Source organism: Hordeum vulgare, chromosome 2H (assembly GCF_904849725.1).
Source record: "Hordeum vulgare subsp. vulgare chromosome 2H, MorexV3_pseudomolecules_assembly, whole genome shotgun sequence".
Taxonomy (NCBI): Eukaryota; Viridiplantae; Streptophyta; class Magnoliopsida; order Poales; family Poaceae; genus Hordeum; species Hordeum vulgare.
The window spans coordinates 657,467,861-657,539,949 of NC_058519.1; the positions used below are offsets into that span (position 1 = coordinate 657,467,861).

The window sequence follows — 72,089 nt, forward strand, 5'->3', positions numbered from 1 at the left end:
TGCCCATCTATGTCTTCGGCTAAGAGATATTTGATAATAGCAACACTAGGTTCAACTCTAATCTCTTCAGGGGGTGCAAGTGGTATAATGTAACCCCTACGTATCACAGTAGGAGCTTTAGAATAATCCTTTATCCTAGCAGGGTATGGTGGTTTCTTAGTGTAAGCACAAGGAACAACAGGATCACTAAAGGCAATGACTTTCTCCTCAACTAGATTGGTTTTGGCTATGTTCCTTTCTATAGGAGGATGATATTTAAACCACTTCTCTTTGGGAAGATCAACATGAGCAGCAAAATATTCACATAGAGAAGCTACTATCTCGGAGTCAAGTCCATACTTAGCGCTAAAATCTCTAGAAGTGTTTGTCTCAACAAAAGATTTAATGCAATCAAACTGGAAATTCATACCTGACTCCTTACCTTCCTCCAGCTCCCAATCTTCAGAGTTGCGTTTGATTCTCTCCAATAAATTCCACTTGTGATCAATATCCTTCTTCATAAAAGAACCGGCACAAGAAGTGTCAAGCATGGTACGATCTTCATGAGAAAGCCGAGCATAAAAGTTTTGAGTGATGATTTCTCTCGAGAGCTCATGATTGGGGCATGAATATAGCATTGATTTAAGCCTCCCCCAAGCTTGAGCTATGCTTTCCCTATCACGAGGCCAAAAGGTATAAATAAAGTTCCGATCACGATGTACTAAATGCATAGGATAGAACTTTTGATGAAATTCCAATTTCAACCGATTGTAGCCCCATGATCCAGTATCATCACATAGCCTATACCATGTCAACGCCTTATCCTTCAAATATAAAGGAAAGACTTTCTTCTTTACCTCATCCTTGGGCAAACCTGCAAGCTTAAATAAACCACAAACTTCATCTACATAGATTAGATGAAAGTCTAGATGTGAAGATCCATCTCCTGTGAAAGGATTAGCAGCAGTTTCTGAAGCATACCCGAAGGAATTTCATAAAAGATATTTTCAGTAGGCGTCTCAGGTTGATGAGAACCTCCTCGTGCTTCCGTTCGTGGTGAAGATACCCCGAACAAACTCCTCAAAGGAACAGTTTCCATAGTGACAAGTGACAATAAATTTCAGCACAGTATAAAGATGTTTCCTTACCAATTTCCACTTACCAAAGGCGCTTCACTCCCCGGCAACGGCGCCAGAAAAGAGTCTTGATGACCCACAAGTATAGGAGATCAATCGTAGTCCTTCCGATAAGTAAGAGTGTCGAACCCAACGAGGAGCAGAAGGCTCTGATAAACGGATTTCAGCAAGGTAATAACTGCACGCACTGAACGTAGCGGTAACAAGTGATTGTGTAGCGAGGTGAAACGTAGCAAGCAAAGGGTAAAAAGTAACAAGTAGTAAAAACGGTGCAGCAAGTGGCCCAATCCCTTTTGTAGCAAGGGACAAGCCTGAACAAAGTCTTATAGGAGGAAAAACGCTCCCGAGGACACACGGGAATTTCTGTCATGCTAGTTTCATCATGTTCATTGATTCGTGTTCGTTACTTTGATAGTTTGATATGTGGGTGGACCGGCGCTTGGGTACTGCCCTTACATGGAAAAGCATCCCACTTATGATTAACCTCTCTCGCAAGCATCCGCAACTACAAAAGAAGAATTAAGACAAACTCTAACCATAGCATTAAACTAGTGGATCCAAATCAGCCCCTTACGAAGCAACACATAGACTGGGGTTTAAGCTTCTGTCACTCCGGCAACCCATCATCTACTTACTACTTCCCAATGCCTTCCTCTAGGCCCAAATATGGTGAAGTGTTATGTAGTCGACGTTCACATAACATCACTAGAGGAAAAGACAACATACAGCATATCAAAATACCGAACGAATCTCAAATTCACATGACTATTATTAACATGACTTATCCCATGTCCTCAAGAACAAAAGTAACTACTCACAAAACATAATCATAATCATGATCAGAGGTGTAATGAATAGCATAAATGATCTGAACATAAACTCTTCCACCAAGTAATCCAACTAGCATCAACTACAAAGAGTAATCAACACTTCTAGCAACCTTACAAGTACCGATCGGAGTCGCGAGACGAAGATTGGTTACAAGAGATGAACTAGGGATTGGAGAGGAGATGGTGCTGATGAAGATGTTGATGAAGCTGCCTCCCCTTCGACGAGAGGAGTGTTGGTGATGACGATGGCGACGATTTCCCCCTCCGGGAGGGAAGTTTCCCCGGCAGGATCGTCCTACCGGAGCTCTAGATTGGATCTGCTCAAGTTCCGCCTCGTGGTGGCGGCGAAACCACGAAAAAGCTCCCGATTGATTTTTTCCAGACCAGGACGCTTCATATAGCAAAAGAGGGGGGCTAGTGGGCCGTTGATGTCCGTTATGCTACTGCACAAAAGACCTTCCGGTGGCACCAGAAATGGGCACGTTGACGGCACCAGTAATCCTTCTGCGTTGTTATTCCCTCGAAGCGGAGAGGATGATGTAGGACAGCGGAGGTAAATATTTCCCTCAGTTTGAGAACCAAGGTATCAATCTGGCGGAGGAGTATTTCAAGATCCTGCACAAACACAAAAACTTGCACCCAATGCTATGAAGGGGTTGTCAATCCCTTATAGATTGTTTGCCAAGTGAGAACTGAAAGCAACAAAGTAACAAAGCAAAGTAAAAGCAGAGTTGTAAATGATGGATGTGAATAGACCCGGGGGTCGTAGTGTTTACTAGTGTCTTCTCTCATGAAAGCAAGTAGACGGTGGGTGAACAAATTACTGTCGAGCAATTGATAGAACTATGCAGAGTCGACATGATATCTAGGCAATGATTATTTCTATAGGCATCACATCCGAAAGAAGTAGACCGATACTTTCTGCATCTACTACTATTACTCCACACATCGACCGCTATCCAGCATGCATCTAGTGTATTAAGTCCATAAGAACAGAGTAACGCCTTAAGCAAGATGACATGATGTAGAGGGATAATCTCAAACCAATGATAAAACCCCCATCTTTTTACCCTTGATGGCAACTGCTTGATGTGTGCCTTGCTGCCCCTACTGTCACTTGGAAAGGTCACCACATGGCAGAACCCAAAACCAAGCACTTCTCCCATTGCAAGAATCATAGATCTAGTCGGCCAAACAAAACCCAAGAGTCGGAGAGACTTACAAGGATATCAAATCATGCATATAAGAAATCAGCAAAGACTCAAATATATATCATAGATAATCTGATCACAAGTCCACAATTCATCGGATCTTGACAAACACACCGCCAAAGAAGATTACATCGGATAGATCTCCATGAAGATCATGGAGAACTTTGTATTGAAGATCCAAGAGAGAGAAGAAGCAATCTAGCTTCTAACTACAGACCCGTAGGTCTGAAGTGAACTACTCATGAGTCATTGGAGGGGCGATGATGATGATGAAGAAGCCCTCCAACTCCAAAGTCCCCTCCGACAGGGCGCCGGGAAGGGTCTCCAGATGAGATCTCGCGGAAACGGAAGCTTGCGGCGGCGGAAAAGTATTTTCGAGGATCCCTTGATTTTTTGCGGAATATATGGGAATTCATAGGCCAAAGATCTAGGTCAGGGGGCGGCCAGGGAGGCCACAAGCCTGCCCACTGCCGCCTCCCCTGGTGGCGGAGTGGGGGCTTGTGGGCTCCCCGGAGCCCACCTGGCTTGGCCCAAAAGCCCCTGGACTTCTTCCGTTCGGGAAAAAATCATTTCGGGGTTTTTCTTCCGTTTGGACTCCGTTCCAAAATCAGATCTGAAAAGAGTCAAAAACACGGAAAAAACAGGAACTGGCACTTGGCACTGAATTAATAAGTTAGTCCCAAAAAGATATAAAAAGGTACATAAAACATACAAAGAAGGCAAGATAACAACGTGAAAACATCAAAAATTATAGATACGTTTGAGACGTATCAGCCGTCAGGCATCCCACAAGCTTGCCCTGCGCCACCAGGGGGGTGGTGGCAGTGGGCAAGCTTGTGGAGCCCTGGTGGCCCCCCTCCGGTAGTTCTTTTGCCCAGTATTTTTTATATAATCCAGAAAAAATCCACGTAACTTTTCAGGGCATTTGGAGATGTGCAGAATACTGGACTAGGATTTGCTCCTTTTCCAGTCGAGAATTCCAGCTGCCTAAATTCTCCCTCTTCAAATAAACCTTGCAAAATAAGAGAGAAAAGGCATAAATATGGTACCACAAGTAATATAACAGCCCAAAAAGCAATAAATATCAACATGAAAGCATGATGCAAAATGGACGTATCAGTCCCCTTGGTGGAGAGCATTCTTACAATTTATCCATGGGCCGGGGACCCCGTTAAGGAGGACGGTTGTCTTGCTCGACACTAATAAGGTTTTGATCCAGCTTACGCCATCTTGCGGGAAAACCCCAGCATGCAAGATGAGAAGAAGAGATTCCTAATATATGGATTCAAAAGCTTTTCGGAAGTCAAGTTTGAAGACCACAGTGGGGCTTTCCTAAGATGGCAGGCACTAAGGAGGTTAGCGGCGTAGATGAAATTTACTGCAATGCATCTTTCGGAAATTAAACCAATTCGGTCACCATGGACAAGGAGAGGGATGAGGGGTTTAATCATGTTTGTAATCGCTTTAGCAAGCGCCTTGGGAGGGCAGTATTGAAGTGAGATAGGTGTGAAGGCATCATGAGTTCAAGCCGAATCGTTCTTAGGAAGAAGGATCATGTGAGCTCGATTGAAACGTTTGACATCGACGCAAAGGTTTGTGAAGTCATCAAAAAAGGGAAAGATTGTGTGGTTAACGTTGTGCATGAATTTCCTGTAGAAACCAGGACCAAGGCTGACGCTAGAGTTCATCCCAAGGGAAGCATCTTGAATCTCCTGCGAGGAAAACGAAGAGTCTAAGTGTAATGCCCCAAGTGTGTAACCTTCCCTTTTTGGAACCTTGTCTATGTGGGTCCAACTTGTCATGGATATGAGAGCTCAATGCATGTGATATTTCATGAGTTGCTCCCCTTGTTTTATTCTCTTTTGCATGCATGCATCCATGCCATCCCATTCATACCATGTCCTGTGTTATTACCTTATGAGCTAATGTGTTGGTGTGATCCTTGTGATGTGGTGATGTGATGTGGTATGTGTTGATAAGTGGAGTGGTGCATTTGCTTGTAGCACTATGTGGTTGCTCTAGGTTTAAAAACTTCCCCTTCTCTAGTTATCCCAAGCCAAACATTCTTTGTTCCTTCTCTGTGTTAAAAAAGCCCATGATTTAGGTTATTTTGTGGTGGTTTGAGATGTGGAATTGCTGTTTTGAAAAGGTGTTTCAAAAGGTGCAAATATTCCCAAAAAAATAAAATAAATGCTGTTTTGAAAATATTTAGTTGCCCCAAATAATTCTTTTCTATTTTATTCAAATGGGTCATAATTCCCTTATGACCAGGGGTATTTGTTTTATTTTTATTCCCCATCAGTTTTGCTTTGGATTTAAATCCTTCTCTGGCTTATATAAAAATAGAAAACCCCTTAGGTTGTCTTTCTCTCTTTCTGTAGCCAGCCTTGGGCCAGGTTTCCCTCCCGTGGCCCAACTTCTCTCTTCCCGCGTGGCAGCCCAGGCGCACGACCTCCTTCCTCCTTGTGACGCCGTGTGCAACCCGTGCCGCTTTCCGTCTGAAGATCAGAGAGAGGGAGGTGCGGCATGACGCCGTCCATCCCATCAGGAGGCCCCTTAAAGGCTCGACGTCCGGGCCTCTCTTTCCCTAGGGTTTCCCCCATCCCCATCTGCGCCACCACCATCTCCTTCCCCTCACCCTTCCCCGCAGGTAGGCTCTGTAGATCGCAAGCAGAGAGAGAGCAGCACGCCGTCGACGACCGCCGCGTTCCCGTCGTCTCCGGCGCCGGCCGTCATGGCCAGGGGCACGGGAGAGGTGCCCGCGCACCATTCCCGTCCTCGGTGAGGCCGGGGAGCGACCTCACCGATGGCCAGCTCCACGTCTACGGCTCGGTCCCGGTGTTCTCCCTCCTCTTCTTTTGTTCTGCGGAAGAGTACCTTCAGGGCTTCTTCAGGTCTTCTTCCTCTCCAGCCGGCCTCCTCCTTCGATCGGCGCCCCCTCCTCCTTCCCTAGGTGAGCTAGTCTCCTTCCCTCCTTCCCCCCTCGAGTAGATCGGCCTAGGGCTCGCCGGCACTTCTCTGTCCTGAGAGGAAGTAGCCATGGGTGTCGTGTGATGTGTGTGGTGTGCTCGGTAGAGGTAGGTGCAGAGCAGAGGCTCTCCTCGTAGTAGCAGCGTAGTAGGTCGCCGTAGTGCATCCCCTCTCTGGCGTAGAGCAGCAGTAACGCGTTCGGGCCTGCGCCGGCGATCACTAACATCGGCATCTCTGTGAGAAACAGAGCATCTTGTGCCTGGGTAGGTTACCTTGTTGTCTTCCTCCTCTCTGTGAGATCCCGATGTGTGTCCTAGTGGTTTGCAGCGCGTGCCTGTTGTGTGTGCTGGTTGCAGGTGCAGGGTTCGAATCCCAGAGAGAGCACACCCCTTTTTAATTTTAGTTTCGACAGTAGCATAGCTGCAGTAGCACCATATCGGAGTTAGCCTCCCTTCTCTGTCAAAGTAGTGGCAGTAGCAGGGTGGCAATAGTTGCAGGGAACGTCCAGAGAGGCTTGGGTTCGAACCCCTCCCAAGCCCTTATATTTTTTCCATGTTTCTCTTTTGATGTGTATTTTGTTGCTTGCAAGAGTGTGCTGCTGATGCTTGTGAGGCAGGTTCTGTAAGTCTAGTTTATTTACATCTTTTGTTGTGTCTTTTATTTTGTTAGCATGTATAGATGTGTAGCATACATGTTGTGGAGTGTGCTTAGTTTATGTTTGGGAGTTAGCTTAGCATGTATAGATGTGTAGCATACATGTTGTGGAATGTGTGGTGATGTTTATGGCATGAGTGTGGTGCAAGCACCAAGGGTGGTATATATGCACCTCTTATGCAATATGTGATGTGAGTGTGTGTGTGGGTTTTCCCCCGCACCTACCTTGTGTATATGTAGTAGCCCTTGTCATGAGATGTGTGTGTAAGTGTGTGGTGACCTACACATGCCCAAGGCTTGGTGAGCCTTGGATGTGCACATGTGCTAACTTGTGTGTGTAGGAGTGGAGTGCATGATGTGTGTGTAGCTAGTGGTGATGATACTAGCAAGTGTAGGTGATTTTATGCATGTGCTTGATGTGTGTGGTGTGTGATGGTGTGCTAAGGCACATGAGCATGAGGTCTACCCCTCATGTGCACCAATGTAGTGTTGTTAGAGTGCATGTGCTTGTGTAGGTATTGTTCTAGTGAATAGCACATGTGATGATGCACTATTCACTAGATAGGATTCCATTTAGATTTTCTTTTCTAGTGTGTGCTCTTTTGTTCCATGCAAGTGCATATGTTTTATATATGTTTTTGGGGTAGAATCATCCCAGGAATCCATTGGTGAAGTCAGTTTTGCCGTTGGAACACTTTCTGGAGATGACTTATTTCAGATTTGTTCTATGTTTAGAGCTTGGTTCCATGAGATGTGGTGACCCAACAGTTTAATTCTTTGTTGTGGCAGTAGAGGGTGACCCCCTCTAAGGCACGTTGGTTTTGTTTCTTGTTTAGGAACTCATATGTGCAAGTGGTGCTCAATGAAAGTAGGCATGTGACTCAAATTCCAGACTAGTGAAAATCTTTCACTAAGTCTGAGAATCTGCTTACATTTTCTTCTCCTGTTGATGGGCTTGTGGAGGTTCATGTGTTGTGATTCAGCCTTATCTTTCAACTGGAAAGTTGTAGCTTATGTGTTTGTCTAGCTCTTTGTAAATTTTCAGTCCATTTGGATTCCTGTATATATTGTTTTAGGTGATGTCAAAATGCTTCAGAGCATAAACATATAGTGAGAATCTGGAACTTTCACTAAGTCCACGAAAACTGAAGTTTTTGTCCAAGTTAGCAGTTGTGTAACTTTCTGTGTGGAACTCCTTTGTGTGATCTTTTTTGCTTGTGCTTGTAGTACTCTTGGATAGCTTCTGCCACGTATCTTATTTGGCATGTTTGGGTGGCTGTAGGTGCTTTGCATGTAGCTCTAAAAGTGCTATGATGCTGTTTATGGCAGATTGTGTAGTTTTGGAGTTTTGATGATTGTGAGTGCATAGATGATGGTGTGGTGTTATTCTTTGTACCACCCCATCCATGTTGGTTTGTTTTATGTCTTGGCAACCTGGAAACACCAGAGTTATGCCATTGGAGTGTGTTGAGATGTGTTTGACACGTGGCACTCCATTTCTTGTTTTGTTGTTTCCCGTTGATCCGTAGCTCCGTCTGTAATGTTCTTTATATGCTTTTGCATCATTTTCACGAGACACATCTGATCATGTCATATTCATCTCATGCATAGAATGAAGTTCTGTCCAGATACCGGCTACCCAGTCTTTTGCATGTCAAGATAGCTTAGAATGCAGTTCTGTCCAGGAACATGTATCTACTTCTCATACTTGTGCAAGTGAGTAGAATAGAGATGCATGTTCATATTCATCTCATGCATCATGTTCTTGTTGCATCTTGAGGTACTGTTGTTCATTGGATGCTATTTTTATGTTGGGTAGTACGGGCAGGATTAACAAGAGCAGTTCCAAGCTGAGGACATCATAGGCAAGATGATATGACCTTGATTCCATCTCTAGACTTGTTATGCTAGATTACGTTTCTTCCGTCATATGCTCGCTGCCTACCACTGAAATATTTGCCTCCTGATATTGCCATGAAACCCAAACACTTACCCTTCCTAGCAAATCTTGAATGGCTAAGTAGGCTTTGCTAAGCTTCTAATGATAGCGTTGCTAGTTGCAGGTGCTTTGTCTCATGTGATAGCATGAGCTTGATATCATTATCTTAATTCTGTTATTTAATTAATGCACCTATATACTTGGTAAATAATGGAAGGCCTAGCCTTTTTGTTCCGTTATTGCCGTCATAGTTACCGGCTACCGGTGTTTGATTCCATAATGATCGCTCCTAACACGTTCGGGGTTGTTATGGGGACCCCCTTGATAAATCGCGTAGTGTTAAGACTTGTCCGGCAGGACCCAACATTGGTGTTAATTTGTTAATCACATAATAATAATCTGCATAGGGAATGATCACCCTGATGATCTTTAATCAACAACCCGGGCCAGTGCTCCTCATGAGTGTTGGTCGAAAATGGACAGACTGCGGGGGCCACCACAGGGAAACTTGAGGTTTGGCTCCTGTAAGCTTTTCCATCCGTCGTGTCCTGAGACTGAGATACGCGGCTCTTATCGGGGTCGTCGACACGACGGGAGGTCCTACTAGTCTTGTCTTACCTTAGCGATATATCTTGCGTATAGGAATCCCGGTGAAGCTTTGGTTCTCTCGAGAGTTGAGGTTTTCCTCTAAGGAGTCCAACGAAATCACGAGATTCGTGATAGAGGATTACTTTGCGGCCCGTGTACGTTTGTGATGGACTAGTTGGAGCACCCCTGCAGGGTTTAATCTTTCAAAAAGCCGTGCCCGCGGTTATGTGGCAACTTGAATTATTTGTTAACATCCGGTAACAGACAACTTAAACATAACTCTTCAAAAATTGCCAACTGTGTGCGTAATCGTGACTGTCCCCTTCGAAGATCTCTCTTCGTTCGGGAACACGGTGGGGTTATAATTGACGTAAGTAGGTGTTCAGGATCACTTAGTGATCAGTTAAACATCGACCGTTAGTATAGACCACCTTCAATACTGTTCTACGTAAGTTAGCCACCATATAAAGCTTAGGATGCTGCAACCTAAATACTCCACCTTCCTTACCTAATAACTTGACTAGTTCTGGCATCGAGGTCATAGATTGCTGAGTCCCCGTGGCTCACAGATTCCTTCACAACACCAACATGTTCAGGTACCCCCGAGACAGATGACCCCGACAGCACGCAGCTGGCGTGGAAGTACAATGAGGAGAACGACCGCGTGTACGTTAACTATCCAGAAGACTGAGGCATGGTCGTGATCATGGGCGAGCATGCAGGGTAGCATAGTCATTTATCATGTTTTGTAGTCCGTAGCGGAACTACCTTGTTTGGATGCGTGATGTAACTCTGATATATTTATGAAAGGGCAGTTGAATCCCTTATTGTCATTCTTCTATTATTATGTAAGTGTTATGTTACCGTGCTTGCGAAACGCTTAGATGCGCTTCTTTCCAATTCGGGGCCTCGTTCCCCAAATCGAAAAGGATCGCATCTTAGTCGTTACACTAAGTGTCGTAACCTTTGTAGGTGTTCCTGCTAGTGCTCTCTGAGGGGGAAATGCCAGGTCAGATTTTTGGAGGTGCCTAAGAGTTCTTGAAAGAAGTTATGAAGGATGGTGGTTTTATGGTCATGGGAGGAGATCTCGATCCCATTGTTTTCGAGGACGGCAATGTTGTTTTGCGGAACCCTTGGGAAGCGGAGACGTGAAAGAATTTGGAGTTTTCATTGCCGTCGACCATGACTTTGACTTTATCCCTTTGCTTCGAAAAGAGCACTTTCTGCGTGATGTTACACTGAAGAGAAGCAATGACAACCAATCTAAGGGAGGCCTCACGACGGGAAATAGGGCGTCTCTCCTCGAGGCGGTCCATTCTATCAATGATAACTTTGCAGTCGATCTCACGCTATTTAGTAGAGTGGATAATAATTTATTTTTTAGAACAATGAGAATAAATTATCTGTAAAGATTTTTTTTCGAGGCAAATTGTTTGCACATATAGTTGCGATCTAGTTTTTCTCTTCTTTTTTGAGACTCGGTTGCTAACGGAGGCCAACTCCAGCCCATTTAATCCTTTACCGAGTTCAGTTCCGACTCTCCTCTTCCTCGCCAAAGACCAGATCGCTCTTTCTAACAAAAAAGAAAAAGAAAACAGATCGCTCGATGCCGTCGTCATCCTCGACGGCGAATCAGTTGCGCCTTCCGGCTGTACCGTCTGCCTCCGCCGAGGCGTCTCCATGGACGTCCCTCCAACCGGCTCTGGTTCGGCTGGTCGGCTGGCGAGTAGTGGCGGGAGATCTACTCGACTACGTCCGCTTCCGCGCAGTCTGCACACACTGGCGGTCCAGCACCGTCTCTCCTCGCGGCCGTGGCATCTTCGACCAGCGTTTTCACCCGCGCCGATGGATGGTGCTGCCCGACGGGCATGGTTTACACCCTATGGACAACAAGGGCAAGAAACGCTTCTTCAGCCTCTCCACCGGAGTTTCCGTTTGCCCTCGACTTCCTGACGACTATCGCATCCTCGACTCGGTCGACGGGATCCTCCTACTGCAGCGGCGGCAGCGACAACACGATGAAGGTAGCATGCGTCTTCTCAACCCCTTCACCGGCGACATTGTGGAGCTCCCGCCGCTTGGGTCCGTCGTGTCAGACTCGAAACTCCATGAGATATCCACTAGTCATGTGGTACCTGGAGGTGTGGTCACCTCCTTGACGGTGAGCTCGGATGGAGCCGCGGCAGTCATGATATGGATTTTGGAATTATCACGCGTAATCTTTGCTACCACCAAAGACAATCACTGGAGTCAGTCGACCCGGAAGTTCATCTTGACCAGGAGGCCAATATCAGTTCAAGGGAAACTATACGTCTTATGTTATGACCTACCTAGCCATGCACAACAGGTTCTCCAGATCGGCCCACCTGTGCGTGAGCATGGAACGACGTCGGGGCTAGGTTCATCTTTCTTACCGCCATCAAAGTTGATTGCCACATGTCCAGCAATAAAATGTCGTGACGGTTTTGGCCTAGCAGAATGTAACTCGGAGATCTTGGTGATAGCCTACAAAGATTCTACACATACGCATATGGTGGTTTACAGAGTAACTGATCTTGTCCTCGGCAAAGTTATCCCGGTGACTAACATCGGAGGCAAATCTGTCTTCTTTGATACCAAAACAAGTATGCAAACTGCAGATAATGGGGTGATTCCTACGATAGCGAGTGACACAATTGTACTTCGCCGGCATCACGAGAGATGTCACCCTTGGCAGTACCGCCTTGATAGCAGCACGTGGTCGCCAACAACGCACCCCATGAGTCATTGTGGCCTCATCTGCCATATATACGACTGTTGTGCTTGTACACTCCGCGCCCATGCCGGCTGGTGAGCTCTAGCTAGTTTTGAATTGATACTATTATAAACCTGTACAGCTATATATCTTACGTATTGGGTGTGCTAACTCGTTTTTTCGGTGTATGCATGTACTCAGGACTGTCAGGGGTAGTATGACCAAAGGATCGAAGCAGCTGTAGCTCGGGAGGAGGCTTAACCTGGATTGGAAGTGAACAGGTGGTCATGACTACTCTTTAGGCCGCGTTTGGAATGGTTGTAATTAAATACAGAGGTGTTTACTTTACACTTGTATCTTATCGGCCGCTTAACAAATTACATCCGGGAACAAAACGACCAATCGAGGTCTGTAATTTTTACAGGTGTATTTGGACGAAACACGACAATCCAATCAGGGCCTTATAGTGGTGATGACTTCTCTTGGTAAGACTTTCCAAAGTGAAATTCTCCGTAACTGCTAAAAAGTGCAGCTGCTGGAACCGAGCGCATGCATGCCGGTCGTCCGATTGTGCTTGTGGTGATGCTAAATGAGGCAACTCTAGCACTAAACAAGAACAACTTTGATGTTAGACGAATTGCATCGTGTGTTTTAGTGAATTCGCCTATTAGCTTCCTAATTAGTCCCACTACTCAATTTTGTAAGGCGTTGTAGACATTCGGACGATAGGCAAACTAGCTCAATTTCAGCCTAAATGCTTAATCGTGCAGCTGCACGATTTGGTTGCGCTGAGCGCACACGCTACCTGACCCAACCGTTCAGCGCGTGCAGCCCCAACCGTTTTTATCTGTTTTAACTGGATTAATTTTATTTGTCACCCCCTCCAAAAATGAACTTGTGTATGTTCTTATCCCTTTTTAGGTGTCATAGTTGCCTACAATCAACCATAATATTGTCTAAAACCATGTATCAAATTGCCCACAATCAACCTTACAGTTGTCTAAAATCATGTATCGAGCAATCAACCACACAGTTGTCTAAAACTATATATCCAATTACCCAATCCTCATGAACAGAAATATTACCTAGACCATAATTTACCTGATATGTAAAGCATGTCAACCTAAATGATCCTCGCGTGAGCACAAGTTAATTACCAATGCATAAAATGTGCCTTCCTCCTCACCACGTAACTGCAGGTCGATCGTCTCGATAAATGTCTGAGTACTTTGCACTTTTCTTTTGGAAGAGAACCTGAAACAACCTTCCAATCAGAATTTTTCATATTTTGAGGGACTTTGGATTGTCGATACAATTCCATACCGAACGACTTCCACTAGCAGCGGAACTATTGCGGAAGGACTTCTGCAACAAGAATGATGTTGCAATAATTTTTCGTCGCATTGATTGGGATTGGGGACAACAAGTTGCATTGCAGTTTTCTTTTCATCTTGGTTTTTTTTGCAACATTTATATGTCATTGCGGAAGAATTTCTCAGCAAGAATAATGTTGCAGAAGTTTTTCCTCGTGAAGATTGAGATTAGGGACGAACGGTTAAGCCTTTTTGTCCTGCTAAATGTTTATATGATCACGTGCAACCTTCAAGCATACTTTTCATCCAACAGCCTCTCACATAATTAATTGTTTCCCAAATAATGTACATACGCGCACACGATGATTTTTTACATGATAATACATGTTTCATCTATATGATAAGGATCAAAGCATACAAGTCACGTAGTACATACCGACATGATAAAAGTAAAAAAAGAGCAGAACACTAATCTTTGCACAAAGGAATATCAGTCAAGCAGTAAAAATACAAATAAGACCGAAAAAAGCTCTGGGCTTGACACCAACGCCCGTCACCTACCCCTGGCACAACCATAACAGCCACCAAATAAAAAAAAGACGAATTACCTCCACAGCCGAGCTCAGGGGCGGAGCCACAATTCAAGGAAGGGGGGGGGGGGCGAAGATAACAATAACCATGTACATATTACAATATGATGCCATATAGGTTTGAGCAAACTGTGCAGTGCCTACTGATGCCACAATATTGTATTTGAAGTTTGCATATGAGCTAAAATGACATAGGGGCCAGCTCCATTTGCCCAATGACATTTTCATTTTCCAAAGCTAGGTGGCACTTTATTATTGTTTTATCTTCATTCTTGAAACAAAACAAACATCCAAAATAAACAAACTAGACTTCCAAATAAATGTCTTAGCTTTTGCTTTGTGTGATTCTAAGATTGTATACAAGCCCTGTCAAAAAATTATATCTAATAGTTTGCATATATCTAACTAGTATTTAATTTTTAACAGATAATAAAAATACTAAACAATAATCTGTACCGATCTAACAGTAGTACCAATATATAGAATGATATACCTTCGACTAGGGTTGAGTCGTATGAGTCACGCCGCCAAGTTCTCGACTCGAACAACTATGCATCCAATGCGTGAAAGCATGCTTTTATCGAGACCAAAACGGCGACGTGACTCGGTGTGCAGCAAGCATGCTTTTATCAAGACCAAAACGATGACGCTTGGCGTATCCAAAGCTGACGACAGCAAAGGCGACGGTAGTGGCGAGGGCGGCAACGGCGACGACAGTGGCGGCGACAGCGATGGTGGCTAGCTATGTCCTAGATCGACCATGACAATCAGGTCTCAACGGGAGTCGCTATATGCCGTGTGCGAACTAATGGATCGTGTATAAATTTTCTCCTAGCTGGCCATCATGGGCTATATCTTACTGGGCTTGGCTGCATCCATGTTTGCTATGATGCCTAGTGGTGGCCCATTCATACGGGTCTGGCCCCCGCTCGCCCCTCATTCATAGGGCTATATCGGTACGTAGAGCCAGCTAGGCGAATTTGTGTTAAAACGATGCCGAAAATCCATGGTTAATCTGCTTGTATTATATCAGCTTCCCACATTAACTCTGATTTTGTCAGCTTTGTCCAAGTCTGACTGCTGGGTTGTGCCTGTAAAAATACTACAGACTTTTAGAACTCAGGGAAAACGATTTCGTCAAAAGATAAGTTATTGTCTGTTATTTGTCCAACTTGAATAAGAAAATGGAAAAAGCCATAAGGTAGCATACCATTGTTCTTCTTTACATGAATTTCAATCACTATCTACCATCCTATGCCTATTATTTGCTACATGTCATGCCTATGTGTGTTGGCACATACCTAATTCAGTTGTATTGATGTCATTTTGTAGCATTGTGGACTCAGTAACCTCACTAATTATTTTGAAATGCTACATCAACAAATACAAATAATGCAAATATCAGTATTCGAACCCTTATGGGTTGGGGATTCCATTCATAGATTGGTTTGCCATATCTATAGCTGGATAGCCGGTACTTTTGCACGTAATACACAAGTTGTATATACACGCACTGTTAATCCGTGAGCTTGGTCCAGTAATCCTTGCCTTGCCGAGTTGCGATCGATCGGTTTGAACTCCACGTGGCAGTCTTCGCGTGTCTCTCTGCTATCAGCCTATATCGGTACGTAGAGCCATCTAGGGTAGACAAACCAGATCCATCTTCTCCTTTGTTTTCGAGACAAGGTGACAAGAAGATACGCCCGCCGTCTGCGATCCACCCCGCATCATCAATTAACCCACCGATCGATGTCATCGTCCGCCAACCGCGACCACGCATCAGCCCTCGCTGGTGTTGCCTCATCCGCCGCCGCCAGCTCCGACGACGACCACGACGTGTCTCCACCTCCATGGCCGTCTCTCCATGCAGATCTGGTTCGTCTAGTCGGCTGGCGGGTCCTGGCCGGAGATCTACTGGACTATGTCCGATTTCGTGCCGTGTGCGCCCACTGGCGGTCCAGCACCGTCACACCGCAGGGGCACGGCGTCTTCGACCCGCGCTTCCACCCCAAGAGGTGGTTGCTGCTGCCCGAGGGTCACCGCCTTCACCCTGCAGACGGCAAGAAACGCTTCTTCAATCTCTCCACAGGTGTTTTCGTCCGTCTTCGGATCCCGTTCTTAATTGATAGCTACTATGTTCTTGACTCGGTCGACGGCCTCCTCCTCTTACAACGGAAAAAGCAAGACACCTCCGCGATCCGGCTCCTCCACCCTTTCACCGGCGACTTTGTGGAGCTACCGCCGCTCTTGTCCCTTGTAAGAGCCAACTTGGATATGTCCGATGGCAGGAGAGAGGTTGTTTTCCGTAGTGTCACTTCCATCAGCGTGAGTGGTGACGGAGTCGTCAAAGTCATGATCACGCTTTCTAATATAGAACGTGTGTTCTTTGCTACCACCAAGGACCGGCAATGGAGTGTCTCGACTTGGAGCCTCGGAGTCTACTCTTGCACAAAATCATCCCAGGGCAAATTATTTGTGTTGTATTCTCCCACCATATATGGCCATGAACAACATATTCTCCAGATCGATCCACCCCGCTTTGATAATGACGCCATGTCATCTTATTTGTTGCCACCAAGGTTGATTGCCACGTGTCCCACCGGCAAAGTTAGTGGCCAGTTCAGCATGGAAGAATGCGTCTCGGAGATCCTAGTGTTTGGTCACGACGCTAACCCACTTCTCAAGGGCCGCATGCTCATCTACAAACTAGCCGATCTTATCATGGGTAAGCTTGTCCCGCTAACAAACATCGGAGGCAACACTCTCTTCACTACTATTGACCATGGAATTTGCATCGAGGACGAGGATATCTCTGTTTATGTGAAAGAGACCATTGCTGTGAGTTACAAGGCCATACCTACTGCTGTGGGCGACACCATTGTACGTCGTCGACGTCTCAAGGATAACTCTCCTTTGTACCACGACCTCTCTAGCGGAGAACTGTTCCTAACACTGGCCGTGGGGTGTGTTAATGGTTGCCATGATTGCACCTGCGGCCTCGTTTATCATATCTACGATTGCTGTCATTGTGGTGACTTGCCTGCCAGCAAGTTGGTACACCTAAGTTTCTAGAGCAGTTTCTGGAATGTGTAAAACAGAGATAGCAATTTCTATAAGATTACTTGGGTATCTTGAATATACCTCCTTCGGGTTGGACTGCAATTTCGCCATATGATGTCTTTTGACACCGCATGATTCCTAATCTTTGACATGTTATGCATGTCTTTGTGTGTGTTCCCTCTGTCCCATAGACCTGTTTATTTTTTAGCAATAATGTGTATATGATGTAATCGGACCGAAAATCCATTTCTAAGCCCGGACGATCATCTGCATCCGTGTTGAATACAAAAATCAAAACAAATATTAAAAATAATTAAACAATTCCAATTTTTTTTGGCTGATAGACAATTTCATGCGTAAAGTCCGCTTCAATTTTTAAATCATTTGAACATCTCAGCAGCTCTCAGCAAAAAAGACAAATTCGAGATCTTTAAAAAAGGTTTACTGTTCATGCACTATTTTGACCTGTTTTTACTGAGCTCTGCTACCCTCCCGCCATTGCTATAAGATTACTTGGGTATCTTGAATATACCTCCTTCGGGTTGGACTGCAATTTCGCCCTATGATGTCTTTCGACACCGCATGATTTCTGAATCTGCTCGCCACTAGATTCTTCAACAGCGTCTCGCTGCCTATTTTTCCATCGCTAGCTACTGGTAATACTATCTATAAGTTTTTTTCTAATAGTGTATCTTGGCCGGTTCAAGCAAAGCGATTAACTCCAGCCTATTCTCTTTTGGTGTTTCCACTAAAAATATACGCTTAGCCAAGTCTGCATGACATCCACTATTCCATAATGTATGATGGGTTCGAGCTAGCTTTGAGGAATGGGCTAACCACAGCTATGGATAGTGAGCTTTCCAGTGTTGTCATTGATGCATATATGGTTCTGTGCTTTCAGATACTAGTTAGCATGCACGTGCAACGCACAACTAACCGAATAATTTATAAATTGCTTTTTATATTAAAATTTTAGCAATGCCTCTACTTTAATCCTCAATCGAAACAACTACTCGTATTTTGTAATGCCACAGTTCTAAAAATTGTGTTCTCAAAATTTCAGATTTGAATTGTGTTCTCAAACATATCATAACCACTTCATTGACCTAAAACAGTCTAAACCCCACAAAGTAAGTGTGAAGAGACACATGGTATGAACACTCTCTTATAGATTATTCATTATAAAGATGGTAAGGTCTCAAATGAATTCAGAATTTAATATTTGTTCTTCAAAAAAGTCTAGGAAGCAACACAAAAGTAATGAGAGAAAATAATAACACATCAAAATAAGTGTCAATAAATGTGAATATAAAGGATCATATGTGTGAGAATGCATCTACAAGAACAAACGCATCAACACAAATACTATACAACATTTACATAAAATTGAGAACTCAAATACGCAAGAAACTATGAAATTTTGAATCCACCATCCTCCTTTCTCAGTGGATAGGCAAAGCGAGTGTACCACCAGAGCGGCATAAATAAAGCCATAACAAATTAGTACTTCCTTATCTCTCCCTGTATTATTATAAACAAACAAAAATCAGACAACAAATAAGATGGTACAATTTAAGTGAACATGTGAGATAGTACATAATGCTCAGGGTAAGAAATATAAGACCGGACTACAGACCCCCAATATGATGGTATGAGAATGTCTACACACTCCAGCATTCTCAAATCTAGGCCCTGCAAAAGTTTCAAACCCCATTGTTTAGATGAAACTGTAACTGGCCATCTCCAATTATAAGATGGTAGGAATCTCCACACAGATATCAAAGAGAGATGGAGCTTCTGATCGAGTAGTACTTGCTTCAGCTTGACAATCCATGGAAGCGGACGAATCTAGATTTCCTGCAACTGAATATCTCCGATCTCCACGATCAGATAACTCTTCATCATCGGCATTCAGTTCCATGTTGTCGTCGTCATCCGAAGCACCATAAAGGCACTCGGTCGGTACAGTTTCCACATCTGCTTCGTGTGAAGATCCATGAGGTTCAATTCAACCAGTAGACGCTAGGAGAGTATCCCTTCTGACAACATTGAATAAAATACCATTCTCAATCTTTTCAGGCTGCAACAAGTCACCTTCAGGGACCATGATACTCGTGGAAAGACCAAATGGAGACCTAGGAACAGGTGTATCATGAGGACCGGAACCTGTATTGCCTGAGGTCCTACCAGGAGTAACAGGCCTTGGATGATTATCAACTGGCTCTCTACCAATTGGGTGACCAGCAAACAAGTTACTATTCGGTGTCAAAATATCACCTTCACTTCCCTTTGGTGATATTATTCTGAATTCTGGGTCAATCTCAAGGTTCTGAACAAAGCTGATGAATTTATTAGCCGATGCTGTCCTCATGAGAGGGCCACCACTTCTCGTCCATGAGTTCAAGTCTATACTCTCAGATTCACTGTCACTGCTATCATGTATACTATGTTGGAGATGGTGATTTCTGTTAGATGGCCCAGCAGTTCCTCCAACTGCTTGATGGCTTGTAACAGTGGGAGATGTGAGCAACTCCTCATCGAGAGAACCAGTTGAATTTTCTCTTGCTATGAGATTCCATGACGGAATCCTTCTAGATGGACAGAGTCTAATTGTAGCACCATATCCTTGTGAAGCGGCTGCTCTTTCTGCACTTCTCTTCAGCCTACGCATGTGGTTCAGGAGGGCAACACATTCATCTAATGCAAGCTCAATAGCACAGTTTGCCCTGATGGCAGAGAGCTTTTCCCAAGTGCATCGCCTACCCTGACTTGCTGCTTTCTGAAGCTCAGAATACGAAGGATACTGTATGATCTTCGAATACTGATGATACAGAGAGAAAACGAACATTGCTAAGACTACTGATTAATGTGGTGAAGATTTGAAATGTGCACGAAAGAATAGATTAAGGAACATTCAAAACCTGAGCAAGAGTGGCTGGCATAACAATTGTCACATGACACCTCCGTGCACCTGAAGCCCACATGCAAAGAGTGTTCAGATAAGTAACCACATGCAAAGTGTGAGAATCCTCTCCTGTTAGCTGTCAACCCATCAGAGAACATACAGTTTGGAGTAGGATTTCCTAGTGACACACTGCAGTGCTAGTTCAGTTCGATAAAAAACAAGATGAGAGAAGATTGGATATCACCTTTCAGCAAATGAAGAAAAAAAGAGTAGACCAGGTTCAGACATGCTCTGTTTCACCTGACGATTCAGGTGTCAATTGAACGACCCAAGTTGCCACTGACACCTCCGTGCACCTGAAGCCACCCTAGCTGATGGCCGGCGAGCAGCAGCAGCAAGATCACACCACACCTCACCTCTCCCTACGGCCTCCCATCTCCTTCCTCTCCTCCCTTTTCTCTCCGCCACCGCCGTCCTGCAGATGCTGCCATGCTGGACATGCCGCCGTCGCCTCCTGCAGGGACGCGTGCGTCAGGGACTTGCTAGTGAGCAGCTCCAGCAGGAGCATGCCCAGGGAGTAGACGCCACCTCCGGGGGCGGTAGTCGCCGGCAACCGCGCGTAGGTGGGGTAGAGCGCGGCGCCGCTACGGCCGAGTGGACCGGCGGAGGCCGAGGCCGCGGGAGGCGGACGGGGATGTGTGGGGAGGCAGGCCATGGCAGCAAGAAGAAGAAGAACATCACCACCGCTGCTGCTGGGACTTCAGAGAAGAGGCTGGTCAGCCCGGCGACGTCGTCGAGGTTCCTCCTCAACTCCTCCCGCCTGCTGTCCGACGACCTCGATGTCTTCGCGCTGCCCCCGCCTCCATCGCCGTCGTTCATCGACGTGCTCCCTGGAGGCGAAGGGTAGCCACCGTCCTTCGTCGATGCGTTCCCCGCTAACCTCTCCCTGTCGGCTCCCTTTGCCAAGGAGGCACCGCCGTCGACCGTGCACCAAGCAGAGTCCTCCTCGTCGTCAGGGACGTCCTCTGCTTCGTAGTCGTTAGAGATCACGGCCGTCCAAGAAGAGGACGATCTGTGAGGGGAACGAAGGGGGGGGGGGAAACCCTAGAAGAGGTGAAGCGCGTCACGCACCTGGAAGCGGCAGCGGGGATCGAGGGCGGTGGGGTCGTGGACCATCTGGAGGACAAGGGGGCGGCGGGTGCCCATCTCGACCCGTAGCGGCGCCCGGAGCAGGTCGGCCACCCAGGTCGTCGCCTCGGGCTCGGCCGCGCCGTCCTGCCCCACCGCCTCGGCGACCTCGGCGACGAGGTGCGTGAGCAGGGACACCTTGCGCGCGAGGCGGAGGCAGTCGGCCCGCAGCGGCTCCGCGGCGGCGGCCAGGTCGGCGGCGCCCACGGCCGCGATCTCCCGCACGATCTCCGCGGCCGCCCCGGCCGTCGCCGCCATCGCGCCGCCCGAGTCAGGACTCCGCGCGGAGGACGGGAAGGGGTGCGGCGGGGAAGAGGAGGGGGAGGGGGCATGCCAATCTCCAATGTCAATGTCGCCCGTGATCCTGGTGGCTGGATGGTTCCGTGATTACAGGGGACGTTGCTGGGCATGTTCTCCTCTTTTTCTCTGTAGGAAGGTGGAGCACGGTCAGCCTAACTTTAATTGCTAAATGCACACTATGGTTCTGCGTGGATGGTGGAGAGCCGTTAGATATTTATTTGTTGGCTAATTCTGTGGCGCTGATTGTTGTTTGTTTTTGTGGGGGTAATAGCTGTGTGTACCTAGGAAAGTTTACATTTGATCTTTTATTAGTAATATAGATGACGTACGTCGAAACGTTGATCACGGCCAGCTATTCTCAACAAGATCCTCTCTTATGCTTTCCACTACCCTCGTGACGTACAACAATGGTGCTCCAGCTCATTTTGGAGGCAAGAGTGCCAGCCAAAATCATAAAATTTGGCCGCCTCCTAGCCTGGACAGGCTAAACAGAAGGCAGAATAAAAACCCTAAGATCTATTCGTTCATTTCCTTGCTAGTCCCACGATGCGGCGGAAGATCGGCATAAAGCCGATATCACACTAGTAGAAAAAAGGCCTTTTGTTCCGGTTCGTAAGGGTCTTCTGTCGAGGTTTCGGAACCGGGACTAAAATGTCGTTACTAATGCCCTTGGCTTTTAGTCCCGATTCTTACACGAACCGGGACAGATGGGCCTCCACGTGGCCGGTGCGGCGAGCCCTGGCAGGGGGGCCTTTAGTCCCGGTTGGTGACACCAACCGGGACCAAAAGGCATCCACGCGTCAGCATTTCAGGTGCTGGGTTTTTTTTTTGAAAGGGGGTTTAGGGGGTTTGGGGGGTTAATTTAGGTGTTTCATATATTGTGTTAGCTAGCTAATGAATAGAAAGAAGTGTGCTCTCTTATCTCCGTGCTTGGTCGACGCTACATACTATACGTATAGAGAGGACTAGACACGCTAGCTAGTAAGCAAATGAAGGAAACAGAAGATCGTCATGAACATATGCATACAAAGAGAAGTGATATCGACCACCTCTCCTTCTCTGAGAGATTGGTCGAACAACAAGTTCTTGTATATCTATCCGACGCTACTGGCTACATATATACAATATAATTATATCTTACAATATAATCTCCTAATTAAAATTCAACTGATTACGGTTCACATGGTATTCTCCGTCTTCACGGATCACGTGGTCAAGAAAGAATGCCGCCAATTCCTCTTGAATTCCTCGCATACGATCTGCTGGTAGGAGTTCATTCCGCATCCGATATATCTAATTTAAAGAAGGGGGTCAATACATATATATGAATAAATGAAACTGAACACAAATGATGGTAATAAAATAAAATTGTGATTATTATTATTTACACACGTCATATTGTTTGTCAGAGTAGCCCCGCTCACAGGTCACGTGGCGGATGGACTCGCAAATGTAGTATCCACAGTAATCATTCCCTGGTTCCTGCCAAAACCACTTTACAAGAAATAGAGGTCAATCAAACTGATAGTTAGTAAGCATGCTAAATGGTATTGATGAAACTAGCGCTTGAATCACTAGGAGATGCGTGGAACTTGCTACTATAGTACTTACTTTCGGGTGTCTAAATTGCAGTTTCTTCGGCAGTCCCGGAGTTTTTGCGGTGAATTTTTTCCAAACCCTGATAGACAAAGAAAACAATTACTTGATATCAGGAAATGAACAAAGTTGCCGATATGGTGCGATAATGATCGATTTATCTTACTTCTCTAGAATTTCAGTCATGTCCGCATACTCGTTGGGATCTTTTCGTCTCGAGTCTAAGACGGTTACTAGTTCCTGCTCAAGCTTAATCTCTAGGAGAAAAGAGTGGAAGCTGCGCACGCATGCATAACTCATCAATTACATTACTATAACCTTGACTAATAAGGAAAATCGAATATGCACAAGACAGTAACACTCACTGGAATTCCTAAGGAAAGAGTATTATAGCTTTGTTTTGATTCAATACAAACGATTGTAGCAGGTTGGCCTCGGTATCTTTGGCCTGAGATTTAATCATAAATGCATCTACGAGATTTGTGTTAATGAATCCAATATCACCGATTTGTCTTTTCTTCATTTCGACGATCTTCAATCTGCATATAATATAGTGAGGATAATTAAAAATACATGCAATGAAAGAGCTGACCTATATATAGAGACTTAATCACAGAAGTAGTACTACTTAGAGGCAGTAGCAAGTGATCATTAATTTATCGAGGGCCTTTAGATTGAAAAACGGGAAGAACTCCTCAAATGGAACCATCAGCATTTCAAGTCCAACGAGGTCATGCTCCTTTCTAACTCCGAGCATCAAAATATTACTCCCCCCAGACTCTTTGCAAGTTTTCATGTACCAATCATGGAATCTTCGCATCATCGTTGTTAGATATCTTTCATCTTTGACGAGAGGCTTCCCGTACACGTATTTTCACCTCCAATAAATCAAAATGTGCATTATCGGACAGGTAATCTGCAGGATTGGTACCGGGCAACAAGATCCCCGGATGATTAGCAACGATATCGCTAGACACCTTGAGCGGGGGGAACGATTGGTTCACTTGTTCGCCGAGCTGCGCAACTTTTTTTCCTAGCTCGTCGTTCTGCTAACCTTTGATCACTGACAGTATTTCGTGACCGCTGCGCTTCGATAAATGACTTCGTAATAATGCACTCATAGTTGCCTTTCGTCGGAGACTTTGGTGGTTTCTTCAGGGCAGCCAGAGTACGCTTTGCTTTTACCGGATCTATCTTCTCCTCTGGAGGTGGATGTTTTTTTGCTTTCACCCCTTCAAAGAAGTTCTTCACTTCGGCTTCCATGATCTTCTCGTTTTCCTCTGGGCTCCTCTCGTATGGTAACTTCTCTAGAGGCTTCAGAGAAGGACCGTATTTGTATTGCATGCCTCTGGCTGTACTACTACACGTCGGAGCAGACGGAGCGGCTGCGACTGTCTTTCCTTTCTTACCAGGCGGAGGAGAAGGACTACGCGTCGGAGGAGCCGGAGCGGCGGCGGGTCTCTTCAGCCCTTGTTGACGAGGTGGAGAAGGAGGAGGCAGCTGGCTGCTCGGGCGCGCCGGTGCAGGCGGAGAAGGAGGCGGAGTGCCGTCACGCGCCGGAGAAGGAGGCTGAGTGCCCTGATCACTCACCGGAGAAGGCGGAGGAGGAGGCGGGCCCTGACTCGCCGGAGGAGGAGGAGGCGGCGGAGGCGTCCAGTTCGGAAGCTGGATGAGCTCCTTCCACCATAGGCATGGAGTCTTCAGAGAAGAACCCAGCCGAATCTCCCCTTCACCCGTAGGGTGGTCAAGCTCAAGGTCCTCAAATCCTTCCGTTATTTGATCCACCATCACCCTAGCATATCCTTCTGGAATCGGCTGGCCGTGGTAGGCTGAGCCAGGTTCATTAGGTATAACAGAGCCAACAGCCGCCTTGACTTTGAATGTCATCCATTGCGTCATAAGGTAGCAATGTTGAGACTCTCTGATAGCATCCACGGGGTAGCACGTGAAGACAGGCTCCAGCTGCTGAGTCTGCTCGGTGGAAGCCACGCTGCTTCTCCGCTGAGATGGCGGGATAGCTTCAGGGGAAGCTTCGGCAGGTCGTTTGCTGCGATCTCCTTCTCGTTCCTCTAGCCCTTGTACCCTTTCGTGCAGCGCCTGCAGTTGGCTATGCTCCGCTTTCTTCCTCCTCTCCTGGGTTTTATAACCCCCTGCGTCCGGAAACCCAACCTTCCACGGAAGGGAGCATGGCGTGCCTCGTGTCCGTCCAGGGTGCTCAGGATTCCCGAGGGCCATTGTGAGCTCGTCATTCTCTCTGTTTGGAATGAACGCCCCTACCTGTGCTGCGGCGATATAGTGTTGAAGCTTCCTGACGGGTATTCGCAGTTGCTCTTCCGTCCAAATGCACTCCCCTGATACAGGGTCCAAGGTTCCGCCAACCCCGAAGAACCAAGTCCGGCAATGGTCTGGCCATCGCAATGTCTCTGGTTCGACCCCTTTAGCAATCAGGTCATTCTCAGCCTTGTCCCACAAAGGTCGGGCTTTGAGGTAACCACCTGACCCCGTGCGATGGTGATGCTTCTTCTTCGCAGCATTTTTCTTGTTTGTCGCTGACATCTTCTTACTCTTTTCCGATGTCTTGTGGGCCACAAATGTAGGCCATTGATCTCTGATCTTCTCAAACCGGCCGGTGAATTCTGGTGTCTCTTCTTTGTCGACAAACGTTTTCAGCTCATTCTTCCACCTCCTCAATAGTTCTGCCATCTTCTTAAGAGCATGAGACTTGATCAATTCCTCTTTAACTGGATTCTCTGGATCCTCCTCTGGCGGTAGGGTGAAATTTTCCTTAAGCGTTGTCCAAAGATCTTCTTTCTGTTTATCAGAGACATAAGACGTCGGCACCTTAGGGTCTTCCTTCTTTGGCTTTAACCATTGCTGGATACTGATCGGGATCTTGTCCCTAACAAGAACCCCGCACTGAGCACGAAATGCATCCCTTGTCCGGATGGGTTCAATCGGCTTGCCATCGCGCGCGGTTGCTGTGATCTCAAACCTTTCATCTGAGCGCAACTTTTTCTTTGGGCCTTGCTTCTTTACCGAAGTTGAGGTTGATCTGAAGGGCTAGAGAAAAAAGAAGAAAGACGGGAGTTAATTAATATGTGTACATATGAAAACAATGAATGCATCAATTAACTAGTCAGCACGGGCTTAACTAATATATATATACCTGGCCGGACTCGGTTCGGTCAACGGAGCCGTCATGAACGCCCTCTTCTTCACCCGGTCCTTCCAGATCATCATGAACACCCTCTTCTTCACCCGGTCCTTCCAAATCATCATGAACATAGCCCTCTTCTTCACCCGGTCCTTCCAAATCATCATGAACATAGCCCTCTTCTTCACCCGGTCCTTCCAGACCATCGGTGTCTCTGAGAAACGACGCAATGACATCACTTCCTTGTGCGATTATCTTCCCCAACATCGCTTCTTCCTCTTCGTCTCGGGAGTGATCCATATTTCTGCAAATATTTACCACATGTCAATTATTATTCAAACATGGTACAGATGGATATATATTAGTGGAAAACATAGAACAAGCTAGCTAATCACAATAAGGAATCATGTTAGTGGCTTCGAGGATGCTTCTCTAGGGTTTGGGTGGCCTAGACAACGCTTCAAGGGTTTGGGGTGGCCTCGACACAACGCTTCAAGGGTTTAGGGTAGCCTCGACGACAACCCTCTTTTAACTTGGTAAATTTGGGTGGTCTCGAGAGAGTTTGTCGGGTAGGGGCGCGGCGAGAGGGGGTAGGAGACCAACATCGTTTTTTCTCTAGGGTTTCGGTGTCCTCGAGAGTTTTGGTCGAGCGAGAGGGCCGAGCGGGGTGCTCCCGTGGTATAAGTTATCACGGTCGAGAGTGGGTATATATATCGACCGCCCCTCATGTCGAAGTTATCCGGGAGGGGGTTATATCGACAATGACGCGACATACATATACATGGGAAAATAATGTTATCGGGGAGGGGGTATATCGGTACCCCCCCTCGTGTTGAAGTTCGATCGAGAGGGGGTATATCGACAACGACATACCCGATAAAAAGTAAGAAGACAAAAGAAGAAATAGAAAGAGGAGAAGAAGAAAGGAATAGAAGAGGAGCAATCGAAGAAACAAAAGAAAAAAAGGAGAAGAAGAAAGGAATAGAGGAGAAAGAAGAAGAAAAAAATAGAAAATGATTTTTTTTCTTCTTTCTCCTCTATTCCTTTCTTCTTCTCCTCTTCTTTTTCTTCTTTTTTTCCTCTTCTTATTTATTTCTCCTCTTCTTCTCCTTTCTTCCTCTTATTATTTTCCTTTCTCTCCTCTCATTCTTTTTCTTCTTCTTCGTTATCTTCCTAGCTATATATAATACTTTTCTAAAAATGTAACTTTTGCATATATAAAACCTTTTCTTCTTCTTCCTTCTTCCTTCTTCCTTCTCTTCCTTCTTTTCCTAAATATATAAAACTTTTCTAAAAATGAAACTAACCTAAAATGTACTAAATCAGAGAACATATATAGATAAAAGTAACCTAACATGTACCCAAATGTACTAAAAATCTAACTTTTATATGCACAGAAAACATACATACATATATACATTTTTATAAAAATGAAAAAAAACAAATCATCATTTATATGAACAAAGCAGAGGACAGGGTGGGCGGCGCCGGCCTGACCAAGGAGAGGCATGGCGCCGGCGTCGATGTAGAGGGCGGCGACGGCGGCGTGGTCGGGGCAGGGGCGATGGCGATTGACGGGGCAAAGGGCGGCGACGGCGTCGACGGGGCGGGTAGGGGCGCAGTAGAGGCACGACGAGGGCGCGCGTCGTGGTCAGGGGGCAGGGGCGACGACGGCGTGGTCGGGCCGGGCAACGGCGGCGTGGTCGGGGGCAGGGGCGACGACGGCGAGCTCGGGCAGCCTGGCGGCGTCGTCGGAGGAATCGAAGAAACTGACGAAATTTTCACAACTGCTGGCTTATATAGCAAAACCATTGGTACCGGTTCGTGGCACCAACCGGTACCAATGCCCCCTTTAGTCCCGGTTGGTGCCATCAACCGGGACCAAAGGTCACTTTTCAGCAGCCCAAATGGCGGGAAGCGGCGGCCTTTGGTCCCGGTTGGTGCACCAACAGGAACTAAAGGGTGGGCATTGGTACCGGTTGGTGCCACAAACCGGTACCAAAGGCCCCTGTGCTGCCCGCGTCGCGGTCAAAGTTTAGTCTCACCTCGCTAGTTGAGAGGGGCGCGCAGTGGTTTATAAGCCCCACTGTCGCACCCCTCTCGAGCTCCTCTCCACTTCAGGTTTATGGGCCTACTTGCTAATACTTTGCCTCATGGGCCTACTGCGGGCCTAAATCCTGGCCCATGGATGGGTTTCTAGTCGTATTCACGCCGTGGTGGCCCGGTTGGTGGCAAAAAAATTTATTTTTTTTCAGTTTTTTTTGCTTTATTTATTATATTTCTTTTTTTCATTGGTACCGGTTGCCTACCACAGCCGTGGTGCGCTTGAATGTTTAGTCCCACCTCGCCAAGCGAAGGGCTTCTGAGCCTATTTATAAGCTCCGTCGCGGCTCCAACGTGGAGAGGAACATCTATTTTTTATTTATTTTTCCATTTTTTTTGTTTTTTTGCTTTATTTTTGTTTTCTTAATTTTTTAGTTAGCTTATTTTGTTTTGTTTCTCCTTACAATAAAAAACTGGATGCACTTCGTGTACAAAATGGACGATCTCTTTCAAAATATCATGGTTTCATACGGAAACTCGTGTCACTAGTGGAGACAGGGCCTTTAGTCCCGGCCCGTAAGGGCTTTAGTCCCGGTTCACCAACCGGGACTAAAGGGGCGGGACTAAAGGCCTAACCTTTAGTCCCAGCCCTGTTTCAAGCCGGGACCAAAGGTACTCCACGTGGCCGCCTCGGAGGGAGTACCTTTAGTCCCATTTCTACTTACGAACCGGGACTAAAGGATCCGTCTGTTTTTTTGTCTGTTTGACCCGAAAAGGTAGATTTTTTAAAAAAAAAAAAAATTTGAATATTTTTTATGTTTTATTCCAATTTTCTAATCTTTGAATTATTTTACAATTTAATCTCTAATCACCCATCCTCACTGCTCTAGCGTGGATCACTCATTTCAAATCGTCTAACTTCCCGGTCGATCACCCATCCTTTCACTGCTTCAGCCCGAGCACGCTTAATTTTCTGGTTCTATCGTCCCTAGTTGCCAAGTGTGCACTTGTTGTTTTCCTGACAATAGTAAGCTATCAATCCTAAACAACTTGGGTCTTGATGTCATGTCACATGATTTATTTTTTTGAATTTCAAACAATTATTAAAATAAACTTAATAAGTAACAATAATAGTGAATTTCAATGAAAACAACCTAATATTTTTAAATAAAATTATTTTTCTTTTTTTTGGAAAAAACTTTCTTTTTGAAATAACTTTTTTTCCATTTGGAATTTTGAGCATGTGAGAAAACTGACCGGGCAAGCCCGGGTGAAATCGAGTACCAATTTTTTCTAGTTTTTTTTATATATTAATTTTTTTTGACGTCGTATGCAAAAGTTATGGCCGTTTATTTTTTTCCTTTTTTTGCAAAAACGGTCAAAATTCAGATCTCAAAATTTCTATACCGACTAGACACTAAAACCTAACAACATCTCAAAGGATTTTATTTTTTGAAGATTTTATCATTTTTGTTTATTTTTTGAAGATTTTATCATTTTTGTTTATTTTCTACAAAACTCAAAGTATCAAGGTTTCAGAAGAAAACCCATCTGCTACAAAGGCATTTTTTAAAAATTAATTGAACTGTAGATTTTTTTTTGTGCATTAAATATGCACCATACTACAACATGTTAAAATCTACAGAAAGAACTAACTAAAAATAATAAAAAACAACAATTAAATGACTAAAACAACTATATAAGCAAAACAATATTTCTTTAACTAAAATCCTAATTTAAATTATTCTAAAAATAACCAAATAAATCTTACTGTGACAACAGTCTAACACATGAGTGGGAGCAAAAAGAATTAAATTAAAAACTATTTGTAAACTAAAGTTATTCAAAAACTGGGTTTGAAGCAAATTTAAACCATTCAAATTTGAAAACTAATGGCACAAACAGAAACTAGACAAAATTTCGAATCTAATGCAAAAAAAATCAATCAAAAACATCAAATATCCTAAAAGATATAAGCAATTTAAAACAGAAACTACAAACAAGAATTTAAAAACAGAAAAAAAAAATCTGAACACCTTTAGTCCCGGTTCGTGTCACGAACCGGGACTAAAGGTCTACCCTTTAGTCCCGGTTCAAGACACCAACCGGGACTAAATCCTCCAAACCCTTTAGTCCCAGTTCGAGACACGAACCGGGACTAAATCCTCCAAACCCTTTAGTCCCGGTTCGAGACACGAACCGGGACTAAAGATCCCATTTGAACCGGGACTAATGCCCGACCGACGCCTTTGCCGCTCGAACCGGAACTAATACTAACATTAGTCCCGGTTCGTAAAGGATTCGGGACTAATGTGTTTTTCGACCTAGGACGAAAGCCCTTATTTCTACTAGTGTGTGTTACAAAGGGATTTCATTTTTTTGAACTTATTTGAACTCCATAGTTTTTTTGTGTTTAGAATGCACCATTCAAAACCACATCATCAATTCACAACCCTTTCTGACTTCATTTGTTATTTTTCATGCATTTAATGATTATTTTGAGCTATAAGACCATGAAATGAAAAAGCCTTTCAAATAAACTCTGAAAAGGTTCCAAGTTGGCATGGTATCATTATTTCATCCACATAGCATGTGCAAGAAAGTTGAGAGGGTTACGGCAAAAACTGGATGCACTTCGTGTACAAAACGGACAATCTCTTTCGAAGTATGAGGGTTTCATAAGGAAACTCGTCTGTTACAAAGGGATTTCATTTTTTTGAACTTATTTGAACTCCATAGTTTTTCTGTGTTCAAAATGCACCATTCAAAGCCACATCATCAATTTACAACCCTTTCTGACTTTATTTGTTATTTTTCATGCATTTACTGATTATTATGACCTATAAGACCATGAAATTGAAAAGCATTTGAAATGAACTCTGAAAAGGTTCCAAGTTGGCATGATATCATCATTTCACCCACAACATACAACTATGTAAAACATTTAAATGCAATAACAAACGCGATCAACATCGCAAGTAAGGTAACAATTGACCCAACAGCATAATGATACCAAGCCTCTTTATCAATGGCATATTTTCTAAAATTCCTAATCTTCAAGCGCATTTTATCCATCTTCAAGCGCATTGCATCCATCTTCAACCGCATCGCATCGATCTTCATCTTGCGATCGTCAATGACCTTGGCAACATGCAACTCCATTTCCATATTCTTATCCTCAATTATTTTCAATTTTTCCTTCAAGTATTTGTTTTCTTTCTCAACCAAAGTTAACTTCTCGAGAAGCATTTCTAGGTGGGTTGGAATTTCCGGTTCACATACCTCCTAGATAAAAAATATATGTCACATTGGTCATCGTAATTGTCATAAACAATAAATGAACCAAATAGTTATGAAAAGATAATATATACCACATCTGAATTATAGACAGGACGAGGGCCGACGGGGGCGGATACCAAAACCATCGCACTATATAATGACAAGGAATAATAAAAGTAAGATAATTAGACAAGTATCTATCTGAAGTCAGAATTTTTTCTTTCAGAAAGAAGATAAGAACAAGAGGCTCACCACAGTGGTGCCGGCGACGAGATCGGCGCGGGCGATCGACGACGGTGAAGACGGGGCGGGGACGGGGCGTGACGGACCGCTAAATCTAGACAAGTCTCGTTGAAAATGGAGCTCGGAGGTCGAGTTTCAAGAGGAGAAAGCTTAACTAGTGTGGCTCGGGCATTTCATCGAACACCTCATGTGCATAGGAGGTGAACTAGAGCACCCAAATGCCCTCCCCTCGCCGGCTCGACAAAAACATAGCACTGTGGAGTGCTCTGCCGGGGCGGTGGGTATATATGTCGGCAAGTTATTTATCCCGGTTTGTGGCATGAACCAAGGCTAAAGGTTGTGGGCCAGCAGCGAGGACCATTGGTCCCGGTTCGTGGCTCGAACCGGGACAAATGGTTCCACACGAACCGGGACCAATGCCCACGAGGCCCCGGCCGGCCCCTGGGCTCACGAACCGGGTCTAATACCCCCCATTGGTCCCGGTTCTTGAAGAACCGGGACTAATGGGCTGGCCAGGGCCGAACGATAGCCCTGTTTTCTACTAGTGTCAGCACCCTATGCTGACTTGACATGTTCATTGTACCCATTGTTTTGTGGGAAATCTAGGAGCAAAAAATGCAAAAGTTTTCAGACAGACACATGTCTCCACAAATGATCTACTTGCCAACATATTTAGCGGACAAACTCCTTCGTCCCATGGACTGAAAACATCCGAGTTAAAAGCCCACTCCAGGTTGTGGTAAAACTATTTCACCTCATGCTTTGCATGATCATTGAAATGAAATTCAGGTGGGGATCCTCCCCCCTCACTGAAACTTTTATTTTGGTAGAAAACCTTTGAAAACAGTCGGCCTCAAATTTGAACTAAAACCATAACTCTTATTTTGGGAAGGAAGGAGCAGTACATTGTTTTTTGAAAAATTAACTGAAGGAAAGATGTAAAATTAGCTGAAGGAACAATGTAGAATTAGTTTTAAAATGCACCAAATCAATACATTGCATAAATGGATGGAGTTTAGTCAGCTAAATCAAGAGGGCTCCCTTGTATCGCTCCCTCTAGGGCGATCAGGGGGCCAAACCCAGCGCCTCGGCCGTCGCCCCATTCCCCCTCTCCTCCACATCGTCGTCCCCAGAGACCTGCGCTGGCTAAGCCCGGGTGCCGCTGATGATAGGGACGGCAGGGGTCTAGGCTGCAACCCCATGGTCTGGAGGGACCAGCGGTGCGAGATCGCCCTTCAGTCTTCATCTTTTCCGGCGGTTCGGCGCTACTCCAGCGGCTTCGTGGCGAGGGAGGATCAGGAGGGGATGTGGCCTTGGTTGACTGGTCGGCGACACTCCGATCAGATCTGGTCTGGCCAGCTCCGCTGGCGGTGGTGTCCACCTCCTTCGTCGGAGGTGGTCGGCCTTAGGTTGGATGGTCAAATCTCGAGATCCGTCATCTAGTTTCGGCTACGACTCGGGAAGACATAGTTGCCGGTGAAAACCGAGCCGATGGCAGGCAATGGCAGTGTTCTGCGTCGTTACCTTGATGAAGGCATCATCGTGTAACTACTGTGGACCCGTTCGTGCTGCTCCTGGGGAAACCCTCAGATCTGGTCTTCCAGTTTGGGCGATGATGGTACTGTGATGTCGTTTTCTCTCTTGTGTGCATCCTTTGTGGAGCAGAGATTGAAGACAGAAGCAGGAGGTGGTGCGGCTTCGTCTTGCATGGAGTTTTTGATGGAGATGTCAAGTCATGCGTGGCCGACAGGTGCTACGTTGTGTCATGCCTGGTCGATCGGCAGGTGGTACACATGACATATCTTCCAGAATCTTCGCGTCTGGACGGACGAGCACTGGGCGGTGGTGCCGTTTGGCACCGTGGTGGCGTTGACGGATGGACGTACAGAAAAGGATGATGTAGATCTCTCTCTTGAAGATGGGTCAGTGGTTCGATGATGATGGCGGCATCTAAAATGTGTGCATGTGGTGTACACTTTAGGTCCGTTGTACCGGGTGTGGGTTCCAATACGTTATGTGGATGGATCGGCGACGCCACCGGTTTTAGATACTGGGAGTGAGAGCACTCTACATTATCGAGTTTTGTAGGCGTGAGTGGTGGCTTCGAGTGACTTGATGTATGTTTTTGTTAAACTTATGTCGAATAACAAATAAAGATGACTAGATGCATCGATTGATGCAGAGGCCGGGAGTTTGAACCTCTTTTTTCCAAAAAAAATGCAAAAATGGAAATATTATAATGTACCGCAATATTAATGTTCACATATTTCAAATTAAGCATTCATCCCATGTTTAGAAAATATTCTCCTATATGAAGCAATATTCATATGTGTGAAAAGGTTTCGTGCATTATAACATAAAAAAGAACGAGAAAACGTGAAGAACTTGCAAGAAAAAAAAAACACGGACCATGGTCCATCTGATGCACGCATTGGAGAAATAGTTGCTATTCTTTCGAAGAAGTATATATTAGGATTTGCTCGACTGCAGGATGTGCATTAGAGGAGAACCTAAAAATGGGACAAAGGAGAGCTAGGAGGACTGGAGGAGTGGCTCGACTGCAGGATGTGCACGCATTGGAGAAATAGTTGCTATTCTTTTGAGTAAGGTTAGGTTGACGTCGAGGGAGCAGAGCAAGACAAGGTAGGTCGTGCTGAATGGTTGGAGTACGAGTAAAAACTGACTTATTGTTGTCGCATTTGACTACAAATGATACATGTATTTGAACATCCCGAACATTTTTAATAAAGATCCACATGATTCATATTGCTCATATCATACTCAAGTTTCAAAGCCCAAGTGATGACACAGATAAGTGGTTGTGTAATAGCGAAACAACCTAAATTTTGGCATGAAGATAATAGTTAAAGTATATATAGTTACTCCGATTAGTATTTCCATGACAGTAATCTAGATCTATTTTTAAACAAAGGTTTAAATACATGATTTCTACAACCTCTTATGAGTGTATAAATGCCTACCTAGTTCATCTTAAGATAAATCATTTTAATTTTGACCAAGTTATGAGAAGATATTACCCACAACTTGTTAATGGGTGCACTGGTTACTACCTCTGTTCCAAAATACAAGCATCTAGAATGTATGTATTTAAACCTTTCTAGTTTGGATATGCATCAAATTGAAAACTCCCAGCTTGCTAGTAGGTCAAGGTCTTTGGATATGCATCAAATTGATTAATTTCTAAATCAAGTTTCCCCTTATAAAAGGATTTCATAAATGCCCTTCTAAATGCCTACTTGGATAAGCATCCAATTATTGTCTGCCTCTTAAAATGATGTCTATTTAAGCACCCTCATCTCGCTTGTTCTTCATCCACTCACATCACCAATTCACCAAACTCCCACATAACTATCTCAAGTCCTAAAATTCCATTAAGTAGTCCAATAGCCATGAGGACATCTAGCTTTCTCGTCATCATCGTTGTTGTGTTCCTCTACGCCATCAGCTCACCCGCTACAGGCTGTGGGGAACGGATAGGCAACCAGTTGTGGAGCACAACAATAGATAATGGATGGGAACCAATTGGAAACATCAATGAAAAACACATCCAAGAGCTCGGCAGTTGGGCAGTGTTGGAGTTCATTAAGCATGTCAACTGTGTGCTTAAGTTCAACAAGGTGGTGAGTGGCAGACAACAACTTGTGTCTGGAATGAACTACGAACTCATCATCAACGCATCAGATTTTGACGGGAAAGACGGTAAGTACAAGGCAGAGGTGTACGAGCAGAAGTGGACTAGCAAACGCGAGCTCCTCTCATTCACCAAGGTGAACTAGGCGGTTGCAGTGTCGGTATTAATAATTGTGATGTTGCAAATTTGTTATGTGTGTTTGTTTATCGACTAATAAATTATCCTCTTGCAATGTTGTCCATTTTGGAACATATCAAACAGCATACATCTGTAACTTGACTATGAGAAAACTGCAAAGATCTATAACTGTAATACAATGCAACAACAAAGGAGTCATCAACTGAAAAATAAGGTTCTATGACTCAATCGATCATTCCGTTATCACCATTGGGACGGTTTGCAAAATAGCATTTCAGTTTTCCAAAGCAAAGCACATCTCTCTCATACGGAAAAATAAAGAAAAAAACACATCTATTAATATATATATATATATATATATACACACACACACACATTAGAAGTTAATTCCGCTTTACCATACCTCCAATCTCCAACCATGGTCAGGGTGATTGCCAAATTTAAGGTGATGGCGTTGCCGGAGTGGTCGGACTCTTCAGATAATAGTTGTGGCCATCACATCTACGATTGTAAGGATGGTGCTTTTTTTTTTGAAATTTTACTGCACTTTATTTAATTCGCGCATGGAATGTCATCCGAAAGTACACTTAAAAGAAAATCTGGCGGAACACCCACCCAAACCTGTGACCTATTGTCACCTACAGCAACTTTTGCAAGCTTGTGCGCATCACCATTCCCGGATCGACGAACCCATGTTACCTTGGCTTCCAACCTTGACCTTAACAACTCCTTGATCTCCTGTACCCAGTGACCCATCGGAGATAAATTGTTGGAGGATTGATTGATCTGCTGTACCACCTCCTTGCTATCAAGCTCAACGTGCACCCGCTCATAGTTCTTGTCCACCGCCACATGAAGAGCACTTTTACAGGCCAATATTTCCACCGCCTCCGGGTCAGAGATGTTTGGGAAAGATTGGCACATGCCCATTAGGAACCCCCCATTGTGATCACGAAACACCGTCCCACCACCTCCTTTTGTACCTTGCTTAGAAACTGCGCCATTGGAGTTGATCTTAACCCATTCATTAGCAGGGGCTCCCACTTCTGAACAGGTTTTGGCTCCTTTGTAGACGCCTTTGTCTCATGACAAGTTTTCCAGTCCGTTAACTGAACCTTTAGTGAAGCAACAAGCTCAGCAGGTTTCACAATCGACCTCCCATCCCTGGCATTGTTGCGAGCCAACCATAGGCCATACACAGCTTGAATCATCAAACCCCTCTCATCATCTAAAGCTGCATCAAACCAGCCCAGCAACCAGGCAGACATAGAGCGCGCGGAATCAAGATGCTGGGGAGGGGCAGCGACAGGCACACCCAGGTCCGATTGAAGCAATTGCCAGAACTGAACTGAATGCGGGCATGTCCAAAACCGATGCTTCAAAGACTCCTCCCGCCCGCAGGCCGTGCAAAAGACTCCAGGTTTTATCCTACGTCGATGGAGCTCCACCCCAACAGCAAGACCGTTCCTGACCAAGCGCCACATGTGTATTTTGGCCTTAGGAGGGGCACTCGTTTCCCAAATAGCCATATATCCCCGATGCAGCTGTTGGATATATGCCCTAGAGGCAATAATAAATTAGTTATTATTATATTTCTTAGTTCATGATAATCGTTTATTATCCATGCTATAATTGTATTGATTGGAAACACAATACTTGTGTGGATACATAGACAAAACACTGTCCCTAGTAAGCCTCTAGTTGACTAGCTCGTTGATCAAAGATGGTCAAGGTTTCCTGACCATAGGCAAGTGTTGTCACTTGATAACGGGATCACATCATTAGGAGAATCATGTGATGGACTAGACCCAAACTAATAGACGTAGCATGTTGATCGTGTCATTTTGTTGCTACTGTTTTCTGCGTGTCAAGTATTTGTTCCTATGACCATGAGATCATATAACTCACTGACACCGGAGGAATGCTTTGTGTGTATCAAACGTCGCAACGTAACTGGGTGACTATAACGATGCTCTACAGGTATCTCCGAAGGTGTTCCTTGAGTTAGTATGGATCGAGACTGGGATTTGTCACTCCGTGTGACGGAGAGGTATCTCGGGGCCCACTCGGTAATACAACATCACACACAAGCCTTGCAAGCAATGTGACTTAGTGTAAGTTGCGGGATCTTGTATTACGGAACGAGTAAAGAGACTTGCCGGTTGTCGTGGGTATAAGCCTGACAGTAGATGTGTAGGGTACGGATGAGATGGGCAGAGTCCTAGCTATGGTGAGGTTGTATGAGTTTAGGCCCCTCTGCGGTGGAGGTAATAGCCCTACGTCTCAGTGCTCTCGGAGCTTGTTACCGAGTGTGATATGGAGTACAAAGATTTGCTAACCCTTTTACCAGTGGGGGAGGGCGGCTTGTATAGAGTGCGCTGCCCTCCACAATGGTTCTGATTCAAGGGTGGAGTAGTGGCGATTGAATGCATACGTTACAGGTAACCTTTGCTCTAAATGCTAGTAAATACACCCGGAAACGTACAACAGTTTCCCTCCAGAGAGGTTACGACGTACCGAGTGTATCCAGTCGGTAGGCCCGGTGCTCTCCGAATGTTAGTCTCCGACTTAGATGATTCTGGGCCTGTTACCGACTGGATGATGGGGGCACCTTAATTCAGTCGGGCATACTTAAGGTCATGTCCCTTGTGTGGGGTAGTCCTTGGGTAGGACTTGTAGGACAGGCCTATGACCCTACCCTAGGACTATGACCCCATCATTAGTCCCCGAATGGATTGGGGTTGAAACGTCAAAGCAGCGCTCGAGGTTCAGATCCGACTGGACTAGGTTCGGCTTGGGCGTTGCTTCCCTCTATCCATTTTATCTCTCCTGACCAATGATCCGAGTGGAGGTGTTTTGCGAAACAGACTGTCGGGAACCGAGTGCTTTCGCGGCATCTTTTGACGCGACCGGTCAACTGACAGCGACGGATTTTCCGGGATCTCAAATTTCGGGTTCCGCGCGCTTAGCGGGGGCGACGTCAGCGCGCTCGAGTAGCGCCTGACTCCTCGATCCTCGCGCCTTCAACTCCTCCACTGATATCGCCGCGGCTGGTTGGGCAGATAAGATTTCGGGCCCGCTCGCCAGCGACCCAGTCGGTGCTCTATTTAACTCTGGTCGATGAGACCCTTCGGTTACGCTCGCCGAATCCTCTGCTCTTGCCTGCTCCGTCTTCCTCGCCACCTCCTGCGCTCATACACCCTTCTCTTCCCCTCCTTCTCGAGAGCTCGCCGTCGCCGCCATGACCAAAGGTCAGACCAGCAAGATGGAGGCAAGGAAGAAGAAGAACAAGGCAGCGGCTGCTCTGCGGCCGCAGCGGCCGTTGCCGGCGGGGTGGATCCAGGGAGACTTTCTCCCCTCCACGGTGACGGAGGGGGACCTGCTGGAGCTGGTAGAGCACGGCCTGCTCATGCATAAGTCTTGGAGGCTGCCGACGGACGACGAGGTCGAGCCGGCGCCACGGGAGGGGGAGCGCGTCTTGCTCCTCAGCCATGTTCACAGAGGTTTTTCTCTGCCCCCGCATCCCTTCTTTAAAGGCATCATGAATCATTTTGGTGCTCAACTCCATCACTTCCCTCCGAATGCCATCGCCCACCTTTCTGCCTTCATTGTGTGTGAGTGCTTTATCGGTTGTCCCCCCCCATTGGGGTTTATTCAAACACATCTTCTCCGCCCGCTCTCAAACCATCAAACGTCTCAGTCAGTCGGATGACAAGACGCACCTCCTCCAGCTCTGCGGGGGTTTAGGGTTTCAGAAGAAGAGTCGGAGCAGCTACCCTGCTCTCCAGTTGAGCGAGTCGGTTAGGAACTGGCAGTCGACGTGGTTCTACTGCCAGGACATAGCCTGTCCGAATGCATCGACTGGGCTGCCTCCGTTTAGTCTGGACCGCCCTGCTCCACCCAAGCAACTCGCCCTCTCAAAAGCCGAGAAGAACGACATCCAACCTTTGGTCGAGGCGCTCGTGGATGTTGTCAGGAGGGGGGTCACCGGTATTGACCTGCTGGAAGTCTTCATCGGTCGGCGAATCCAGCCTCTGCAGGCCCGCCACCACGCTATGTGGCACTACACAGGGCCCGAGGATTCCACTCGGACCAACGTGGAGGGCATACTCGAGGAGAAGGTGACCTCGTGGGTGCTCCAAAACACGGGTCCCTGTGAGAACCCCAAAGGAGCCCGCCGAGTGACGCCTTACAGCGCGGACAACCCTCCACCGAATCAGGTGAGTAGCATTAGCCGAGTGCATTGAACTGTCTTAATTCCAGTCGTTTATTTATATCTCCGTGTGATGCTTAACGTTTCCGACTGACCCTCATGCAGGAGTGGACCAACTGGTCCTCCCCCGTCTCGAACGGGAATCCGGAGGAGGAGGAGGAAGACGGCAGCCAGGAGGGGAGCGTGGAGAGCGTCGAATACGTCTCCGACAGCGGGGAGTCGGAGGAGGAAGACATCGAGGAAGAAGAAGAGGACGGAGAGCCAGACTCGCCACCTCCGCGGGCAGACCATCGGAGCAAGCGTCGGCATGAGCCTGCCGTCCCTTCAGCTCCTCCTGCGTCGTCGAGTGCTCCGCCTGTTCCCCCAGCGGTACCGAGTGTTCGAGGCACCGAGAGGGCGAGGGACACAGCTGCTGAACTTGCAGGCCAGTCCTCCAGGGCGCCCAAGCCGAGTGGGCCCAAACCTCGGAAGGCTCTGCCGCGGATGAGGATGGCCATCCCTGTCACCTCCACGTAAGTGAATCTAACTTTCGGCTCTTTCTGTTGACCGAGTGAACTCTTGCTTTACAAGTCGAATGGACTTCACTCGACAGGGTTGCCACTTCTGCGACCTCGCCAGCCCGCCAAGGGGACGACCCCATGGACACGGACAACGTCGTTTCGTCCCAGCCAGGTATGTTGTGGGAGAGTCGGGTATTTTATTCATGTAGACTGCGCCATCCTTTTATTTTTCTGAGGCGCCGTGTTATTCGGCTTGTCAGGGGCGACTTGTCTGGACGGGGACGACCAGGGGAGAGCCGACCTGGCCGTGGAGCCTGTCGTGGAGCCTGTCCTTGAGGCTGCTCCTCCTGCTGCCGCCCCTGCGGCCGATGCTCCACCGACCAAAGTGCTTCCACCGACTGAACCGGTGCCGGTGGATGAGGAAACTACTAGGGCAAACCTTGGGATGCCCCAGGAACTTCCCACGATTCCCGGTTCCTCGAATGCTGAATTCAGCATTCAGTGTGTCCCAGAGGAGCAGGTGGGAGCGGCCAAGGGGGCCATGATCCAGGCGGAGCTGATGGCCGGAGAGGCCAAGAGGGCTTATGACTCGGTTGCGGCTTTGTACCGGCGGAGCTTGGAGCTGCGCGATGACATCCGAGTAAGTAGTCTAGTAAGTACTTACTTTTCTTCTGTAACCCCCTGGGTGTTGTCTGCTGTTTGCAATGGGTTCACTCCGAGTGAACCCAGTGGGTGTAGTCCCCGAGACTTCTGTCGAGTGCTTGCACCGACAGTTGTCTTTATACATTTGGTCTTTAGGTTGGTTGTGTCCGTAGACAAGATTTCCGAGTGCGAGTACTTATTGCAGTCGGAGCGCTCTTGCGGTAAGAGTCTCCGAGAGTAAGTTGCACGCAGGTGGAGTAGTATTAGCCCCTGAGGCGTAGGTGAAAACATGCATCTCAATAGGGCGGGCCTGCTTGAGGTGCATGCCAGTGGGGTCACTCTCAGTGAACCCACTGGGTGTAGTCCCCGAGACCGCTGTCGACTGCTTGCGTCGGCAGGGGTCTGAAGAACTTAGCCTGTGAACTGATAAACTTGCTGATTACCCTTTGTTTCTTGGTGCAGAAAACTTGTGAAATGGGAACCGCTTATGAAGCCTTGAGAGCGGAGAGGAAACAGTATGCTGGTGAACTAGAAGCTGCAATGCTCGCCATGGCCGGCAAAGGACGCGCTGGAAGTTCGAGAGAAGTCCTTGGAGGAGGCGCTGGAGGCAAACAGGGTGTTGGTGGCGGAGGTGGAGAGACTGAAGAAACAGAGGACTGAACTGCACAATCAAATGGCTGTTCGGAACAAACGATGGATAGCTCAGGAGAAGTATGTCAACGACTGGGCTGTCCAGATGATGACTCGTCTGGCTGGTAAGTCTTATGCTTTGTCGAGTGGTTGTACCGTGTGACGAAGACTCGGTTTTTACTGTCTGTTTGCTCGTTTGGTGCAGATTTTTGTGGTGACGCCGAAGCTGAAGCGACGGCTGTGGAGCGGTCCATGAAGGACAATGTGCCACTCGGCGAGGACGCCAACCGGGATCTGCTCCGGGCGCATATCCGCGTAGGCAAAGTGGGTCCTTTCATCAGCCGACTGAGAGAAGTCATCGGCCGTATTGAAAAGGAGCTTTGGCCGGAGGACGAGTCGCGGCAGGAGATGGAGACTCTATTGGTGCGACTGGAGGAGATTCCGGACCGAGTGCAATACTGGAAGAAATCGGCAGCGCGTTGCGGTGCTGACGTTGCGCTATCCTTGGTCCGAGTCCATTGCAAGGAGGTGCGGGAAGATAAGCTGAAAGCATTGAAGGTCGCCAACACGAAGAAGCTTCAATTCGAAGACTTCATGGAGACGTTCCTTGAGACTGCTACCCGCATCGCTGATGGAATCGACTTGGACACTTTTGTGGAGCCCTCTAGTCCTGACGCCGGTCCAGCTGACGCGTGATAAAACTTTATCCTCGGTATGCCGAGTGTTTACCTGTAAGATACTGAGGCCACTTCTGTTGGCCGTCATACTTTTAAATCGGTGCGGGTAATCTTGATCCGCACTGAGTCAGCTATCGTTTTTGGACTTATGTTGTCGGGATGAAAAAATTTAGTCTTTTGTTGGAACGCTGTTTCGAGTGCAACACTTAGTTCGTACTCGGAGAAGATTAAGACTTAGGTGATTCGTGGTCACGTCTAAGTCCCCGAGTGCGACTTGCAGTGCACACTCGGAGGAGATTAAGACTTAGGCGATTCAGGATCGCAACTAAGTCTCCGAGTGCGACGTACAGTGCACACTCGAAGGGAGTTATTACTTAGGTGATTCTTGATCACATCTAAGTCCCCGAGTGCGACGTATAGTGCACACTCGGAGGAAGGTAGTACTTAGGTGATTCTTGATCACAGCTAAGTCCCCGAGTGCAACGTATAGTGCACACTCGGAGGAGGTTAATACTTAGGCGATTCAGGATCGCAGCTAAGTCTCCGAGTGCGACGTATAGTGCACACTCGGAGGAAGGTTAGTACTTAGGTGATTCTTGATCACATCTAAGTCCCCGAGTGTGACGTATAGTGCACACTCGGAGGAGGTTAGAACTTAGGCGATTCAGGACCGCAGCTAAGTCCCCGAGTGCGACGTATAGTGCCCACTCGGAGGAGGTTAGTACTTAGGCGATTCAGGATCGCAGCTAAGTCCCCGAGTGCGACGTATAGTGCACACTCGGAGGTAGTTATTACTTAGGTGATTCGTGATCACAACTAAGTCCCCGAGTGCGACGTATAGTGCACACTCGGAGGAGGTTAGTACTTAGGCGATTCAGGATCGCAGCTAAGCCTCCGAGTGCGACGTATAGTGCACACTCGGAGGAGGTTAGTACTTAGGCGATGCATGATCACAGCTAACTCCCCGAGTGCGACGTATAGTGCACACTCGGAGGGAGTTATTACTTAGGTGATTCGTGATCACAACTAAGTCCCCGAGTGCGACGTATAGTGCACGCTCGGAGGAGGTTAGTACTTAGGCGATTCAGGATCGCAGCTAAGTCCCCGAGTGCGACGTATAGTGCACACTCGGAGGGAGTTATTACTTAGGTGATTCGTGATCACAACTAAGTACCCGAGTGCGACGTATAGTGCACGCTCGGAGGAGGTTAGTACTTAGGCGATTCAGGATCGCAGCTAAGTCCCCGAGTGCGACGTATAGTGCACGCTCGGAGGGAGTGAGTACTTAGGCGATGCAGGACCGCAGCTAAGTTTTTTTTGTGTGTGAGAACTCTGAATCTGCACAAAACTGAATCTGCTGAATATATTATTTCTTCAAACTTGTTCATTACACTGCTTCAGTCGACGATCACGTATAAAAACGCTTGAGGAGATCTCCGTTCCATGCGCGTGGCTCGTCTGTCTCCCTCTGAATATTGTAGAGTCTGTATGCTCCGTTGTTCAGCACCTTGGAAATGATGAAAGGCCCCTCCCAGGCCAGAGCCAACTTGTGGGGTCTTTGCTGATCCACTCGGAGCACTAAATCGCCTACTTGGAACGTGCGGCTCCTGACATGACGTGCATGAAAGCGTCGCAGATCTTGTTGGTAAATTGTTGAACGAGAGAGTGCCATCTCGCGTTCTTCCTCCAGAAGATCGACTCCATCTTGCCTTGCTTGTTCCGCTTCGACTTCGGAGAAGAGTTCGACTTGCGGGACATTGTGAAGCAGGTCACTCGGAAGGACCGCTTCTGCTCCATAGACGAGGAAGAACGGCGATCGCCCCGTTGATCGGTTTGGAGTGGTGCGGAGGCCCCAAAGTACTGAAGGTAACTCGGTGACCCATGCACCAGCAGCATGTCCTACCTCTCTCAAGAGTCGAGGCTTCAAACCTTGAAGGATAAGTCCATTCGCACGCTCATCTTGTTCATTGGATTGCGGATGTGCTACGGAAGCAAAATCCACTCGGATACCCTGACTCGCACAGAAACCTTTGAATCTGTCTGAGTCGAAGTTTGTCCCATTGTCCGTGATTATGCTGTGAGGCACTCCGAATCTGGAGATGATGTCCCTGACAAACTTAACGGCTGTGGAGGCGTCGAGTTTCTTGATGGGCTTGGCTTCTATCCATTTTGTAAACTTGTCGACTGCCACCAACAGATGTGTGTAGCCTCCTTGGCCTGTTTTGAATGGTCCGACTATATCTAATCCCCAAACTGCAAATGGCCACACAAGTGGGATTGTCTTTAGTGCAGATGTTGGCTTGTGGGATTTGTTGGAGTAGAACTGACAGCCTTCACATCGGTCGACCATAGCTTTGGCCATCTCATTAGCCTGCAGCCAAAAGAATCCAGCTCTGAATGCCTTGGCGACGATTGCTCTCGAAGAAGCGTGATGGCCGCAGGTCCCCGAGTGGATATCCTCTAGGATCAACTGTCCTTCCTCTGGGGAAATGCAACGTTGGAGGACGCCTGAAACACTCTCCTTGTACAATTGACCGTCAATGACAGTGAATGCCTTCGACCTGCGAACTATTTGCCGGGCTTGGACTTCATCTTCTGGAAGTTCCTGTCTCAGGATATATGCCATGATCGGCACAGTCCAATCGGGAACGACTACCAGAATCTCTGTGACCAGATCAACCACAGCAGGCACATCGACTTCAGTCGGATCTGTTTCGCTCTTTGGTTGTACTGGTTCTTCCGTGAAGGGATCTTCTTTAATCGAAGGAAGATGAAGGTGCTCAAGGCAGATAACACTTGGAACTGGTCTCCGAGTGGATCCGAGTTTCGCCAAGGCGCCAACTGTCGTGGGTATAAGCCTGACAGTAGATGTGTAGGGTACGAATGAGATGGGCAGAGTCCTAGCTACGGCGAGGTTGTATGAGTTCAGGCCCCTCTGCGGTGGAGGTAACAGCCCTACGTCTCAGTGCTCTCGGAGCTTCTTACCGAGTGTGATATGGAGTACAAAGATTTGCTAACCCTTTTACCAGTGGGGGAGGGCGGCTTATATAGAGTGCGCTGCCCTCCACAACGTTCTGATTCAAGGGTGGAGTAGTGGCGATTGAATGCATACGTTACAGGTAACGTATGCTCTAAATGCTAGTAAATGCACCCGGAAACGTACAACAGTTTCCCTCCAGAGAGGTTACGACGTACCGAGTGTATCCAGTCGGTAGGCCCGGTGCTCTCCGAATGTTAGTCTCCGACTTAGATGATTCTGGGCCTGTTACCGACTGGATGATGGGGGCACCTTAATTCAGTCGGGCATACTTAAGGTCCTGTCCCTTGTGTGGGGTAGTCCTTGGGTAGGACCTGTAGGACAGGCCTATGACCCTACCCTAGGACTATGACCCCATCACCGGTAAATGAGATTGAAATAGGTATGCGGATACTGACGATCGAATCTCGGGCAAGTAACATACCGAAGGACAAAGGGAATGACATACGGGATTATATGAATCCTTGGCACTGAGGTTCAAACGATAAGATCTTCGTAGAATATGTAGGATCCAATATGGGCATCCAAGTCCCGCTATTGGATATTGACCGAGGAGTCACTCGGGTCATGTCTACATAGTTCTCGAACCCACAGGGTCTGCACACTTAAGGTTCGACGTTGTTTTATGCGTATTTGAGTTATATGGTTGGTTACCGAATGTTGTTCGGAGTCCCGGATGAGATCACGGACGTCACGAGGGTTTCCGGAATGGTCAGGAAATGAAGATCGATATATAGGATGACCTCATTTGATTACCGGAAGGTTTTCGGAGTTACCGGGAGAAGTATATATTAGAGGAGAATCTAAAAATGGGAGAAAGGAGAGCTCGGAGGAGTGGCTCGACTGCAGGATGTGCACGCATTGGAGAAATAGTTGCTATTCTTTCGAGTAAGGTTAGGTTGACGTCGAGCGAGCAGAGCAAGACAAGGTAGGTCGTGCTGAATGGTTGGAGTACGAGTAAAAACTGACTTATTGTTGTCGCATTTGACTACAAATGATACATGTATTTGAACATCCTGAACATTTTTAATAAAGATCCACGTTATTCATATTGCTCATATCATACTCAAGTTTCAAAGCCCAAGTGATGACACAGATAAGTGGTTGTGTAATAGCGAAACAACCTAAATTTTGGCATGAAGATAATAGTTAAAGTATATATGGTTACTCCGATTAGTATTTCCATGACAGTAATCTAGATCTATTTTTAAACAAAGGTTTAAATACATGATTTCTACAACCTCTTATGAGTGTATAAATGCCTACCTAGTTCATCTTAAGATAAATCATTTTAATTTTGACCAAGTTATGAGAAGATATTACCCACAACTTGTTCATGGGTGCACTGGTTACTACCTCTGTTCCAAAATACAAGCATCTAGAATGTATGTATTTAAACCTTTCTAGTTTGGATATGCATCAAATTGAAAACTCCCAGCTTGCTAGTAGGTCAAGGTCTTTGGATATGCATCAAATTGATTAATTTCTAAATCAAGTTTCCCCTTATAAAAGGATTTCATAAATGCCCTTCTAAATGCCTACTTGGATAAGCATCAAATTATTGTCTGCCTCTTAAAATGATGTCTATTTAAGCACCCTCATCTCGCTTGTTCTTGATCCACTCACATCACCAATTCACCAAACTCCCACATAACTATCTCAAGTCCTAAAATTCCATTAAGTAGTCCAATAGCCATGAGGACATCTAGCTTTCTCGTCATCATCGTCGTTGTGTTCCTCTACGCCATCAGCTCACCCGCTACAGGTTGTGGGGAACGGATAGGCAACCAGTTGTGGAGCACAACAATAGATAAAGGATGGGAACCAATTGGAAACATCAATGACAAACACATCCAAGAGCTCGGCAGTTGGGCGGTGTTGGAGTTCATTAAGCATGTCAACTGTGTGCTTAAGTTCAACAAGGTGGTGAGTGGCAGACAACAACTTGTGTCTGGAATGAACTACGAACTCATCATCAACGCATCAGATTTTGGCGGGAAAGACGGCAAGTACAAGGCAGAGGTGTATGAGCAGAAGTGGACTAGCAAACGCGAGCTCCTCTCATTCACCAAGGTGAACTAGGCGGTTGCAGTCTCGGTATTAATAATTATGATGTTGCAAATTTGTTATGTGTGTTTGTTTATCGACTAATAAATTATCCTCTTGCAATGTTGTCCATTTTGGAACATATCAAATAGCATACATCTGTAACTTGACTACGAGAAAACCACAAAATGAAAACAATAAATATAATTAGCAATTGCAAAGATCTATAACTGTAATACAATGCAACAACAAAGGAGTCATCAACTGAAAAACAAGGTTCTATGACTCAATCGATCATTCCGTTATCACCAGTGGGACGGTTTGCAAAATAGCATTTCAGTTTTCCAAAGCAGAACACATCTCTCTCATACGGAAAAATAAAGAAACACACACGCGCGTGCGCGCGCGCGCGCACACACACACACATATATATAGTAGAAGTTAATTCCGCTTTACCATACCTCCAATCTCCAACCATGGTCAGGGTGATTGCCAAATTTAAGGTGATGGCGTTGCCGGAGTGGTCGGACTCTTGAGATAATAGTTGTGGCCATCACATCTACGATTGTAAGGATGGTGCTGGTCAGGTATTTTACCTTGTTCGCTGTTGACAACTTAATCTAGTCGTTGATAGCAGTAGCTTAGCAGTTTTTTTCCTTGTTTTCAGTTAAGTTCAGTTAGGCACAAGCCACGCCTGTGCGTGCCGTGCATGTAGGGCTAAGGACCCGGTCTTGGTGCTCGTGGGATGGCGTGGGCGTGAGCCAGATCGTGGCGCCGAGGTAGGATCTCTACCGGCCACTCCTGCTTACTCGTAAGTCAATAAGAGGGAATGAAAAACGGAAAAGTCGCACAGTTTTTACGCGACGCAAAACCTGGTGTTCATCTCTGTCTGAGTCGATTCAGAGAGCAGCTACACGAGAGCGATTTTCTGTCAATTGGCATCAGAGCCACCTTCGATCCAAGGCGACCATGTCCAACGGCGGCGCACGCACGCCGACGACGCCACCCGACGGACCGGGCGGTGGACACGGTCATGCAGGCGACACGGACGGGGCTGCGGCGCGGCCACGCGGGCGGAGCCGTGGCCGCAGCATCGTCAGGCGCGGCGGCAACGAGGTCATCATCCACGAGCGCGTGGTGCAGGATCGCTCCAACTACGGCAGCAACATCGTCTACCCCACGCTGACGGCGACGAACTACATCGAGTGGGCCCTCGTCATGAAAATAAACCTACGGGCGCAGGGCCTCTGGGAGGCCGTGTCCGGCGTGGGCGAGCCAGGCGGCAGGGAAGACATGGCGGCACTCTCGGCGCTGATCCGGGCAGCGCCGCCCGAGATGACGCCGGCGCTCGCCGTCAAGGACACCGCGCACGAGGCGTGGGAGGCGATCCGCATGATGCGCGTGGGTGTGAACCGCGTCCGGGAGGCAACGGCACAGCCGCTGCGCAAGGAGTTCGAGCAGATCGCTTTCAAGGAAGGTGAGTCGCTCGACGCTTTCGGCATGCGGATTACGGGCATCGTCAACAACCTCCGCTCGCTCGGCGACACGGTCGAGGAGATCAAGGTGGTGCAGAAGTTTCTGCGCGAGGTACCCGCGCAGTACGCCCAGATCGCGTGTTCGATCGAAACGCTGCTCGACCTCAACGGCATGTCGGTGGAGGAGCTGATCGGGCGACTTCGATCGGCCACTGAGCGCTGCTCCATCACCATTTCGAACCACGGCGGCGAGCTCCTCCTCACGGAGCAGGAGTGGCTCGCGCGCGCCAAACAAAGGGAGAAGGGGCAGGGCTCCAACTCCGCGGGGGGCAAGAACAAGGGCAAGCAGCCGCAGGGCACTCGGCGTGGCGGCGAGCAGAGCAAGCGGGAGTCCGGGGGTGGTCGCAACATGTCCAAGGTAAAATGTTACAACTGTAACAAATACGCGAATCACATCTCCAGGGACTGTCCCGAGCCTCGCCGTGAGCGTAAGGAACGTGTCAACCTGACGCAAACGGAGGAGGAGCCGAAGGAGTCTGCGCTCTTCCTCGCCAGCATCTGCGCGCTCTCCGTCTCTGAGGGCGCCAACGAACATGTCCTGCTGAGCGAGGAGCGCTCCCAGGCACGCATCGCTGCAGCAGGGGAGGACTGCGACACGTCCTGGTTCCTGGACACGGGAGCCAGCAATCACATGTCCGGACGCAGGGACATCTTCTCCGACCTCGACACCGGCGTTCGTGGCTCGGTCAAGCTCGGCGACGGCTCGGCGGTGCAAATCGAGGGGAGGGGAACGATCCTCTTCGAGAGCCGCACAGGCGAGCACCTTGTTCTGTCGGAGGTGTACTTCATCCCGAGGCTGCAGAGCAACATCGTCAGCGTCGGCCAACTGGACGAGATCGGCTACGACACCCGCATCAACCACGGCGTCCTGGAGCTGCGAGACCCGGACGGGCGGCTGATCGCACGCGCTCCGCGCACACAGGGGCGTTTGTACGTGCTGCATCTGAACCTGGCGCGCCCCGTGTGTCTGGCAGTGCACGGCGGCGAGGACGCGTGGCGGTGGCACGCGCGGTATGGCCACATCGGCTTCCAGGCCCTGCGACGCCTCGCCCGCGAGGAAATGGTGCGTGGCCTGCCTCCGATCAACGAGGCGGACCGCGTCTGCGAGGCGTGTCTCGCCGGCAAGCAGCGACGCGCGTCGTTCCCGCACCAGGCACTGAACCGTGCGGAGACGGTGCTCGAGCTGGTGCACGCGGACATCTGCGGCCCAATCTCTCCCCCTACGCCGAGGGGGAAACGCTACTTCCTGCTGCTAGTTGATGACAAGAGCAGGTTCATGTGGCTGCGGCTCCTCGCGACCAAGGACGAGGCAGGAACTGTACTGAAACAGTTCCAGGCGGCTGTAGAGCTTGAGTCAGGGCGCCGTCTGAAGGCACTGCGCACGGACCGCGGAGGCGAGTTCACCACCACCAGCCTCGGGAAGCACTTCGCGGATCAGGGGGTGAAGAGACAGCTTACGGCCCCTTACTCACCCCAGCAAAACGGCGTGGTCGAGCGGCGGAATCAGACCGTCGTCGGCATGGCTCGCACTCTCCTAAAGGCAAAGGGCGTCCCTGGGCGGTTCTGGGGAGAGGCAGTCACCACGGCTGTGTACCTGCTCAACCGCTCCACGACCAAGAGCGTGGCCAAGATGATGCCGTACGAGGCGTGGTGCGGCAAGCGACCTGCCGTCCATCATCTCCGAGCGTTTGGGTGCATCGCCCACGTCAAAGTGACGCGCCCAAATGCAAAGAAGCTGGACGACAGAAGCCAACCTATGGTGCTGCTCAGGTATGAGCCTGGCACTGCAGCGTACCGGGTGTATCATCCGGCGACAGGGAAGGTGCACGTCTCCAGGGATGTCGTCTTCGACGAGCAAGCCGCTTGGGACTGGAGCAAGCCCGAGGGAGCAGACGAGCCAGCACCTGTGCAGGGGTCCTTTGTCATCGAGGAGGCGTACTGGCCAGTTGTCACCACGGACACCTTCGACGCGGAGCCAACGACACCGATGCCGTCTGTGTCACCCTACACTGATGCTGCAACGCCCACGTCCTCGAGCGTGCAAACGCCATCGTCGTCTGAGTCCGCCGAGCAGGGCTGGGAGACGGGTGGTGGACAGGCGGCAGCGATCAACGTGCATCCCATGCGCACCCGCGCCAAGGAAGGTATTGTGCAGCCGAACACACAGTTGGCTGACTACGTCCTGTTCGCCGAGGAGGAAGGGCAGCTTTCATGTCTGCTAGCTGCAGAAGAACCAGCGTCCTACAACGAGGCGAAAGCTGTGAAGGGCTGGTGCGACGCCATGGACGAGGAGATGCAGAGCATCATGGACAACCACACCTGGGAGTTGTGTCAGCTCCCGCCTGGGCACCGCGCCATCGGTTTGAAGTGGGTGTACAAACTGAAGAAGGACGCTCAGGGGGCCGTCGTCAAGCACAAGGCGAGGTTGGTTGCAAAGGGGTATGTGCAGCGGCAAGGGATCGACTATGAGGAAGTGTTCGCGCCGGTCGCACGCATGGACTCGGTGCGCTTACTGATCGCCCTCGCCGCGCACCACGACTGGCAGGTGCATCACATGGACGTAAAGTCAGCATTCTTGAACGGCGATCTGCTTGAGGAGGTGTATGTGCAGCAACCCCCGGGATACGTTCAGACCGGAGAAGAAGGCAAGGTGCTGCGGCTCCGCAAGGCCCTGTACGGACTGCGCCAAGCTCCAAGGGCGTGGAACACGAAGCTGGATGACAGTCTGATCACACTCGGCTTCGAGCGCTGTCCGTCAAAGCACGCTGTGTACAGGCGGGGCACGGGAAGTTCACTGCTGCTCGTCGGGGTATATGTGGATGATCTCATCATCACCGGCGTGAGCTTGGAGGAGATCACGACTTTCAAGCAGCAGATGACAAAGCTCTTCCGCATGAGTGACTTGGGCAAGCTCAGTTTTTATCTTGGCATTGAGATCCACCAGGAGCGCGATCGGATCACGCTCTGTCAGACGGCGTATGCCAATCGGCTGTTGGAGCGGGCTGGGCTGGCAGACTGCAACTCCCTCAGCACACCGATTCAACCAAGACTGAAGCTGAGCAAAGATGGCGTCGGGGATGCAGTGGACATTACGTATTACCGGAGCATCATCGGAGGTTTGCGGTACCTGACGCATACAAGGCCAGACATAAGTTTTGCGGTGGGTTATCTGAGCAGGTTCATGGAGGCCCCTGCTGCAGATCATTACGCCGCGGTGAAGAACCTGCTGCGCTATATAGCAGGAACGCTGGAGTATGGATGCGCATTCAAGCGCGGGGATGGCAAGCCGAAGCTGACAGGGTTCAGTGACGCAGATCATGCCGGGGATATTGTTGATCGGAAGAGCACGACTGGCACCTTCTTCTTCCTTGGTGAGAGCCCCGTTAGCTGGCAGTCGCAGAAGCAAAGGGTGGTGGCCATTTCCTCGTGCGAGGCCGAGTATGTTGCTGCCACTACTGCTGCATGTCAAGGGATTTGGCTGGCACGGCTCCTCAGCGAGATGCTGAACGTGGAGACAGTGCCGCCAAAACTGTTCGTCGACAACAAATCGGCGATCTCTCTGTCGAAGAATCCCGTCTTCCACGAACGGAGCAAGCACATCGACATCCGGTACCACTTCATTCGGGAGTGCGTGGAGGAGGGAAAGATAGACATCGACTACGTTCGAACCAATGACCAACTTGCTGATACTCTGACGAAAGGACTTGGACGACTGGCGTTCCAGGAGATGAGGAAGAGGATCGGCATGACTGAAGTTCTTAGGAAATAAATCAGCAACGACAAGATTAGGGGGTGATTTGTTGACAACTTAATCTAGTCGTTGATAGCAGTAGCTTAGCAGTTTTTTTCCTTGTTTTCAGTTAAGTTCAGTTAGGCACAAGCCACGCCTGTGCGTGCCGTGCATGTAGGGCTAAGGACCCGGTCTTGGTGCTCGTGGGATGGCGTGGGCGTGAGCCAGATCGTGGCGTCGAGGTAGGATCTCTACCGGCCACTCCTGCTTACTCGTAAGTCAATAAGAGGGAATGAAAAACGGAAAAGTCGCACAGTTTTTACGCGACGCAAAACCTGGTGTTCATCTCTGTCTGAGTCGATTCAGAGAGCAGCTACACGAGAGCGATTTTCTGTCATTCGCAAGGCGGGACACGTCCGGGGCATGTCTGTGGTCTGCGCTCCGTGGTCTCCAGCTGAAATGCTTCTTCGGAAGATCCGAGGAGAAGGTCAAAAGACCCGACCGAACTGGGTCATGTAGGGGACAACGGCCATGTAGAATCATTCGGATCCCCACGTGTCATCTTCCCGAGGAGTCCTAATGCAGTAGCCAGTCCCGGCTATTTTGCATACCTCTGGTTGGTTGCCACGATTGACAAAGTTTTTGAGGCGGGAATTCTGGAGAGGATATCGCTGGAGGATGGAAGGAAGACCAAGATTCACTTGGATGTGATTCAGATGTGCCGGGTGCGGGTAAATAAAGAAAGGAAAAAACCAACACTTCAAGTGGTGGTCATATAAATGGCCCGATTTCTCACGCAACATGATAATCGAGGCGACACGCGGTGGGACCGGCGCCGAGGTAAACTTCTGAGTTCAAATGCGGAGGTGTTCTCGAAATATGGCAGGAACTTGTCTGTCGAGCCAAGACTCGGCTATCCGAAGTAAACGTTCGAAGACGATTGTCCGATGAAGATCCTTATGCTCGGCATCGAAGACTAGTTCGGGGGATACTGAGGGACTCTTGGATTATGGTGTCCCATCCGAGGTGGCCTAGTCTATTGGCCAGGCTAAGGTCCCACATTGGAGGAAGGACTTCGGAGGCCTTGTGATGAAGTGTGAGCATCCCGGATTCTACTCAAGACTTGGCGTGCGCTTCAAGGGAGAGAAGATTCCAGTCGACATATGATCTATAGATGGTAACCGATACCCCCGATGCCTATATAAACCGAGGGGTTTAGCCGACAGAACACAACCATAAGCAACATAATAACCCCTACGGTTTAGCCCACAAATCCATGATCTTGAAGTAGATCAACTCTGTAATCTCTAAAATATCAATACAACAAGAGAAGGTTGTAGGGTTTTACCTCCATCGAGGGCCCCCGAACCTGGGTACAAGCCTCGTGTTCTTTGTCTCTTGTTTCCATCTATCTGATATCATAGCTCGCCCCCCCCCCCTACCGAGGTATGTCGGTTTTGACACCGACACAGGGGGTGTGGCATACTGCAAAACGGGACTACACGGGCTATTGTTCATCCGTCGTCGACTTCCTCTAGCCTTCGCGGGGGCATATTCATCGACCGTCAACTTCCTCTAGCCTCCACGGGGTCTTGTTCATCCAACCAACACCGTACCAATTGGCGTGTGTCGTATCGCAGCACGGCCTGCTCGACCGATCGGGGTCTTGTTCATCAACCTCAATACCGGCTACTGCTACCACGAGTCATGTTCATCTAGCGCCAACTTCCTCCAGCCTCCACGGGGTCTTGTTCATCCACCCAACACCGTATCAATTGGGGTGTGTCGTAACGCAACACGGCCTCCTCGACCGATCGGGGTCTTGTTTATCAACCTCAACACCGGCTACTGTTACCACGGGTCATGTTCATCTAGCACCAACTCCATCGGGTGGAGTGGGGCATACGAGTGGGCGGCAGCAACGGGAACTGTTCATCCATAACCAACCAACTCAGCTCACCACGTCGCGCGGGCTCAATCGTTCTACTACATGTATTGCGTGCAGCAACAATGGGCATTGTTCATCGAGAGGCAACCAACAACAACCGGCTCAACTCATGTCTCGCAGAGGGGATCGCTTGGGTTCAACAAGCAGCTAAGGAATCACCCGGGTTAAGTTAGCAGCGAAGGAATCGCTTGGGTTTAGTATGTGTAGTGCGAGATCGATCGCCCATGGTCCGCAGTGCGAGGGATCGATCGATCGATCACTCGGATTTAGCAAGGTAGCGAACGCCTCGCTCAGGTTTAGTTAACACCTAGCGAACGCCTCGTTCGTGTTTAGTTAGCAGCTAGCGAACGCCTCACACACGCACGCGTACAAGAGAAACGCACAAACCACACTGCATCTCTGACCACCCACCGTTTGCCCACCGTAACCAGGAAATCTGTAAAAAATCCCTGCCCTCACTACGATTTTTTTTACGTCATAGAGGTTCCAAAGACTATAATGTAGGTGCGTGTCCGGCCCGCTCATGACGAAAAGCTCATTTTCTGTCATAATTTTTATGTCATAGAAGTGGGAGCCCACCACATTTATGATGATACGTGTTTTTATCATAATAATTATCGTCATGAAAGTGTCACATCCATGAAAAAAAGTTTTTGCTCAAGCCACAGTGCCACGGATGTGTCCCTTTTTAGTTGATGTTAGAGATTCTTAACCTCATATTATTAATTTTATTAGACTCGGGAGCACTCGTCGATTAAATTGTCTAGAGAGATTAGTTAAAGGGTGAATGAGATTATATCAAAAATATGTGTTGTACTCCCTTGTCAAGGTTGAGTCATTTATTTTGGAACAAAAGAAATCAAACACATTAACGTACGTGTGAAGGGCCCTTGATGGGGCTATCCATGTGCCCACTCGCCATTGGCCAAGAGAGAGAGAGAGACAACAGTGTATCCCTAATCCCTTTCTTGTTCTCACACGGATTCTTCTTCCTATTTTCGTTTTCCCTCCCCATAGTGGCAGCTAGGGTTGTCGCCGTTGCTGCCGCCGGCGCCTCATCCCGGCTCCCATTCCACCAGCAGCTCGTATTCCCCTCCCATCTCTTTTCATGCACGCGAAGATGCGGTGGAGGTGGCTCTCATTGGACGAGGCGTGGGTTGAGGAGAGGAAAACATCCACCGTGACTCCATCTTTCACATCCATGGCTGTCGCGTGAGGTCGAGTGGGCGAAGAAGGTGACCGTGGGGGAACTAAGATGACGTGCCCCTGCAAGCAACATTTCCCTCACTCCTGAGCCGTAGTACACAACCATCCCATCCAGCCGACGGATTGAGCACGAGTGGTGCTGCCATGGTTGCCATCGCCTCTTCTTTGTCGCCCAATGTTGCCAGATCCCCCTCCTTTGATGACCATCAGGTAACATACCACCTGCATCACTTTTGTTTCTTTTCCCCTTTGTCTCTTCTCTATTTCTCCCGTTATACACGAGTGTATGGAGGATCTGGTATTTACTCAGACTTGGAGCAGCAAGTCACGCTGAGGAGGGAATCAGAGGTGAGTAACAGAGGAGCCTCACCAGTCCCCACTGCTATATGACGAGAACTCCATTAATCTGATCCATGTTTTCTGCATGTTATGTGTTTGATGAAATTCTTGCAAGCCAAATGTTCAATGAGTCCCCCCTAATTCAGCTATTTCAGTTGGTATACAGACATTGCTGGTGATTCACTTGGCAAAGAGTTAATTAGATTGATTTTTTGTTATGCTCATTCGGCTTATTCACATAATCACATTCATAGATTTAGTTTGCTTTGGTTATGCCCATGTTTTTTCAAGATGTTATGCCTATAATTTTTTTCAGTCTTTCGTGTGGAGAATGGAGTCAAGGCCCGTACCGTATGCAAGATGATGGCAACATGGTTGATGGATAAGAACAAGAGGAAGAGGGGCCTGGCTTACTTTTTCTATGATACTTTGCTTTAAATTACACTATATATAATCAGCAGAGATGCGGTAGCATTTGTGCTTTATACATAATTAATCAACAGAGATGTAAACATCATAGTGAGGAATACCATTGACCAAATTTAACTGAATTGGAAGGTGGCTATTACAACAACTTCGTGCACCTTTTTGTGGGCTTTGCCGAAGGGATTGCAATTATTTGTGTACTAAATTGGTTTTGGCAGTAACATGTTTTAGTTTTTGACACACTTTCAAATCTCTGTTATTTGGTTCTGCACTTTAGAACAGTGAAGTTGTTGAAATACCAATCACAACTACTATCTTTAACTGTGCGGCTTGTATAGTAAGTCAACATCTTTTGATTCTGCACTTTGGTAGGGTGAAGTTGTTATATGATACTAACCACAACTACTATTATATTTTCTTGTCTAGCTTGTATAGTATTTCAATATATTTGTATTAAACTAGGTTTTTTAGATTACCCTCATAAATATTTCATTTTGTAGCTGATCTGATCATTTTTTAGAAGTAATGTGCTCATGTTCTCTGGTCCATTTGAATTTGCAGCTAAGCCTTTTGTAAATGGACAGATTGTTCAGACGTATCCGGAGAGGCAAAGAAGGGTGGACCTGAGCTGCAGAGAGCATCAGATGGGCCTCGGTACAATGACAGAACCCGCTACCAACGGGGAAGGGAGAACTAGGAATGGTGATGAGCTCAGGTGCTTGATTGAAGATCAAATAACAAGCCCTCCTTGTTTCTGCCAGGTAAACTGAAAGGATAGATATCATCTACGAAATAGGAGAACTGCATGTTCAGTGTGGCAACCTAAAAAAAAGAAAACAGGGAACTAACCTCTTCTCCTACCCTCACATAACTGGAAAAAATAGTCAAATTTGGATATGTTAGTCACAAATAAGCAACAAAGAATATCAAGCCAGACTTGAAGGTGAGCTTGTGATTCTTGGGGTCTATTGGTGGTTGTACTCAGCATCCTCACACATGAAAATCGGAATCGTGGGTCGCATTAGAAGAGTTATGTGATTTACGGAAACAAGTAAGAATCTTATGTGATGTTTTTCAAGTAAGTGATGGTACAAATAAAAAATGGAGGCGTTGAGGTGGGAGGAGATTGTGCCAACAGAACACTACTTGCGTTCAACATCCCCATGATCATAATCATTGACAAAAGAAAGTTGCCTTTTCTTAAGTTGGGGGTTTGATCCTGCACGGATTAAGAGACCAAACAACCAGCCTTAAAGGAAAATAGATTGATATGATTATGTAGGCTTAGTATTAATTCTTTCAGAGTATTCTCAGATTCCATCTTCCTAATAAAATATTTCCATGGAATTTTCAGAATGGTCAATGCTTGATATTAGTTTCTCTATGCACGACATGTGCATGGTTAGCTGTATATATTTGAACATGCACACATATGTAGAGGCATGTGGGATTCACCAGTTCCTGGATAACTTGATATTTCAATGTGCTTTGGTAACTTTATATACGTGTTTAAATCATATGTGTGGTGGTTTTATAGTTATTATCCTCCTTCAAGGGCAATGCTTGTGTTAGACATTTTTGGAATGTCACCCTATGAATTTCGGTGGGAAAAGATAGAAGGAACATGGATTAATGGATTATGAATGTAGTTATTAGTTTGGGTGGGTTGGCTATTGCGTTTATGTGGTGTTTCTGGTTCTGGATTGTGGAATATTTCTTTTATTGAACGTTTTCCCTTATACCGGATTATTGTATCACATGAAACAGACCACTAGGAGAAAAGGTCGTCTGCTTGCAACAGTCAATAATTAGAATGACACATTTGTTCACTCAATCACCATGGTGAGTACATATTTCATGCCAACTTTTCTACCTTGTGTTGTTTAAAATCTGAAAGGAAACATACTTTGTTATTTTTGTGTGTGCGTATCTTGAGTCTTCATTTCATTCTACTACAGTTAAATTCTCTCATTCAATAAGTAACATGTGTGTACATTTTAAAAAAATAGTGCATCACACCATCTTGTAGCACATTTACCTATAGCTGATTGTCTATGTCATTGTTATTATACTATAAAGGTAAATAATCAACTATTAGATGAACTAGGGTATGTATTCTCGACAAAGTCTAGCCATGTAGATTTTGTTTTGAGATATAAAATAATTACGTTATTTTATTGTTATTTTCACCCTTGATGTATAAAGGGTATTTAATTTGTAAGATTTGTAAGGTACTCCATTAATAATGTGATTGTTTGCTTTCTGATTATATTGATTCTTCCAACTAACTCATAATGTTCAAACTTAATCAACTGTTCGTTTTCGGATTTTACTGATTCCTCTGAATCAGGGCTCTCTCACATGGTTTGCAATGTTAGTGCTGGTCTGAAGGTTTGTGTGTTCTCAAGCTTACGAGTTACAAGGAGCAATGATACAATTTTCCAGTCTGCTATATGGTCTTGAACTGATCTTCTACTGAAGAATGATCCTTAGCTTAGTTACTTAGCTTGATGTGTTCTCTCGAGGATAGGTTTGGAGCTTGCATCCACTTTTGTCTATGATTGAGCCTTATGTCCAAATTGTTTATAATACTCATTTCAGTTATTTATAAATTTAGCATCTAATTATTCTGAGTAGCATGATATTTAAGAAGGTTTCATGTGCCGCTTCATTTGGTTATCGACTGATTCGGTTAAAGGTTTCATTTGTCATTACATTTTTATGGTTGTAGCCTTTTTATTTATTGCCGGAGGAACTTGAGCTAACCTGATTATTGTCCCAAGCCGTGTCAGATGTTCCACGAGATAGTCCAATGGTCCTGTTAGTTCTGTTTATGTTCTTGTTTACGTGTACAAGTGTACTTTGTTAGTTTTGTTTCATGTTCCCGTTTACATGTGCATTATTAATTTCCACAATTGAATCCCTATAAGTAATAAGGTGAGCTCACAAGCTTGGGATCTGAGCTATAAGAATTCGTGAAAGGCACCATATATTCCTTTTGCAAGACACTGACAACTTCAGATACGAGTACCCATGTTGGTTTCTTTGTACTTACGAAACGTCCTGAAGAGTGTCTTCCTCTTGTGCTTTGCAGGGCATGCCTCAGAATCCACCGTGTCAAGAACTGGTAACCAAATATCTCAATTGAACTCGGTGATTTTACAATTTAAGCATTCCGCTTGAGGCCCCTTTGAACTTCCAGTCGATGTGTTCTTATTGTTTTGGTGTAGCACATCATGTCACAATTGAATGCTGAACTCTTACCACTTCACAAACTTATAACATATATGTCGATTCATTACTTCATGAGTATGTCTGGGCTCTCTTTGTCTCATTCTATCTCCTGCCTTGAGTGTTTTGTGTTTCAGATGCCCTAATCTCCTTTTATTGGAGTGTAATTTATTTAGCTCTTTTGAAATTTGTACTGCAACTTCTTAATTACTTCCTCCGTTTCTAAATATAAGTCTTTTAAGATATTTCACTAGGAGTCTACATACAGAGCAAAATGATTGAATCTACATTTTAAAGTATGTCTATATACATCCGTATGTAGTTCATTAATGAAACCTTTTTAAAGACTTATATTTAGGAACGGAGGGAGTACATGACATGATTTCGAAAAAGAATGGATTCGGTCTTAAACATACGCGAGGAAGGTAATAAAAAAGAGAGAAGACGAGTTCTTCTTTCTTTTATCACTTAGGAGCCGTGCGAGATGAAAGTCTCATGCACGGTTTTGCATGAGAGAAAGAAGCGAGGAATCCTCTTTTCGACTCTGACTCCCCCACTCCAGTCGTTGCTTTTCTTTCTGTTACTTCAAAAGTAGCTGCTTCAGCTTCAGCCACGCGAATTCTCGATATTCCTTTTTATTTCCATGTATTGAGAGATACCAACATGGCAAGTGGAAGGGACGGCTGCCAACCCGGCACTGCCCAGCTTCCTCTCAGGAGGCGCCACAAGGTGGTGCCCCAACCCCTAGTATCTTTTACATGGTGCTTCACTTTCTCACGTGTCATGGTTCTAATGCTATATCTGCTATAGTAGGATCGTGGGTCAAGGTTTGGATTATCCAGTTCGGGCGTGGGTCTGCTTTTATACCGTAGTAGGATCGTGGACTCGTGTGAAAGAAAAAAAGACCGCCAGGTTCACTGAACCCTCGTGTGACTGATGTCTAGCAGAGGAGATCGGACGGGAATCCCAGAGTCGCCCTCACTCTCTCTCCTCCCGAACCCAAGCGAAACCGACCGGCTCGCCGCCCCGCCCAACCCCGGGTTTCCACGGTCATGGCGTGGTGGCGGCCGGCGGTGCTGCTGGTACTGGCAGTGGCAGTGGCACTGGTGGCGGCGGCCACCGAAACCGACGAGTGCATCCACGAGTTGGTGCCCTACGAGGGTAACTTCGTGTCGGCGGATTTCGTCGTCACCATGACATCTTTTGGAGCTTCGACCGCCCCGGCCCCGGCATCGACTTCACGGTAATCGCCCGACTCATCTTCCTCCTCCTCATCGCATTCTTCGCGTGGATTTGCTTTCGATGCCATGATCTTCTGGTTAATTTGTACTAGTCGATTACGATCAATGTTTTAAATAGCGGGCTATAGCGGCATATTTGTACATGATACCATTTAGCGGCACCCTGCTGAAAAGGCTATAGCGAGGCTATAGCGGGGCTATAGCGAGCTATTTAAAACTATGATTACGATTATGGGTTGTTTTCGTACGGATCTATATTATGGGTGCTGCCGGCTTAAATTGGCCCCGCATCGAATCTCGGGGATCTGCGATGCGGCATGTCGATCTGGCGATTAGTAGCCTGCATGATTTTTGTTTACTTCTATTCTACTCCCTCAGTTCCCGGTGGACTAATGGTGCTTGCAAAATACATCATTTGGTAGTATACTAGACGATGCCCAGCGCGTTGCTGCTGGATATTCTTACGAATTGTTTGAGATGTGATGGTTTAAGAATATTAAGGTCCAATTTCAAATGACAAAGACTGTACATCAGTGCCCTGGAAATTCATAAGATATTGGGTATTCATGATACATGAAAGTATTAATTTTCTAAAAGAAGATGAAAATACGATGGTATGCGTCTGCCTACTATGGTCGGCCAAATATTCCTAGATCAAGCAACGTATGTAGAGCTTATCTCAAATCCATGGAATTTGTATTGGTTCAATTTTGAAAAGAGTTCAACTCACAATTTTTTGATAATAATGTACAAAGACAGTGGTAACTGAATGAATAATTAAAAAAGGGTGATTTTATGCTACCATTGCTCGTTTCCTTGTGCAGTTTGGGATTCCGCCTTGCGTTTTTGCAGTTTGCCGGTTGATCCGCTCCTTCTCTACTAACTAACAACGTGGACGACTGGTGTGTCGATTGCCAATATAAGATCCAGCCACCTCGCAAAAAAGATTTCCCTACCTTGGTTATGGAAATTTGGTGGCAGTTGAGGAAAGAAAAGAAAGGGGATATCTTTAGTTCCACAAGAAGATATGTGGAAGGTTGGCTTCCACAACTTGAAGCATATGGCATTACATAATTTCTTCCATCAGCTCTTGTAATCTATAAATATTCTTCATACCTCTAATCTTCCATTTTATACTTACGTTGTAATGAACTTTCTTCTTAATCGATGCAAGAAATATTGTTGCCTTCATTAAAAAATCTTAAGCTGCTAAGCATGAAAATCGGGAGAATATGCTCGTCAACACCAAAAGCAAGCGCATGTTTTGCTATTCTGCATACTATCAACAATCAATGAAATAATGGATGAAGAAAACTAACGAATCATGGCAAACCTTTGAGGTTGACAGGGAGCAAGAGTGGCACCTGCAGCAGCTACACCCACGTAGTTGCCACTTAATTCTTCGGCCAGTGTTGCAACCACACAACGATGATACAGATTGACAATTTCACATCACTCTCCGGAATAGAAATTTGCCGACGTGGATTGGAAAGTTGAGGAAGACGTGAGGGAACCTACAGCTATGAAGTAGGGGACGCTAAAGGGTAATGAACCGTCGGCCGGCCGCTTGATTACCTCATTAGTTAATCTTGTACATGTGGGATAGTGAAAGATTGAAATGGCAGCCATAATGGCTGGCTGGTAGCGTGAAGAAGAAATGAAGCGATGCGTTGAGAGTCGTAGGTGAAAGGCAGATGCACTGAGAGTTTTAACACACGCTAAAAAACTGAGAGTTTTAACACACGGGAACATGGAAAGCTGAGGTGGCATATTTGCTAAAATAAATGGTTGCATGTCTATTGCTGATGTGGATAGCCTGCATGTCAAGAGAAATCAAGTAGTGGGGGGTTCCTATTTAGATATAGAAGATATTTGGATTTGAGATACACACAACAGTAACAGTCCCCCCAATTGAAGATAGGCTGCCAGTCATAATGCCATGCAACTGCCCCCATATGCCGATGTCGGTATGTCACTACCTGCATCAGCAAAATCAGCAGCTCACCTGCAGCAAGCAGCATCAATATACATCATGGTTGCATACAAGATACAAGCTAATGCAAAGCAGAAGCATCCGCAGCTCAGCATCAGCGCCCAGCTTTCTCGGCTGCGCTCCCAGGTCGCCGCTGTATCGACGCCATCCCCAGCGTTCTTTTTAAATCGAAAAAATTGAAATTTTGGGGATGCGAATATAGGTGAAATACCATATGCATATCGGAATATCGGGCGCGTTCTGTACACTGATACCCTGGTCCTGGTCGTATCGGTGCTTCAATGATGATTATTAGACAATGTGCAAAGTAAACTGGTGTGGTACTTTAGATAACTACACCAGGCCATATTTTTAACTTTTTCTATGAGGCGAATCAAGTATCTAAGTTTCTTCTTACCTCAATGGTAGCTTCAGCATGCTACAAAAAATTGCTGTGAAGTTTTAGGTTTAGATATATAATGGGGTTTGGATGTTAACAAAAAATGGTAGCTTCATACCAATTTCTTTATATTAGGTTTTAGGTTTGTTGTTATTAGAACTTGTTTTGCAACTATATAATCAACTTTGTGTTGCTTATCATGCTCAACAGCATTTGCTGGTTATTGCGGAATACCCAACTTGGTCCTACTTTATCTGCTATGATTGTAAAAAGAAAAATTTGTCTGGACGTGCCATTTCAGTTCTCGCATCTGAACATTTCTTTATTTCTTAATAGTTACTAATTCAATTTAGTTTAAAGGCTTACATGTTTCCCTATTTTCATTTAGTTTGTTAACATCCACACTAGAAGCTAATCTAATGTTTTTTGACATGTTATGTTTGCTTATGACCAATTGCATTTTATAGGCTGTTGTTAGTAATTGTTTAGTATGTTTCATTTAGCAATTGATCCATGGACCACCCTGTTCATGTTCGATAACACTGTCTGTGAACATAGGTAACTTCACGAGGCGGTAACACTGTATATACGTTGAAGGGGATATCTGGCGAGAAATTTGAGTTTAATGCTCCAAGGGGTGGAACGTACAGGTTTTGTTTCCATAGTCCATATGAAGCACCTGAAACTGTTTCTTTCTACATTCATGATGGTTAGCTTACCGGCCCTGTTCCTCAAGCACGGTATTCTTCAAATTAGTTTGTTTGCATGTGTTTTTTTAACGATCATCAGGGGGGAGGGAATCCCCACCTGAATATATTGCTTAAAAAGCTGCCAAAGCCAAGAGTCACCTCTTAAGCTTTGGCTGATTCAGTTTATAAGGAAAACTGGATGGAAAACCTTGCAAGTGTTGAGCACTAACCGATTTGATTGGATTCTTAAATGGATCAACAAGACACGAACCAGAAAATGTATCCGCTCTAGTAATATAAGGATATGCATGCAGGCATGACTAGCAAGCCACATGTGCCAAAATTTTGATGTACCTTGCAACTTGCAAGAGATCAAATGGGCTGTGACATGGGCAACTTGGTGGGCAAGTAGGAAAATACACAGTAGTGGTGTAAGCCATGGTGTTGATTGTGACTATTTACTGTTCTGGGCTTTATTATTAGCTATGCACCTGCCTTTATTTTTACTAGTACAAATGCCCGTGCGTTGCACCGGGCGGAGAAAGAGGCACAACCAGCTTTATATTTCATTGTGCATCATTTTATATATCCAATTTTAATAGACATCGGTAATAAGGTAAAAGTGATTATTGCTTTTTGTAGAATCAAGTTTGGGCGTGAAGAAGCCAACTTAGCGTTCTTCATCATATGGAAGAGAAGTTTTGCATGGAATAGTTTGTCAATGGTTTTTTTGTAAACATGAAAAATTCCTTATTTTTAATAAAAGTTAAGGTTTACATCAAAATTGGAACACTTCTTTAATAATCTTAAATGTTTATGAAAAGCAGAACATTTCTCTAAAAAAACATCCTTCAACAGATGTTTTTTCTTTAAAGAATGTTTAAACTTTTTGTACATTTTAAAATAATTTTTTAGTGAAAATGGATTTTTTGACATGTTTCCCTATTTTCATTTAGTTTGTTAACATCCACACTAGAAGCTAATCTAATGTTTTTTGACATGTTATGTTTGCTTATGACCAATTGCATTTTATAGGCTGTTGTTAGTAATTGTTTAGTATGTTTCATTTAGCAATTGATCCATGGACCACCCTGTTCATGTTCGATAACACTGTCTGTGAACATAGGTAACTTCACGAGGCGGTAACACTGTATATACGTTGAAGGGGATATCTGGCGAGAAATTTGAGTTTAATGCTCCAAGGGGTGGAACGTACAGGTTTTGTTTCCATAGTCCATATGAAGCACCTGAAACTGTTTCTTTCTACATTCATGATGGTTAGCTTACCGGCCCTGTTCCTCAAGCACGGTATTCTTCAAATTAGTTTGTTTGCATGTGTTTTTTTAACGATCATCAGGGGGGAGGGAATCCCCACCTGAATATATTGCTTAAAAAGCTGCCAAAGCCAAGAGTCACCTCTTAAGCTTTGGCTGATTCAGTTTATAAGGAAAACTGGATGGAAAACCTTGCAAGTGTTGAGCACTAACCGATTTGATTGGATTCTTAAATGGATCAACAAGACACGAACCAGAAAATGTATCCGCTCTAGTAATATAAGGATATGCATGCAGGCATGACTAGCAAGCCACATGTGCCAAAATTTTGATGTACCTTGCAACTTGCAAGAGATCAAATGGGCTGTGACATGGGCAACTTGGTGGGCAAGTAGGAAAATACACAGTAGTGGTGTAAGCCATGGTGTTGATTGTGACTATTTACTGTTCTGGGCTTTATTATTAGCTATGCACCTGCCTTTATTTTTACTAGTACAAATGCCCGTGCGTTGCACCGGGCGGAGAAAGAGGCACAACCAGCTTTATATTTCATTGTGCATCATTTTATATATCCAATTTTAATAGACATCGGTAATAAGGTAAAAGTGATTATTGCTTTTTGTAGAATCAAGTTTGGGCGTGAAGAAGCCAACTTAGCGTTCTTCATCATATGGAAGAGAAGTTTTGCATGGAATAGTTTGTCAATGGTTTTTTTGTAAACATGAAAAATTCCTTATTTTTAATAAAAGTTAAGGTTTACATCAAAATTGGAACACTTCTTTAATAATCTTAAATGTTTATGAAAAGCAGAACATTTCTCTAAAAAAACATCCTTCAACAGATGTTTTTTCTTTAAAGAATGTTTAAACTTTTTGTACATTTTAAAATAATTTTTTAGTGAAAATGGATTTTTTAGAATTCTTATGATTTTAAAACAAGTGCAAACATATTTTTTTGAAACACAATTGTGTGAACATGTGTAAAACCATGAATTTTTTTAAACTAATGTCACAAAAAATAAGGAAAGTTACAATCTCACAAATAGGTGATACAACATAGTGTTGCAATCCATAAAGAACCCTTTCTTAATTTCATTTGAATACGTGTTGGGCCAGAACATAAGATCATAAAAACTCTTGCTACAGTAATGTGCAATTCCTCAAAAACAACCCAGAAGAGCTTGGAGTTCCTGCGCTTCCATATATTCCAAAGGACCGCGATAAGCACAATAAAGTGAATCTTGTTGAAATAAGTTTCTTCTCAGAGATCTTCGACTGAATCAACATTGAGTGGATGAAAACTAATCTCAATACTACTTGTAGCAGTAGTATTCAATTTGAAAGTTGCATGCTCGATAAACTCAAAAACAAAAGCAAATTGCATCACTGAATTTGCTTGCGACAATTCCAATTTCAGTTGACGGGGAAGTCAAGTGCGAGAAATGGATCCAGGACGATGGCGCCAAGTCACAGGAATCATCAACAAACATGAAATAGCTGCTCAACAGCTTGTTCGGCAGGTCGGAGCCAGAAAAAGTGTGTGTCGTTCAGATCAGGCATACCCATTTGCAGAGGGCAAGCTCTTTATCCTAACCATCACATCTGGTCTCCAAGGCTACCACATCAATGTCGATGGGCGACATGTTGCGTCCTTCCCTTACCGCACTGTAAGAATTTTCTGCCATGCACAACAGAGAGATTGCTCTCTGGTTCCTTACATATATCATGGAGAACTTGTTATCTGACGAGCGGCCAATCTGTGTTGATTTAACCAACAGGGTTACAACCTCGAGGACGCGATGGGCCTGTCGTTGAACGGAGACCTTGACATCGAGTCGGTCTCTGCGAACCATCTGCCCAAATCATCGAGCGGACGCGATGGGCGTTCGCGCGCAGTGTACGTGCGTACGTACCGCTGCTCTGGGGGGCCATGATGGAGACGACGGCGTAGGAGAGCCCGCAGCCGGAGACGCCCGAGGCCGTCATGAACCGCTCCGCCGAGTCGCCCGCGAACTCGCCCTCGCCGTCGATCAGCTGCACCGCCTGCGCCCCAGCCGCAGCCGCAGCCGCCGCGTCCTCCTCCGCCATCTCCGGTAGATCCAAGGCGCACCGGTAGGATTCGTGGGCTACGGGGGAGGGGGAGGGGGCGGAGGCGATCGATGACTGACGTGGTCGCTGGCTCGCTCCGTCCGCACCGCGCCGCGCCTCGCTTTCTCGCCATCTCCGATAGATCCAAGGCGCACCGGTAGGATTCGTGGGGTGCGGGGGAGGGGGAGGGGGCGGAGGCGATCGATGATCTAACGCGGTCGGCTTTAGCGGCACACGAAAACTACAGGGTCTATTTGCACGAATGAAACGCTTTTCCAGGTGCCACTTAAAGAGGGACGGCGGGTTCTATTACCAGAAATTACAACGACTTTTATGCAAAATTACCACGACGTACGGCAGAAGCAGTAGCTGCTTTATTATTAGGGGAGATATGACCGTGCAGATGGATAACTTTAATTCAAATTCTTCAAACCTAAGCCTACATATTGGATGTATCTAAGTTGAGTAATTGAATTGAAATTCTGATGTAATATGCTTGCAGTCGATTTACTAATTTGTTTCTCTAAAGCAATATTAAACTATTATCAGCGACAAATCAACTAGTGGGCTAGTATAGTCTCAATGATATTGTTTATAAGAGGGTGAGTCTTGCCTTGTAAAAGAGTTTGAGAGTTTCGCCATATAGGGAGGAGTAAGATGTTGGATGAACTGTTTGGCTTCAGATAGAATTGGAACTCTATTCACGTAGATTTTTTCCATTGGACGCTACATGGAATTGAAATCTCTGTGTTATTTAAACAACATCATAGTTACACATGCGGAAGTTTTTAACAAATTAGTGCACCTATCAGTAATATGGTATCGTATCAAAACGGGGATGCAGAGAGGGGCCAGTAGGCATGAAACAGATCTACATTGGGGCCCAAATCGGTGCCTTGCCAATATTTACGATGCGAACAGAAACTGGCATGCCTAGGTGGCTATGGCACTTGGCAAATTACATTAGTAGTTGGCAAAATACCAATCATAACTTTTAAAATTATTGGCTGACAATATGTTCCCAAGCCCCAACTTTGGCTTGCTGAAATTTGGAAATGCAAATGTTGGCATTAAACTGATCAGCCCCAGGATCTGTGGCCTTGTTAGTTGATCCTCATCATGAACCTTGTCTCACCTTTTATCTCAGGTCGCAATCTTGTTCGTGAGGAGGCCCTAAAGGGGGAAGCCTTCAAGAAGAGGTATGATGAGTGGATGGCCAGGTATCACCGCACATACAAGGAGGAAGCCATGAAGAAGAGGTTCGAGGAGTGGATGACCGAGTACCATCGCACCTACAAGGATGATGAGGAGAAGGCGCATCGCTATGATCTATTCAAGGACTGTGACAAGATGGTTGATAAGCTTAACGTGTTTCCGGGTGGGGCGGCCACAAACAACTTCTGCGACTATTCTGAGGATGAGAGGCAGCTCAGCACAGGGGCCGAGCTATCATGATTGCCATCGGTGATGGCAAGGAAGTCGCTCTTATGCCTTGGGTAAAATGGGTTGTCATTCCTGTCTATTTGATTAATGTATATTAGCTTTGATTAGAATTAGCTATAATGGCATAACCTTACATTTATGTGTGCTATCTTAATCTGTATGAGCTCGGTCAGGGTGCAGTATGTGCCTTATGAATTCCAATCGTCCGAGACCTCGAACTCTTTTGTCATTGAGCAACTACACAAAAATGTAGTAGTAACTAGTAAGTTTATTGTATCTTGGTGTAGAATCAGTCATACATCATACCATACGACATGTAATATCTCTGCTCGGTGGTCATTTGCTGCTCTGTCAACCGCAACATTGGCTGCTCCAAATAACTAGACGAACTGCAACAAATTCATGTGAACTCTCTACGCGAGCTCTACATAGTAGTACTCCATTAAGACAACTGCAATTCATATGAAATCTTATATAAACCTAAGACACAAGGTTGGTCTTCAATTTATATTCTCATATACATCAAAGAAAATAGCTCTCTTCTCTTAATATGTAATCTAATTGTGCTAATTATCACATATATATTGGAAAATGCCAACGGAGACTGAGCCCCACGGAGCTCGTTCTCAAATTTCATTTTCCTAGATCAAGATTTTTTTTTGAATTTATTTGTGAGCAGACATACACATGCATACTACGTATATGCAAAATTTGACGGCATTATAGTCCCCCATGTGGCTTATACAAAAAATACAAATGCACATTCTAAAACGGGCCTTTCATTTTTGTTGTTGGCCGGAATTTGTTTTTTTATGTACAGCCTACAAATCACAATATTATTATTAAAAAAATATAATACATTTTTACGGAATACATATATGTTTCAGCAGATACTTTTCAGATTTTTTTTAACTTTGAAATATGCTTTTCGATATTCTCAACATACATACTCGCCTGGAGCTCGGCTACCAAAAATCCTCGCTCCATATATGATAAAAATAAGACAAAATAAAAAAACTATTTATGAACTCAAAAAAGGTTGTGAATTTAAAAGAAGTTAATGTGGTTTTTTTTATAAATATATAAACAAATGTTCACGAATTCAGAAAAAGTTTGCAAACAATTATTTAAAATCCTGAAAATAGATTTACATCATGAGCAACTTTTAAAATATGTGAACATTATTTCTACAATTTGTGAACATTTTTTGAAATTTTGAAAAAAATGGAAAGTATTTTATTTTGAAAAGACAACAAATAAATTTTAAATACGTAAATGTAATTCTTAAAAACAATTAATTTTAAAAAAAATATTTCTAATTTTTGGAAAATTGAACAAAAAAGAGAATAAGAAAAAAATAACTTTCGTTTGGGTTATGCCACATTTATGTGATACAATAAGCATAAAAGGGGAAAAGAAGATAAAGAATAAATATCAACACCAATCTTCGTGTAAAATGAATGATATAGTATTATTTAGATATACAATATTTAGAACACACCTAGATGTGATTTAGCAAAACAATAATTGTTTGTCCCACAAAATAGATGTCCTACAGGGTCGGGCTCGTGAATGATTTTTTTTTTTTTTTTGCGCTGCCTCGGCTGGTAAATGTTGACGAAGCAAAGCTCGTTTGATTTCTTCTCGCTCGGCGAGATGCCAAGTACATACTCGCTCGACTGAACATGCATGCACGTACACTACGTTCATAAAACATGCAGTGATCAATCTTTGCAGCTGGAAACCCTGCCCAGATCTCATTAAGGCCTTATTCGGTTCTTTTATACTAACAAAAAGGCCCGTGCGTTGCAACGGAAAAAAAAATACCACACGTTTTTAAATTTTTTTATAATCATTTTGATTTATTAAAATAATAAGCTAACTATCTAATGCAGTCATGTCTATCCTATTTTGTTGAGAAATCAACCCGTCCATTGTTAATTCCACCATGATGAAAAATTGAGACAAAAAGGCTACGTGAATTGATCAATGGACTGTTATCTTATTTCACTCATGGGGTAGAGAATGTGGGATCAGATGACAAACTGAAGGTGGTGTTCCATTCCCTCTCTCTACAACAATGCAATCTTACAATCAATACATTCATTCATCAGCAAACAAATTCTCACAAAACAAAATTTCTTGCCGGTGCTTGGCACACGGTTGGAGGCATGGGGAGGGGATCTCACCAGATGATGAGTTCCTGTCGGAGGAGGGGATACGATGAGGGGAGCAAGGGTTAGGCGCCTCTATCTGGCCATAAGGAGTCGTCGTTACCGCACCATAACCTCAGAGTTCCTCATGTGAGCCATGGAGGCCCGCCTCCACCTGCAAGTACTTCGCTCTGCCGCGCCTTATCCGCGCGCAGCCGCCGTTCTGCATCGAGCAAACGCATCATCCCAAGTCGTTGTAGCTGTCACGTTCATTTGATCCAGAAGCTGTGCTCGAGCGCCGAAAACGGGGGCAGCAAGCGGGTAGAGGTACGCCCGCGGAGGCGGGTGGGTTGAGATCGACAGCAGTGGTGGTTGAGGTCAGCCGCGGCGGCGAGTGGTGTGGCAGCGGCCTGGGCACAGGCCAGGGTGGACCAGGATCGACGCGATGCGCTCGAGCGCCGCAACGGGGGCAGTGAACGGGGAGAGGTACAGCCGCGGAGGCAGGTGGGTTGAGATCAGCAGCGGTGGCGGTTGAGGTCGGCCGCGACGGCGAGTGGTGTGGCGGCGGCCTGGGCGCAGGCCAGGGTGGCCCAGGATCGACGGAAGGAGGCGATGCATACGGGTATAATTTTTGCAACGGATCATTTTTTCCTTTTGCGCTGTAGATAAATGATGAAGCGCGGATTGAATAATAAAAATTACAGGGACTTTTTTATAAAAATGTCATGGTGGGTTTTCCGACGGAAGCAATAACCGCTTTATTATTAGGTATAGATTTGAAGGGTTTTTGAGAGGATTGAGAACTACAAATCAAATTTCATCTAAATTCCCTTCAATTCTTTCTAATCCCCTTTTAAGAGGGATTAACCGAACAAAGCCTAAAGGGTGCAAAAGAGAAGAGACGGAAGAGCATGTGCGCCCACGGTGTTAGCAGCCAGCGCCTAGGACGAATTTTGATAGAAATCGGTGTTGTCATGACGTGGATACATGGAGAGGAGAGGGGTAATTTAAGGGACTGCTAGGCGCCCATGGGTCGCCGCGCGCTATACGTCTGCCACCTTACTGATCGTTGGATGTAAGCGCAGGCAGCCGTCGATTGATTTCCTGACAAGTCATGTTTATCCCCTCCTTCATTCATTAATTTCTAAAACAACGGTCACGTTGTACA

At 46.1% G+C, this 72,089-nt stretch overlaps 3 protein-coding genes and 2 pseudogenes across 3 annotated transcripts; 3 read left to right on the plus strand and 2 right to left on the minus strand.

Annotated features, from left to right (window-relative positions):
• Positions 1 to 18,751: 18,751 nt before the first annotated feature.
• LOC123428940 lies at positions 18,752 to 20,477 on the minus strand (annotated as a pseudogene).
• Positions 20,478 to 21,013: 536 nt separating this feature from the next.
• LOC123428941 lies at positions 21,014 to 21,355 on the minus strand. Its single transcript, XM_045113032.1, has one exon. It carries the CDS (start codon positions 21,353 to 21,355, stop codon positions 21,014 to 21,016), a length of 342 nt encoding a protein of 113 aa, XP_044968967.1.
• A 13,696-nt stretch (positions 21,356 to 35,051) lies between these two features.
• LOC123431295 (cysteine proteinase inhibitor 8-like) lies at positions 35,052 to 35,605 on the plus strand. The gene has a single exon (XM_045115117.1). It carries the CDS (start codon positions 35,123 to 35,125, stop codon positions 35,507 to 35,509), a length of 387 nt encoding a protein of 128 aa, XP_044971052.1. The 5' UTR covers positions 35,052 to 35,122; the 3' UTR covers positions 35,510 to 35,605.
• An 11,235-nt stretch (positions 35,606 to 46,840) lies between these two features.
• LOC123431296 (cysteine proteinase inhibitor 8-like) lies at positions 46,841 to 47,377 on the plus strand. Its single transcript, XM_045115118.1, has one exon. The coding sequence runs from the start codon at positions 46,897 to 46,899 to the stop codon at positions 47,281 to 47,283; it is 387 nt and encodes a 128-aa protein (XP_044971053.1). The 5' UTR covers positions 46,841 to 46,896; the 3' UTR covers positions 47,284 to 47,377.
• A 13,337-nt stretch (positions 47,378 to 60,714) lies between these two features.
• Positions 60,715 to 68,986, plus strand: LOC123431297 (annotated as a pseudogene).
• The last annotated feature ends 3,103 nt before the right edge of the window (positions 68,987 to 72,089 follow it).

Bases quoted from the DNA above. Each gene is read 5' to 3' on its own strand.
- LOC123431296 (XM_045115118.1), top strand. From the start codon at position 46,897: ATGAGGACATCTAGCTTTCTCGTCATCATCGTCGTTGTGTTCCTCTAC.
- LOC123431295 (XM_045115117.1), top strand. From the start codon at position 35,123: ATGAGGACATCTAGCTTTCTCGTCATCATCGTTGTTGTGTTCCTCTAC.
- LOC123428941 (XM_045113032.1), bottom strand. From the start codon at position 21,355: ATGGCGGCGACGGCCGGGGCGGCCGCGGAGATCGTGCGGGAGATCGCG.